The sequence below is a fragment of the Lontra canadensis genome, unplaced genomic scaffold (genome assembly GCF_010015895.1).
Source record: "Lontra canadensis isolate GAN:19392208 unplaced genomic scaffold, GSC_riverotter_1.0 scaffold214, whole genome shotgun sequence".
NCBI lineage: Eukaryota > Metazoa > Chordata > Mammalia > Carnivora > Mustelidae > Lontra > Lontra canadensis.
The window spans coordinates 547,745-618,489 of NW_022631208.1; the positions used below are offsets into that span (position 1 = coordinate 547,745).

Here is a 70,745-nt window from a genome sequence, read left to right on the forward strand (position 1 = left end):
TGGTTTGTCTCCCCCTCTCTCTCTTTTCCCTTTGCTCATTTATTTCTTAAATGTCACATATGAGGTGAAATTATGTAATAATTATCTTTCTCTGACTGACTTATTTTGCTTAACATTATACACTCCAGCTCCAACCACATCATTGCAAATGGCAAGGTTTCGTTCCTTTTTATGGCTAAATAATATTCTATTCCATACATATACTACTTTTTCCATTCAACAATCAATGGACACTTAAGCTGCTTCCATATCTTGGCTATTGTAAATAATGCTGCTATAAATATCAGGGTGTATGAATCTCTTTGAATTAGTGTTTTTGTATTCTTTAGAATGGTCATTTTTAATGCTTTTTGATGGTTCAATATTTGAAACCCAGAATTAATTTTTTAAAAAAGCAAACCATTGAAAGCACCATCACCATTATTGAAAAGCCAATAGGTACAAAAAAAGAAAATGCAGTATGCATCTCTCTGAGAAGCAAACCACCCCAGTAGTAATCTATTAAAAATAACTTTTCTTAAACAAATGGTGCTGTGTTTGTATAAAATGGGAATAAGATAGGATAGGGTTGCCTTATGTAATGACATATGTCTGCCTATTTAAATAATAAAAGAATTCATGTTTTAATACAGAGTCCAAAATACTTAGGTCTATAATAAAACAGTATTCTGAGGAAATGGTCTTTTATAACTTTAATGATAAACTGGTGGTCTAAATGGTTGTAATTACAAAGAAAAGTTATCCATTTAAGAGGACATTAGAGAACATAAAGGATAAAACGAAAAATATTACTTTTCTAAAATTTTTTTTTATTATTGAAGTGTTGTTGACATACAATGTTATCTTAGTTCCAGGTGTCATACAGTAATTCAACAACTCTATATATTTCTCAATGCTCACCGTAATTGTTGTCACCATCTGTCACCGTAAACTTTTACAATATTATTAACTATATTCCATATGCTACACTTTTCATCTCCATGACTTATTTATTTTATAACTGGAAGTTTTTGCCTCTTAATCTCTTTCACTTATTTCACCTTTCCCCCCACCCTGCTTTCCCTCTTAATCACTGAACAATTGGCTCCTTCATATCATGCCAATCCCATCAAATGTTATCTACTTAAAGTTTCCTCCAACTGCCCTATCTAGATAGCCAGTTGGTTACTCATCACATCTCCATGTTTTATACCCTGCATAATACTGTAGTGCTAGGTAATATACTTCTTTATCAACTGGATCTTGTCCATTTCTCCGCACTAGAATGTAAGGCCCATGGGAACAAAGCTCTTCTTTATATCCCAAAGGCAAGAACAGTCCTTCAAATACACTAAGTATTTGATAAATACTAGCTAAATGAATTAAATCACAGGGATACTTTGCATTTTTTTAAAGACCTCCAAGTGATTTTGACATCAGCCTGAATGGAAACTGCTGGACTAATACCAGCCTTGTTATTCCAACTATGCTGGGACATAGAGGGTGCTGGGAAGTAATCTTGAAAAATGCAAACCAGGCGAAAATAACAAAGCATTGCTCTCTTTTGCTAGACCTTTAACCATACTGATTGCCAGATCTAGTATATGCTCTCCTCAACCTTCCTAAGCTAGTCAGTTGGAGAACCATCTTCTTTAATAACTATAAACACTAAAGACAATTATTTTGAATTATTTATTTTGTTTCCCCAGTCTCAAACATTGTGGCATGCATTAGATACTCAATAAATGTTTCTTGAATTATACTGCTCAGAGATTTGCTCCAGCCCACTGGGCTTGTTACAACTTACATGTTAATAATAGCTATCATTTATTTCACATTTACCATGTGCCAGGAACTATGCTAAGTCCTTACCTATAATATATCATTTATTCCTCAAAATAATACTTCAGAAGAGGTGTTTTCTTTCTTTCTTTCTTTCCACTTACATAGAGAAAAGACATTCAGAGAAGTTATACATATGTAAGTAATAGAGTTGAAATTTATATCTAGGGTTTTTTTTTTTCTTATCCTATATTGTCTTGTGCAATCGATGTAGTGCATCAGGATTTTTAGTGTATATTATTTCTGCCCCGTTATTTATTAAATAATAATGGAAAGAAGCTCTCAAATATCTCTATGAGTTTTACTCTCTTCACCTATAGAATCAGGAATTAGATGAAATTAATTCTGTGGCCTCTTCCAGCTCTAAAAACTATATGCAAATATGAGTTCCTAGACCTTTGAACATTTAATTTTGCAACATCATTTGCTTCTGCTTTTCTATATATTTCATACTGTGTTCATATCAAAACAACATAAAAGTTTCCACTTCCATGACTTCTTTCCTTGAAATCACTTGACTTAATTTGAAATATGAAAAGTGAAATGAATGAAGTCACATCACCAAAGCCACAGAAGAGACTTCCTCAAACACAGTCCACATATTTCCCAACAAAGTTAATGTCACTGGTTTAACTACCTACTTGAAGAAAATGCTCACTAATTAGAGTATTTCTGAGGACAGTTACAGAAGAGTTAAATTTTAGGCTATCTAATGGTAGTACCAGCTCCTGTGCATTTGGTGGGGGGCGGGTGTTAAACACTAGTCCCTAATATATTTGTTATTTATGAATTTTACTAATTGTAAAATTTGAAAATACAGAGTGAAAGAGGAGGAGAAACTTAGCCCACATCCCCTTCAATCTTTTTTATTAATAAAACAGCATAAGGCAGCAGAAGGAGCCCTTGTTATTGTGTTGGTGAAAACTACTGTTGGGGTGCCTGGGTGGCTCAGTCAGTTAACTGTCTGCCTTTGGCTCAGGTCATGATCCCAGAGTCCAGCAATCGAACCCTGCATCCAGCTTCCTGCTCATGGTGAGGGCTGCTTCTCTCTCTCCCTCTTCTGTTGCTTCTCCTGCTTGTGCTCTCTCATGCTCTCTCTCTCTCAAATAAATAAATTAAATAAAATTAAAAAACTGTGAATCACTTAACTCTGCATCTCAAATTCCTAATCTTCAAAATTACCTGTTTTGAACCAAATAATATCTGAGGTCATTTCCAGATATGTGAATTAACCCAAAGGGCATGAAAACTGAGCAAAACTCACTCTTAAAATGCAGTAGCAAGTTTGAAAACTTATCCTGAAGCAAAGAAGATTAGTTCCCAGGATGAAGGTCATAGTCCCAAATGAATTAAGAACTAAAATTTAAGCCTATTTCTAATAAGGTTACAGTAGCCATGAAATCTTTAAAATTCTAACACCAACTAGATGACTGATTCCTGAGCTTCAACACTGAAGCCACACAGATATTTTGATGTTTTTCTCTACTGGCAGTGCAGAGATCAAAAGGAAACTAAGCAGGAAAGACATCAAGACACTGAGGTCAGCAGAGAAGCTAATCCTAAAAAATGTCAAGATGGACTGGGGAGACGAAAACAGGAAATGCAGGACTCGGTTTATAAATATATTACCTGTGCTTCAGGATTTCCTTATAATGAGATTTCCATGATACGGTACCCAACTCTGTGTTCTTTCCAACCATTCTCAACAATTGTACAGATCTAAACAAGAAATAAAAGTCTGCATCTTTCTCAACGAAATAATATTAATCTTTGCCTTGTCTTCACACATTTCATTTTAATGTGAAACTCAGTGGTTGTTTCTCTTCCTGACCATTTCACTCCAGCGGAATTAGGTAACTCATTTCCAGACTTACTTTTTTTTTTTTTTCCATGTTAGATATTTACCACTTCCCTATGCACCCAACACCATGCTCCATATGCTAATGACCACACTCCACTCAAGGCCAAGGGGGTGCCTCGGGGGGCGACCACATATGGGAAGGTCATTTCTCATCAGTGTCTTAACACCTGCAACAAGCTTATCAACCTTACATGGAATGACTCTTTATGGAATTTTTAAAATCTCTACTTAAAATGGAGAAATGATTTGAAGAAGTAGTCCTTTCTCTACCTCCTTCTTAAGAGACATTTCACAGAAAAAGGAACTGGGAAAGAGCCAAAAGACCTCACAGAATATTTAAATAGTAGGCTCAAAGTTGGGGAATAGGATCAGCAAGAAGAAAGGCAGACGAAATGAAGTCAAAGTGTCACTGATTTTTGATTCTGTCCCTGGAGAGAAGACTACTGTCCTAGAGTCACTCTGGCCCACATAAGACTACCTGACATGCAGATATAACTCCAAGGTAAGATTCCCTGGGCCAGCAGGCTTTATCCTTGTGCCATCATCTGAATAAACCCTCTAGGCTTACTCCAGATCAGCTTTCCAACCCCAGAAACTGCACAGGTGGCATTGCCTTATGATAAGCTGAATCACATGAAACCCTTGATGCTTAAAAGTGAATCGCTTGGGGCACCTGGGTGGCTCAGTGGGTTAAGCCTCTGCCTTCGGCTCTAGGTCATGATCTCAGGGTTCTGGGATCGAGCCCCGCATCGGGCTCTCTGCTTGGCAGGGAGCCTGCTTCCTCCTCTCTCTCTCTCTGCCTGCCTCTCTGCCTACTGTGATCTCTATCTGTCAAATAAATAAATAAAGTCTTAAAAAAATTAAAAAAAAAAAAGTGAATCGCTCGCTGCAAAGAAATTCAGGGAAATGAGTGTACAGTTTTCTAGTCCCTATGGTGGGCAGTGAGGGGGAGCCTGTACCTACCACAGCAACAAACTCAACAGGAAATCCAGATGCAGGGCCTACAGACCCTGCGACCTCCAATATGTATCAGAAATCTTCAGATTTGAGCATTATAAAGGAAAAGTATCATTTGGGGGAAGGCCAGTGCTTTGTTTTTTTAATTAAATGCTGTTGCATTAAATGGGATAGGTCATTGTTAATGACGAACACACTGTTTGGGAGAAAATTCAATGAATTTGTTTAATTCTTGGGAAAGTTTTTAGAGCTTTAGTAGAAAAGCTGGGAAAAAACAGGGGCGTCTGGGTGACTTGGGCAGTCCAGCATCTACCTTCGGCTCAGGTCATGATCCCATGGTTGTGGGATCGAGTCCTGCATTGGGCTCCTTGCTCAGCGGCGAGTCTGCTCTCTCACTGTCAAGTAAGTAAATAAAATATTAAAAAAAAAAAAAGAAAGGAAGAAAAGAACATACCACTATACTACTACATTACAATGAAGTTTCTAAATTAACACACATCAGCTGCCCAAGGTTCTTCTGCCTACCCCTACAGGAGCACAGTGTTCCCAAGGAGTGGGGGAAGGGTCTACCTGAAAGACTCTGTGCCAAAGGTATCACTGTAGCAAGGCCTCAAAATAACTCTAAATCTGAGAACTTCTGCCCCAAGAGATGAACATTTAGATTTTTTTCAGAAGTTACTGCTGGTCCTCTGAGATTCAGTAGGGAGATTTTGAAGAGGAAAGGACTGCAGTGGCCAGGTGGCCTGCAGTATTAAAAGGCAAAATGAAGTACTTGCTAGCCTTCAAATAACAAGTTGAGCAAAATAATAGGTAAAAAGTTATTGAGTGTTTAATGTGTGCCATGAACCAAGCTAAGTGTTTCATATACACTGTATCATTCCATCCTCATAAACACTCATTGGGTTTTAGAAAGTGAAAGGGGCTCAGAGTTAAGAGTCCACAGAACTGGTAAGTGGTAGAGAGAGAATGGAAACCCAGGTCTATGGGACTCTAGAGCCCAGGTTCTCCTCCACTAATTTATACTCAAGCACTTTAAGACCATGTTAAAAGCTCTTTAAGAATGAAGAAATCTCCTGGTTATTGTGCAATTAATCAAAGCTCCTAGGAAACTTTATATTCTATTCAGAACCACTACCCGTGTTGCTTTTGTTCAAGCCCCACATTACTTTCAGATGCCTTTCTATAGCTCAGCCACACAACTGTTTAAAAACAAAACAAAACAAAACCCTTCCCTGTAATTCAGGTATCCAGTGTTTTATACGCACATACACCAAAAGACCACATGCACGCGCACGCACACACACACACACACACACACTGCAGACCTATAAACACCACATAAACACACACTACACAGATAAATACACACAGACTACAGGCATCGTACACCATACACACAGAGGCCACACACAGATGCACACACACACACATCTCCCTCCATGCACACCCCACAGATTCAAACACACACCACAGAGACACACACAAGAGTATATATCCACATACATGCAGACAAATACACCATGGAGACAAACCAAAGACACATCGCACAGACACAGACACACATGCACAGAAAGACACACAAAGGCTATCCACACAAAGCATCAGAAATTCTCCATGTGATTTTGTTTCTCCTTCTCTACTCATATTCCAATGTCTCTCCGGTTTCCACCATATTCATCATCTCATTCACATCTCACCTCCTGCTGCTGGCCTGTTCTCTCCATCCCACTGCATCCCAAATCAGGAACACAAGCTCTTTTCCTTTGATTCCCCAAGGCAACCACCAATACAAGACAGTTGTGATTAAAGAGAAGGGACATTACACCATGTCAAAGCATAGCAAATGGATTAAAATTGAATATTAGACAATTCCTCATTTTAAATCCTCTGTGCCATTTCTGCTTCTCAGAATATCTCACTGAATTCTTCTCCTCCTCAAACCTTCTAACATCCCACAGTGTTTTTCCTGTACCTCACTCTCTGAAGACCAAATCCCTCCTCCCTCTACTCATGGCCCCAGGGCCTTCACACAACCTCTTTCGCAGGTTCCCACTCTTCCACTCACCATTGCCACCCATTCCATGTGCTAAGACTTCGCTTTTTATTCAAAGCAGACTACTAAGGTATTTCCCTAAAGAGGACCCTTTTCTTTTTTCTTTTTTTTAAAGATTTTATTCACTCATTTTACAGACAGAGATCACAAGTAGTCAGAGAAGCAGGCAGAGAGAGAGAGAGGAGGAAGCAGGCTCCCTGCTGAGCAGAGAGCCCGATGCGGGGCTCGATCCCAGAACCCTGAGATCATGACCTATAGCCGAAGGCAGAGGCTTAACCCACTGAGCTACCCAGGTGCCCCAAGAGGACCATTTCTCTACTTTGGAGAGAAATTTTGCAACTTCCTTAGAAGGCAGAATTAACTTAAAATAATTGTGGTTTTAATAGCAATTCTTTTATTTCTTCTCTCCATATATTAAGATGTTTTTGCTTAGTGAAAAAAAAATTAGCAATTTCCATTAAAGCAATTTATCCAATTTATCAAAAACCAATTTGTTGATATGACTGTTATATATAATAGCTATTTTCCAAAACATTCTCAGGTTCATATTTTCAATACTATAGAAATCATTTTCCAAGAAATGGGCTAGCTTGGATCATCAAATACTCTGATTCATGGAGCATTATCAAAACACTACACATGAATTACTAGTTTTCAAAGAAGTCACATAAAACACTGGTGGGGTTCCCCACCTGCCACAAAAATGGAGGGACAGTGGGAAATGTTGATAAATAAGAAATTTAACCCCTGTAAGCCTCACTTTCTCTTCTGTTTAAATATTTGTCTTTATGAGGAAAAAAAGAAATGACTCTTTTATAAAGCTCTTGGCATATAAGAAGTATTAGATAAATATCAGTTCCTTGACCTCTCTCCCTCTCTTCCTTCCCCAAGTAAGAACTACCACTATACTCAACAGCACATGCTCCTCTTTCATTGATGATTTTCAAGGCACTTTACAATCTTTTTTGGGGGGACAGGGCAGAGGGAGAGAGAGAATCTTAAGCAGCCTCTCCACGCCCAGAGTAGAGCCCGAGGTGGGGCTTGAACTCATGACCCTGAGATCATGACCTGAGCCGAAATCAAGAGTCAGATCCTTAACTGACCGAGCCACCCAGGCACCCCAACATGTCACCCTCTTATGGTGCTCTAGCCCAGGGCTCCCAAATGAATATCGGTTCTTATCACGTGCTGACTATTAAAATATTAGCATTTACTACATATAATAATTAACTTATGGGAGAAAACTAATTATAGCTCTGAATGATTACTGATTTGGAGCAGTTGTTAATTTTGTTACTCAATTTCATTAGCAACATTTGCCCTGACCAAAACTTAGTCAGGCAAAACTGATCCTACATTGCCTTATTCAAGAAGTTATGACTATGAAGGAGGGTCAGACTTGGTTCATTTCTAAATAGAAGATGTTTGGCTACCTGAGCTCATTACTTCAAGTCAAAATATCCCAAACTTTATTTCTCTTTCACATTAATTTCATCTGTAGTGTTTCCATTTTGGATGTTCAAATTAATCTGATCTTAATTCTTCATACAAAATAAAAATATAAAGCTCAGGAAAATATCTGATTTGTATTATTGTGGAAATATTATGTTTGTTATTTTATAATTTTTTTTTAAGGAGGCTCCACACCCAATGTGGGTCTTGAACTCAAGATCCTGAATTCAAAAGTCACATGTTCCACCAACTAAGCCAGGGCCCCCAATGTTTGCCTTTTTAAAAATCGTGTCATTTTGACCCTTACTATGCAAAGATTACTGTTTATATTTCTATATTTAACCTTTTTTTTTTTTTGCTTCTTTTTCGTGGTCGTTTTCTGTTTCTCTATAGGTAATTATGGATCTGGTCAACTTGACTGATTTGCTCAGTGTCTCTACTTTAGTAAGAAACAGCACTCATTTTCCAGTTCCTGCCTCAAATGTGATCATTGCCTTTCTGCTGTGCACGTCAGTTATAATTGGTACCATCACCAATGGTCTCTACCTGTGGGTGCTAAAATTCAAGATGAAAAAGACTGTCAATACACTCTTATTTTTTCATCTCATTCTCTCCTATTTTATTTCAACATTGATTCTACCATTTATAGCCACCACCTACCTTCAGGACAATCACTGGAGCTTTGGAACTGCCATGTGCAAGGTCTTCAATGCCACTTTGTCGGCAGGGATGTCGGCCTCTATTTTCTTCCTCTCGGCCATCAGCGTTGACCGTTACCTTCTCACTCTTCACCCAGTGTGGTCACAGCTTCACCGAACCCCACGCTGGGCTACCGGCATCGTCCTGGGAATCTGGCTGTCCGCCACTGCCCTCGCCATGCCCTATTTGGTTTTCAGAGAGACAAAGTATGACCATAAAGGAAGAGTGACCTGCCAAAATAACTACGCTGCATCTCCTAACTGGGAAAGCAATAAGATGCAGACATTAGGGAAAAGGATTCATGTAGCCTGTTTCATCAGCCGCTTCTTGCTGGGCTTCCTTCTGCCTTTCTTTATCATCACGCTTTGTTACAAAAGAGTAGCCAACAAGATGAAAGAGAGGAGCCTGTTTAAATCTAATAAGCCGTTCAAAGTCATGGTGACTGCCATTCTCTCTTTCTTTGTGTGCTGGATGCCCTACCATGTATACCAGGGCTTACTTCTCACTGAGCATCAATCAGTACTTTTACAGGTGACTCAGCTACTTACAGTGATAACCATTTCTTTCAATGCTCTCTTTTCTCCTACACTCTATCTATTTACTGGGGAGAACTTCAAAAATGTTTTCAAAAAGTCCATTCTTGCTCTGTTTGAGTCAACATTCAGTGAGGAATTTTTGGCAGAAAGGACACAAAACCTAAATTCAGAAGCCTACGTTTAAATTTTGGATCCCAGAGGAAACAATGGACCCTTAATCAATTACACCATCAAAGATATACCCTCTGCTTTTATAGAATATAATCCCTGTATTAGAGAGACATCTAGGCTGTAGCATGGCTAGATCTATGACTATGAAAAGGGCTGTAATAAAGCAAGCAATGGGTGATGTTGCAAATATAATTATTCTTACTCTGTTTTTATTGTGGTAAAATATATATAACATAAAATTTGCCATTTTCACCATTGTAAAATGTACATTTCAGTGGCATTAACTACATTCACAGTGTTTTGCAGCCACTATCATTTCCAAAATTTTTTATTACCCTAAAGAGATTAGTTCATTGCAGTGATTAACTAATAACTCCTCATATCTCCCTCCCCACAACCCCTTATAACTTCCAATCTACTTTCAGTCTCTGAATTTGCTATTCTAGATATTCCATGTAAGTGGATGCATACATTTCTTATTTTATGTCTGGCCTACTTCACTTAACATGATGTTTTCAAGGTTCAGCCATGTTATAACCCATACCAGAACTTTATTCTTTATGGTTAAATAATAGTCCATTGTATGTTTATTCCACGGTGTGTTTTGTTTGTCCATTCTCTGTTAAGGGATATTTGGGTTGTTTCTACCTTCTGCTATTGTGAATAATGCTACTGTGAACCCTGATACACAAGCATGTGTTTGAGTCCTTGTTTTCAATTATTTTGAATTATTTTGAATTACTGAGTCATATGGCAATTTTATGTCTGAATTTTTAAGGAACCAGCCACACTTTTCCACAGCAGTTGTACTATGTTACATTCCCATCAGCATGTGCAATTTCCACTTTCTCCACACCCTCACCCACACTCATTATTTTCCTTTTTTTTTTTTTTCAATTATAGCCATCCCAGTTGGTGTGAAATGGTGCAAATGTGATTCTCAACCTCCGATTTTTGAGGCTACAGGAATATCAATTTCCAAATAGCAATAGTGTCTACTGATCTGACTTTTCTGTCACAAAATCTTCCAGCAAATAGACATTTGGACTAAGATCCCTTTTTATTTACATAGCACCTAAATGATTTAATTGCTTTGGACAAAATTTAACATGGGGATGACAAAACACTGATTTTTTCCTATCTATGTTAAACTACAAAGAATTTATACTATAATGTTTTCAATGTAAAGATATCTTAAACGTCTCTCTTCAAAACCTATAGATTGAAATGTCTCAGAAATATGTGACTAAGATAATTACAAATGTTTAAAAATCTACCTGGGTTCACAGATCTGTACCTCTGAAACAAATAATACATTATATGTTAATTTTAAAATTTTTTTAAATTAAAAAAAAGGAAAAAAAGAATCTACCTGGGTAATGTCATAATGTATTTAGTTTTAGAATAGCCATAACAATACTAATTTATCTTCCCTGGTTTCAAGTTTTGGTTCAAGTTCTTGCAATACCTTGTAGCATCTAAGTTATGTAGGATCGCATAGTATCACTGACATAATTACGTTTCATAATTTAGCTCATTAGTTCTATATATCAGTCAATAGTTATTAATCAATAGATAGGTCTAGCTCTTCTGGTTCAACTGATACAGAATGCAGACATTTAAGCCAAAACACACACTCAGTCCCTAAATATTCCAACTGGCTTTTCATAACCCATTCCAAGACACGGGCATATATCCTAATCAGAAATCCTCAGAATGGGTGATATTAATTACAAGGGGTTACAGAAAGGAAGGAAAATTAACCTTCATTACTAATTTTTTTTTTTTAAGAGAAGTAATGATAGTTTGATGCCCTAGAAATGCTGCTAACTGACTTAGCGTCACTGTCTCCCTGGCATCTGGGGGCTTGGTCTCTCTTTAAATAGGAGGAACAAAAATCTTGGGGTAGATGAAGACTTTTATTGTTGGCCCCTATTTCATGCTTTTGGAGCCAGAACAGTTTTCCCAGAGCAGAAGGAGTAGGACTGATGCCCAGTCCGTGGCTCCAAGAGTCCCTGCAGCAAGCAATGACCAGCGCTTCTTCTGTCCCCCCACTTGTGTATCCTGACAAGCCCACTGAAGTTTATGACATGGAATTCGAGAAAGTTATTAGATGGAACCTATGATTCTTTGAAACAAGAATAGTGTCGGAAACCTAGAAGCTATATAGAGAGTCTTATGTCTCCCTCCTCAAACTTGCCACAATAACCAACAAGGAAGGGCTCTTTCTTGGTTTTTTTAAAAAAAATTTGTTCCATCTCTCTGTAGATTGTAAACTCCTCAAGGACAGAAGAAGTCTATCGGCCATACTATTTCCTTTTCTTTCCTTTTTTTTTTTTTTTTTTAGATTTTTATTTATTTGTTTGACAGAGAGATCACAAGTAGGCAGAGAGGCAGGCAGAGAGGCAAGCAGAGAGAGAGGAAGAAGCAGGCTCCCTGTTGAGCAGAGGGCCCGATGCAGCACTTGATCCCAGGACCCTGAGATCATGACCTGAGCCGAAGGCAGAGGCTTAACCCACTGAGCCACCCAGGCACCCCACTATTTCCTTTTCTATAATATTATACATAATTGGTATCTAAGAAAAGATACTTACTGAAAATTGAATATGGATCATCACAATGTGTGATTTGAAAATGACCTTAGGTATAAAATAATAAGATTGAGCCAGTTTTCTATTTAACAAAGATTTACATCACACTTACCTTGTGTGCAGGCATGATTCTGTGTCCTTTACAAACAGTAGATCACTTAATCCTCTAGCAAGTCTATGAATTAAGTCACTGTTACCCCTATTTTACAGACTATGAAAGTGATGAGTTTGCCCAGGGCCATAGACTAGTAATTAGAAGAGGCAGTATGATAAGCCCCAGCAGCCTGGTCCTAGAATCCATGCTCTTAACCATTATACTCACTGCTTCAGGTCACTGTGAGGAGGCAGCAAGGCTGGGCTTAGAGCCCAGATCTACCTAGTCTGTTTATTTCAACAGAAGTTGGCTGCAAAAATCAAACAAATGCCCAGAAAATACCAGGATACACACACAAAGTAAAAATTTAAAAATAACATTGAGCCTATAATCAGGAGATCTCGGTGGTCTTTGGCTTTGCCTCTAATTTGGTGGTTTTTGGTTTTTTTGTTTGTTTGTTTGTTTTAAATCTCTTAAGTCTTTTTTTTTTAAGATTTATTTATTTATTTACTTGACAGGCAGAGATCAGAAGTAGGCAGAGAGGCAGGCAGAGAGAGAGAGGAAGGGTAGCAGGCTAACTGCTGAGGAGAGAGCCCAATGCAGGGCTTGATCCCAGGACCCTGGGATCATGACCTGAGCTGAAGGCAGAGGCTTTAACCCACTGAGCCACCCGGGCGCCCCTAATTTGGTGTTTTATATGAGGTGTTATCCAAATTTTCTGGGCCTTAGCTTCCTCATCTATAATATGGGGACATTCCTTATTGAGATTGTGGAAATGAATTTACCTCTAAAATATAAAACACTGCATCCATATATTATTAAGAGAGTTTTTTTTTTTAAACTTGTCGCTTTGAATTTTAAGAAAATGGGATGGAAACTTAAGAAAATTCTCCCAGAATGTATTTTTTAACTTCCCATAAAACTATGGCTAACTTTGAGAAAACCTGTCTGTTATAACTGTATTGATCACACCAACCTCCTCACTATTATAAGGTCTCAGGACCCATTTAGTGGTTTTGCTATTGAAACTCATGTTTGGAGACCGTCTTTCAAAACAATGTGCCTATTAGCATCCAATTATATAAACGTGCTTCATTACGTCAGGATCAAATGTGCTCAAGAAAAGAATACAGAAATGACTAGAGACATGTCTCAAATGCCAGCTCAAGTTCTTTCCTCAAGAAATGGCTCCTTGGTTTCATGAGAGGAATGGACTGCCCAGCTGTGAACATGTAGGAGGGGTTGTGGTGTAGCATGGTATGAACAACAGAATCCAGATCCTTAGCCCTGAGAAACTAGGGGGCACCAACTCTTCACGAGTAGAGTTTATGTAACTATCCAATGAGACTGTGCTCTGAGAATACAACAGTGAAAAGACACAATCTTGTCTCCAAGGAGCTTAAAGTCTGGTGTGCTGGTTCTGAATTTGGCTCCCCATTATCATCATCTGGAACACTTCTTAAAATACCAGTATCTAGGCCTTACTCAAATCAATTAAAACCCAGATCTCTAGTGGTGGGACGCAGGAATCTGTCTTCTGTTTAAGTTCTCAGGCAAACTCTAAAGTACAACCAGAACAGAAAACCCCCGTTTTGTGGGAAAGAAAAAGGAGTTAAAGGGGCATTATTGTACAAAGGAATAAGTGCCAAGTTTGGGGAAAAAAAGCCCCAACCCCGCTTTCACCAGTCAGGGTTTTCCCAGACAAATCTTGGAGAACAGAGTTTTAAACACAGAAACACAGTCCGTAGTATGTAGTACAATGGAGAATATATAAAAGAATGTATAAAAGCCCCAGAGGGAAAGAGAGCATGAGGCCTTAAAGCAGCACTTTCCAATCATAAATATGCACACAAATCACCTAACAATCATGTTAAATGCTGCTTCTCCTTCACCAAGTATGGAGTAGGACTGAGATTGTGTGTGTGTGTGTGTGTGTGTATGTGTGTGTGTGTGTGTGTTAGATTTTATTTATTTATTTGAGAGAGAAAACATGAGAGAGAGAGAGAAAAGCACAAGCATGAGCAGGGGTGGGAGGCTAGGAAGGGAGAAGGAGAAGCAGACTCCCTGCTGAGCAGGAGCCCCCCCCCCCCCCATGCCGGGCTCCATCCCAGGACGCTGGGATCATGACCTGAGCTGATGGCAGACACTTAACTGAGCCACCCACGCACCCTGAGAGTCTGCATTTGTAACAGGATCCCAGGGGATCCATTACTGCTGGTTCCAAGCAAGAAAAGAGTACGACTGGAGTCTAGGTGTGAGAAGCAGGCATGGCCAAGATGAGCAGGAAAATTCAACTAGACCTCCATCCTAAAAGCCTGCCAAGGAGTCTGGACTTGATCCAAGGCTTTATCCTCAGGCATTAGGGAGCCATGACAGGATCTACAGGCCAAGAGTGGTAGAATTCAGTTTTCATTTTAGGAAGATCACTCTGGCTGCTCTGATGAGGAGATCAAAACTGGGGGTGGGTGATCGAACTGGACAGTGTTGGAGTAATCCAAGTAACAGATGATGTGGCCTGAACTAAGACAGTAAGAGTGGGGATGGAGAAAAGCAGAGTCTTGTCCTGTAAATTCTGTTGGTTGAGAAGTCAAAAGAGAGGAGAAAGTTGAAGATGACTCCTGTATCAATTATTTGCCAACAGCAGATTTCATTCTGCTGGTTTGACCACAAACTGATTTATTAATGGATATTAAGTAGCTCACGGAATTACTGGGGTGGCTGAAGAAACATCCAAGACAAAGATTCCTGGAATAGTGCCCAAAACTTTACCACAGAACCACCCAGATCAGGAATCTGTCACTGGTGTTCTCTTTTTCTTTCTTTTTTTAAGATTTTATTTATTTAGGAGCACCTGGGTGACTCAGTCATTAAATGCCTGCCTTCAGCTCAGGTCATGATCCCAGGGTCCTGGGATCGAGCCCCGCATGGGGCTCCCTGCTTAGCGGAGAGCCTGCTTCTCCTTCTCCCACTCCCCCTGCTTGTGTTGCCTCTCTCGCTGTGTGTTTCTCTGTCAAATAAGTAAAATCTTTTTAAAATTTTTTATTTACTTATTTGATAGAGAGAGAGAGAGTGCAAACAGGGGGAGTAGTAGGAAGAGGGAGAAGCAGGCTCTCCACTGAGCAGAGAGCCCAACTGAGGACTAGATCCCAGGACCCTGGGATCATGACCTGAGCTGAAGGCAGCTGCTTAACCCACTGAGTCACCCAGGCATCTGATTACTGGTGTTCTCTACTTCAGTAAATAGCAGCAGCTTCTGCTACTGCTCCCACTCAGCTTTGAGCACCAGCAACTTGGTTTTACTGTAACTGTTGCTGACACCAATGCCACATCTGCAGCAAGTCTTGAACTGTCCTGTGCCCAAGAGCTCTGCCAACACCACCATAAGAAACAGGGAAGCCCTATGCAGAGCCTGTTTATTCACATTGCTCGCTTCCAAGTTTAATCTTGCGTGAAGGTATCTATTTGGCATGCCTGCGTCCTAGCTGCCATGCAGCCTGGGGAGCTGAGTTCTGATTTCCACCTGAGGGAAAAGGATGCTCATAATGTAGCAATTTCCCCAAATATCCAAATATAAAAGTGATTCAAAAGTTGATGGTGTCCATTGAAATTAACCAGAAAAGCTCTTTAAAATGATTAGCTTCAGGAAGAGAAACAAAATTGCATCGTGCTGAGTGGTGTCTGGGAGGTGAGAAGCCAAAGGCTCTGAGAGTAGCAGCTCTTTAAAACTTGGAGAATTAAGGAGTAATTCCACCACCTTCTTCCCACAAAAAAAGTAACTCTCACACATTCTACTAATTAGAGATTAATTTGTGTTAAGGGACTACCATTAAAATGCAAATATACCTTTTAAGAAGGTTACATTTCATTCACAAGTAAATGGGAATTAGTTTAATCAGCTTCACACCCAGCAGAGTGCATCTACACACAGTACTTAGAATATTAGACTTTGGGGGGCAGCTGGGTGTCTCAGTCAGTTAAGTCTCTGTCTTTAGCTCAGGGCATGATCCCAGAATCCTGGGATGGAGCCCCATATCCCGCATCACCCACATTGGGCTCCTTGGTCAGTGGGAAGCCTGCTTCTCTCTCTGTCCCCTCTCACCTCCCCTTCCCTGAGTACAACTCTCTCTCTCAAATAAATAAATAAAATCTTGAAAAAAAAAAAAAGATTATTAGACTTTGGATTGTGGCCTAAAGGCAGGAAAACTTCTGAGTTGGAGGTCAAGCCTGGAGTGTACTTTGGAGACAGTGAAGTTTGCATAATTCCTGTATAGGGAAAGGTATTCTGAAGAGAGAGTCAGTTGGTGACTAAGAAAAAAGTTGCCTAGTTGTGATATGGCCCAGAAAATCCAGTTTATGCCAAATTGTTTGGGTCGAAGACCTTATCTTCCTTCCAGTTAAGGCCAGTCACCCCAGTTTAGTTTAACTCAGTTTCCAGGAGGTGGTCTCCCTTCCAAGTCCTGTCTTTTCCCTATTGGGAGGGAAAGAACACACTGGTAGAAAGAGAAACAGTTTTTCTAATGCTCCCCCATAATTTTCCTTGTCACTTTACTAAATTCTAAGTTCCCTGAGAGTAAAACCTTCATCTAATTCCTCCTGTATTTCCAGCACCTAACTTGGTATCTAACATGATAGATAAATGCTTATAAACAATTGGATAAATACATGCATGCACTTATAAATTAATTCTGGAGTTAGAATTCTATTTGTGAGGTTTTTAGAATGTTCTTCCTTAAGCAAACTAAGAATCTATAATATTTCTTTCACTTGTCAAAAGGAACAGACAAACAGGGAACTGTCTCTGAGAACACCAGCTTTCCCTCTTCCATCTCAAGCAAATGCAATTGAAGATTTAGGTATATATGAACAATTCTTTGTGGAAATTTCTATTATTATTCACTTCCTGTAGGAGTCAATATCAACTTTATTTGGTTACAACACTCAGAAACAGTAAACGTGGTTCATTATTTTTTTCTATATCAAATCAGATCTGATTCCAAGTCCCTTCCCTCAAGGAGCAAAGGATTCCAGAAGAGCTCTAAGGACTTGGGTCTTTAATGGTCTCCTATAACATACCTCTTATCCAATTCTCCTTGGAAGCAGCAGCTCCATCTCTTTCTGCCATGCAAGTTGAGCTGTGTAGATGGCATTTTCACCAAGGCAAGGATCCCAGCAAAATTTCTTCCCTGGGAGCACCTGGGTGGCTCAGTGGGTTAAAGCCTCTGCCTTCGACTCAGATCATGATCCCGGGGTTCTGAGATCAAGCCCCACATCAGGCTCTCTGCTCAGCAGGGAGCCTGCTTCCCTTCCTCTCTCTCTGCCTGCCTCTCTGCCTACTTGTGATCTCTGCCTGTCAATAAATAAATAAAAAACCTTTAAAAAAAAAATTTCTTCCCTGAGGTCTTAGCCATACCTCCAATGACTTGGGAAAAAAGGACGGGGTGGCAGTGAAGGTGGGAGGAGCTGTAATGCAAGGACCTTGGCTCATCTCACACTGATAATTCACGAAGTCTAACTTCACTTCTCTCAACTCTTCGAGAAATTAAGGAGCTCCATTAGAAATGTTAACTCAGCTATCTCTGTCTCCCTAGCTGTCATCTTCCAACAAAAGGATGACAAAAGAGTCCCCATTGTGGCCTTTAAAACATCTTCCTCAGTCAGTGAGCTTGGGGCCTTTTGCTTCCTTCCAGATCCACATTCAAGCGTTCTCTACCCTGTCTTCTGCCCCAGAGCCTGGGTCAGCAACAAGTCTTCTGCTTCCTAGCTTCTGGTAGAGGTATGCCAATGGGGAGCTCTGGCAGGAAATGCATGGAAGATGGAAAATGGGGTCAGGTATTTATTTTCCTAACTGTCTCCAAAAGGGTCAACTGGACTTGGCTGAGCTTCTTGGAAGAAAGTCAACTCCTTCTCTTAAGGGTCTGTGTAAGTCTCTACCTCTTAATTCCAGACTCCCTCCCTTTCTCCCTTCAGGCCGGGGGATGGGTAACAAACATATCAGCTGCTACCATGCCCTGGGTTACTACACTACCCCCGTAGTTCCTCTACACCCACACCTTTGCAAATAGTCCCTTTGTAAATAACTTCCCAGGTTATCCTATTTAGAATGTATTCAATTCCTGATGGGACTCTGACTGACAGTTAGTGTGATTTAAAAAAAAAAAAAAAAAAGTATATTTTTAATTTAAAAAAGCTTGTTTTTTTCTTTGACTATAAATAATATTCTGTATCTTCTCTTCAAAATAATGTGTATGGCATTTACTCATGGATGTCAAAGAACTATATAAAAGATAATTTCCACAACATTTTTTGGGAGGGGAATATGAGAGGATAAGTTTTAAAAGAATAAACTTGCAAACTCTCATACAAATATAAAATCAACATGTGTGAAAGATTTTTACTTCATTAATATTTAACTCAATAAGGAAAAAAACAGTAAGGCTCAAAAGAGGGCTCATTTCAAATAATTTATGCTGATACCCCCCACTCAAAAATGTGTATAGTGACACCCCTTGAGTATGGGCTGTGTTAAGGAATTTGTTTCCAAAGAGTATATTATGGACGGGGAAGGAAGGTTTAACTTTATTCCGGTTAATCAAGGTTAATATCAAGGTTAATATCATCAGCAAAGAAGACATGTCAACATGTACCCTTGATATGATGTAATAAGAATGGCACTTCACCTCTGTGATCCTCCTTCAAAAACCCATAACCTTGGTCTAGTCATGAGGAAATATCAAATTTCCATAGAGGGAGGGACATCTTACAATGTAGCTGACCAGTGTTCTCCAAAACTGCCAAGGTCATCAAAAACAAGAAAAATCTGAGAAACAGCCACAGCCTGAGGAAACATGTAACTAAATGTAATGTGGTATCCTGGATGGATTCCAGAAAAAGGATTTAGTGAAAAAACTAAAGAAATCTGAAAAAAGGATAGAGTTTAATTAACATACCAGCACTGTTTCCTTAGTTGTGACAAACATACCATAGTAATTTGAGATGTGAATAAAGGGGGAATTGGGTGAGGGGTATATAAGAACTCTATACTATTTTTGCATCTTTTCTACACATCTAAATCTACTATGAAATTTAAAGTTTATTTTCAAAAGACAGAGAAAACTCAAGGTGCTACACAAGTATGATTGGGAAAGGAATGCTGAAATGAATTTACAAAGGGATGTAAAATGGACAAAATCAGTCAGCATCCACAGAGTAATAATTAAATTTTACATTTTTTATGGACAGGAACAATTTGCTTACAATTTGTGTTGAACAAGTTAACTTCTATCTCTAAAGAGTTATAAGACAGCCTAGTCAAGACAAATCCTAAATAGCCCCTTAGGACCAAAAGTATCTCCAGAGGCTCCAGCATTGTCTTAAAAGGATATCTAGAAATCTCTTCTGTCCATTCAAAATCTTCCATGGTTTTGGTTTGTTTGTTTGTTTGTTTTTCCTACAAAGGATGCAGGTGTCCAAATTATAAAACATAAAGTATAAAATGGGGGTGCCTGGATGGCACAGTTGGTTAAGCACCCGACTCTTGGTTTCAGCTCAGGTCGTGAGCTCAAGGTCCTGAAATTAAGCGCCGCATCAGGCTCCTTGCTCAGTGTGGAGTTGGCGCCTTGAGTTTCCCTCTACCTCGCTCTCTGCCCCCCCCTAAAATAAATGTATAAATCTTTAAAAAAAAAAAAAAAGCCCTTACAACAGCTGGCCTGACTTGACAAAATGGCTAGCACAACTATACAAATATTCAAAGGGTTATGCAATGCTTTGCTAAGCTATCACAACACTGTGGACTGAAAAATAACCCAAAGATCAAGGTAATTTATTAGCCTACCAGGGGGAAAACCTACAGACTGCCAGATATCCATCACTGCCTTAGAGTTAAAAGCACTTGCAATATCAAGTTACCTAGGCAACCCACCAGCAAATGGTACAGTAACAAAATAATTTTAAAAAGCAAATTGAACAAAAGAACAATCAATATCAAGTTCCAAATCCCATCTTCTACCTGGTTGTACAAACTATTCATGTTAAAAGATAGACTCAGCTCTTAGCTGGGCAACTGTCATTTTCCCAGGCCTCGGATTTCCACCTAGAGAGGCTTTGACTGGATTAACATTGCTGGCTTCAGTTTCTGCCTGTGTAAGAAGAGGCTTCCTGACAAAATACAGACCTGCAGTTTGGAGCATTTACCTTTGGACTTTTTTGTTTCAGGCTCTTATTTAAATATGTTTGCTTCCTCTTTCCTCACAGTCTTAATGCATGTGGCCAAGCCAGAATTCACAAGGGTCTTTCCAACCTCAGTTTCCTGTGCTCTGGTAGAAGAGTGACTATCTCTCATAAGAAATTAGGAGACTTCTGAACATGACATAGTATACATGCTTGAACACAAGGGCAAAGGTGTTGATCATGCCCTATGTGAGGATTTCCACTCTGTGTCACAGCAATATTTCTTATTGTAAATGAATAAATTAGTATTCTGGTTCTACCCCAATTTGTGTGCATTATAGTTATTGTGAACTAATTTCTCAGAACCTGATCACCTCGCTAACTACCGAAAAAAATAAATCTCAGAGCTTTCAAGTGGGGGGGCCTAGATTTCTTCCAACCTCTATAAGATTAAAACATCTATCTTGGGGCCCCAGGTGGCTCAGTTGGTTAAGCATCTGCCTCTGGCTCAGGTCATGATCCCAGGGTTCTCTGATCAAGCCCCACATCCAACTCTCTGTTCAGCAGGGAGCCTGCTTCTCCCTCTCCCTCTGCCTGCCACTCCCCCTGCTTGCGCTCTCTCCCTTTCTATCTGTCAAGTAAGTAAAATCCTTAAAAAAACCACAAAACTTGCCATTTGCAACGACGTGGATGGAACTAGAGGGTATCATGCTTAGTGAAATAAGTCAGTCAGAGAAAGACAACTATCATATGATCTCCCTGATATGAGGAAGTGGAGATGCAACATGAGGGGTTAAGGGGGTAGGAGAAGAATAAATGAAACAAGATGGGATTGGGAGGGAGACAAACCATAAGTGACTCGTAATCTCACAAAACAAACTGAGGGTTGCTGGGGGGAGGGTGTTGGGAGAGGGGGGTGGGGGTATGGACATTGGGGAGGGTATGTGCTAAGGTGAGTGCTGTGAAGTGTGTAAACCTGGCGATTCACAGACCTTACCCCTGGGGATAAAAATATATTATATGTTTATAAAAAATTAAAAAACCACAAAACTCTAAATTAATCACTGTACCATCTCAGAGGGCCTAGAATGCATTCCTGCATAACCTACTAGCCCTATGATCTGTAGCACTACAACTGTTCAAAAACTATTCCTGCTCAGACAGTGATTTCTTGCATACTCTTATGCTCCTGTTCAACCACCAACCTCCCCTAGAGCCAACTTAATGATGCACTTCGCCTTTTACTTCCTTTTTTTTTAAGAGCTTGGTCCCAGGACCCCAGGATCATGATCTGAGCCTAAGGTAGATGCTTAACCAACCAAGCCACCCAGTCGTCTCTCACCTTTTACTTTAAAATTGAAGGAAATTGTATGATGTGCACCACCTCAACATTATATATGATGGTATGAAAAAATATTCCAAAGTGAAGTAAACATTGCTAAGAGAGTCATTTGAAAATAGGATCAGGGGAGTATAGAAGAAGGTATATGGACCTCTGTTTCAATTTTTGGAACACCCTGGACTTTTGATTTTTGTCAGTTGCACCCCCACCACCTTCCAGAACACATCCTTCTACTTTGGACTGAAATAGAGATAATGTAATCTCTCTCAGCTAAATAGCTCATTGTTTATTAGTCATTTTAACTCTGTCTGCACCAATCACAATTCAATCGAAGAAAGTCATATAACTTCCTGGTCTTTATCTTTATATGTCTGCACTTTGCACTTTCAATTCTGAACACACTTTCAATTTCAGTCCAGGATTGTGGGTACAGGATTGTAATCCCTAAATCCCCAAAATAAATGCTCCTGGTTAATTTACAGACTCTTCTTGATTGATTGACAATGGATGCAACTTTTTTTTTTTAAGGAGTTTTGGTTTTGTTTTGTTTTGTTTTAAGATTTTAGTTATTTATTTATTTGACAGAGAGACAGGGAGAGAGGGAACACAAGCAGCAGGGGTGAGAGAGGGAGAAGCAGGCTTCCCACTGAACAGGGAGCCAGATGCGGGGCTCCATCCCAGGATCCTGGGATCATGACCTGAGCCAAAGGCAGATGACTGAGCCACCCAGGCGCCCCGGAGATAACTGTTTTGTAATCAAAAGTGATATATCTGTGAAGACTGCTGCATACTCTTACCATCTCAGCACTCCAGGCAAGAAACATTGTTTATCTATTTGTTTCCAATTTCTCCCACTGGGACTTACTGATAAAATTCTATTTTCCTTACTCCTAGTGCTTTATGTTTATTCACATTTTACTGTTTTATTGCATGTATGTCTTGCCTTCTTGAATTCTTTGTGGAAAGAGATTAGGTCAAAAAATAAAATACAGCAAGGAATACCTTAGTGCCTACTCTCTACTGCCCTCTGCAGGTGGAAGGAAAGAATAAATGAGTCACAACCTATTACTACCTGCAGTAGTGTCCAAGACATTCTCACCTAACAGAAAGGTTTAACGCAACTGGTGACTTTTGAGAGATTAGCCATTACCAAGCAGACTCCACCTATTCACAGGAAGGAGTGCCCAATTTGCTAACGTCCCTTCACTGTGGAAGGATCTCTGGGAACCATATATCCTATTTTCAAAAGAACTTACTGTCTTCTGTACTCATATACAAATGGACATCATAGGCCTCTCTTACTCTGGGTCAAGGCTAAAGGCCTTTATGTCAAAGTTCCTTATAGCCCTGTAAAACTTAAGTCCGGGAGTGAAGAGAAAAGAGATTCAATATTTATAATGAAATAAAGACACAAACAATGCAGCTTGTCTGTGCTTTGTAGACTAATGTCAACAAATGCAGGACACCCTGCAATGCAGCAATCAGAGATAATGTGAGATTTTGCTTTTTGGTTTTTACAAAAAATATAAAGCAGCCTGCAAGATAACCAGCAAACAGGCAGCTTCACTTTTGTGTAGAAAGGACCGTTGAATATGCATGGATTATTTTCTTCAGTCACACTACTTTATATGGATAAAAACACTGTCAGTGATGTCATCTTCTAAAACAACAGACCCGAATGTATAGGCATATTGTGTCAACTGAGCCCAAATCAATGACCTGAGTAATGCAATCATGGTAGCACTATTATTCCTCATCTAAACCCTCCAAGCCCATAGAAAAAGAATGCTAATCTGATGCATGTTCAAGCAACAGGTTGTGTGGGAAAGAAGATCAAGGCTTTGTCTAATTTTATTTACATTCTAATATCTACTTACAGGAAACCCCACAAAATTTAGCATCATTATGTTCATCAGAACATGTTTTATTTTTCCCTTAGCAGCACGATAAAAATTTTATCAACAATGACACACTTTCTTGGATACGAATGTTTTTAGCCAGGATATTCTCTAAAGAACTTCACTCCAAGAGTGTATTCACATAGCATACCAACATCTTTCCAAAACTACAGCATCAGAATGATTTCTAGTATTCCTGATAGAGGAGGTATCTTGTTTTACTGATTGGAGTAAGGAAATTTTTTAAAGATTTATGCCTTTTAGTTCCATTTCTGCTTGTTTCGTGATTCAATTGATGCGTTCTATTTATCTACCTCCATAACGGGCATAATAAAGACTTAAAATTTTAAAATTTCTCAACGTCTGGAAACTTAAGCTTTCTAATCTGAAATCTCTTTCTTTAAATGGTGTGTAGGAAAGAGATCCAATGAGTCTTCCCACCTGTTGAAAGTATACGCTTACCGCTTAGCGCTTTCTGTAAATTCGGATAGTTTCAGGGTAGGAGTTAAGTGCATTGTCTTTGAAGACCACACATCCGGGTCACCCTGGAGCCAGGCAGCGGCCCCGCCCACCTAGGGGTGGTGCCACGCGCCATTAGAACGCCCCGCCGCCACGATCTGCCACGTCCTCCCGGCGCGCTGGAGGCGGAGCCTGCGCAGCGCGATCCTCGAACGTGTCTGGTTGCCACGCGGATTCGAACCATGGCCGAGAGCGGCCGGATACCTCAGGCCCGGGCGCTATTGCAGCAGTGTCTGCACGCCAGGCTGCAAGTACGCCCGGCCGAGGAAGACGCCGAGAGCCAGTGGGTGGAGGTAACGTTAGCCCCGCCACTCCCGGTGCCGCGTGCAGGGGCGGGCCTTCCCGCATTCTTTTGGTAATTTGGGACCACGCCCCCCGTCTCTTTCCGCGCGGGCGGTGCGTGGCGCCAACACGTGCTGTGGGCGGTGCGAACTTCCGCTCGGCCTGCAGACCTACTCCCGAAGAGGTCTGCCAGCTCGGCTCGTCCGCGCAGAACTGCCCAGCCGGCCCCAGCCCTTCTCTGTCGTACCTATTACGCAGGCAGAAGAGTGTGTCCCCTGCTTAGGACCGCAGGAATTTGACTTTCCTCTCACCTTCTGCCTACCTGCACTCGGTAGACCTGAGGACTGACCGTCTCAGATCTCTTGCTTCAGACGAGGGAGGGCCTTTCCACGCCTTAGTGCTGGTCTGGTTTGACCGTGTAGGTTAGATTAGTTGCAAATGTTGAAGACCTGTTCCGACCTGTGCTGCAGATCCCGTGGAATTCCCTCTTAGGTACCCTGCAGCTAGGCACAGAAATGAGACTTCCCGTGAAACCTTTTTTCATGAAACTTAAAAAATTTATGTATTTGCAACTAGAAACAAAGACTACAACTTTTACTAGAATGTTGCGTTGTTGTTGAACACAGTTCCTCAGGAGAGTTTAAAACCTTTGCAGAGATAGGATTTCCTTCTACTTTAGGATTTGCTCTTTAAAGAGACCCAGCCCCAAGTTTATGCAAAAAAACAATGTTCTTTAATGCCCCTGACCTATTTTTGGAGTAAGTTAAAATGAAGAAAAAATTAGTTGATAATTAAGGCTTCTGGAGCTACTCGAAAACTTAATGTAGAAGTAGCATCTTCACTCATCTGCTGGATTCGGTCCCAGATCTAGCATTCCTTAACACAACCCTCGTCATTATGTTAAATATGATCCATAAACTATGATATGTGGGTGGTTATTCTTAAATCAGAATCTATTACTCTCTGATAATTTAGAAATATTTATAAACATAAGTACTCCTGTATGTCCCCCTACCCATTTCTTTCTCAGAAATTCATGTTTGTTTTTGTTATGAGCCCCCCCTTTTTGAGGTCTTGATTTCTCTTCCTACTGTGGAATTTATTTGTCATCCTATCCAAAGAATTGCCTATTTTTATAGTTAACTCTTGGGGCTATAAATTCCAAACTAGTAATCATTGAGATTTCTTCCATTTTTTAAATCTTTTTATATTCTTCATGCCACAGTTCCTTATGCAAAGTCAGGTATTTTTATCGCAGCCTTCCAAACTATCAGTTTGTGTTCCTAAACTTTAAAAGCTATTCTAAAGCTTTCCCTTTCACTCCCACACATATCTAAATTAATATAAAGAGCTGACAGTTAGTGAGAAAGTAAATTTTTTCTTCTTCCTCAGACATGCTCTTCCCTATTCTAAGTTACAATTTTTTCTAAGGGAAATACTGTTTTGTCAAAAGATTTGAAAGGTACTTGTGATCTCAGTTTTATTCATTTAGACCTTTGCTGTCACGGGCTGTTTTTCTTTCGGAAGGTGAACTTTTTAAAAATTGCAGTGAGAGGGGTGCCTGAGTGGCTTAGTTGGTTAAGTGTCTGATTCTTGGTTTCATTTGGGGTCATGATCTCATGAATCCTGGGATCCAGCTCTGCATTGGACTCTGCCTGCAGCAGGGAGTCTGCTTAAAGATTCTCTCCCTCTATGCCTCCTGGTGGTAATGCATGTGCTTGGTCTCTGTCTCTGCTCCTAAAATCAATCAATCAATCAATCAATCTTTAAAATTTAAAACAAAACAAAACTATGGTGGGAATTATATGTGATTTCGTGTACATGTAAAATGTTTTCTACCAAATGAAGCTACAAGAAAAGTGGTTCTGACTTGAAGAGGGGGAATTTGTAGGTCACAACTTAAGATCTATTACTAGAATAAACTAAAAGAAAATACCTTACTGAGGAGGAAGTATGGTAGGTGGAAAGAACACGTGTCTATTTTCTGCATATCATTAGATAGATAATTCTGACATTTCAAGTGTCCAAATACAAATATGCCTGAGGTTTTGACTGAATGTGCTTGAGATTTGGGCTGGTACTAAATTAATCCCAGTGGAGTGGCCTGTGACAGTGGTGCAAATATCTGTATCATTCATCCTGCCAGCTCCATACTATGGGTGTGCTTTGGAGACCTTTGCTTATTCCAGAAGCACATTTGCACTTCTTAAAAAGTTACTTGTTTTCCAGTAAATCAACTGTGAGTGCAAAACTGCTGTTACGTTTATATAGAAGACATATTTAGATAACACATAGAGCCTATGAGATATAGTTGACCTTAAATGCAAACAATGGATAAATTGAGTCCCTATCATGTCTATAAAGTGCTTTGGGAATTAAAATGTAAAATAAATTGTGCTTTAGCCCTTAAATTTATTTTTACAGACTAATTTAATAAACACTTATATAGCTCTTGCTATGAAATAGGTACTGTTTTAAGCACGTTACAAATATTAATTTATTTAATCTTTATAATAGCTCTTGGACTCAACCAGGTTAATCTACAAAATAAGAATTCAATGATTCGGTGGCAAAATCAGAGTTATTTATCATTTCTCTCTTTTCCATATATATCTTGCAAGAGCTAATAAAGAAATATCCAAGTCATTATATTTAAAAGCTTGCATTCCTGAGGCCCCCGGGTGGTTCAGCCATTTGGGTGTCCAACTCAGTTTCAACTTAGGTCATGATCTCAGTCATGGGATCAAGCCCCACTTAGGTGGGCTTTGTGCTGAAGGTGGAGCCTGCCTGGGATACTCTGCCTCCTCCCCTCAGTGCACTCTCTCTTTAAAAAAAAAAAAAAAAAAAAAAAAAAATCTTACATTCCTGATAACAGGCAACCTCATGATGTAGAACTTAATATCATAAATGCAGTATCAAACCTTAATCACTATGTTGATTGGAAGCATTGAGAATAACAAAAAATAATTGGGCAGTTTCTTGGAATTTATTGAAGTAGAGTCAGACCCTTAGTTTTATAACCTGCGAGTAAATGGATTTGGAGGAATAAAGAGTAATGATGTCAAAAGACATCAGTCATGCTGTTGCTTATACATCACCCATATTTTATATACTGTGGATTCATTTGGTGCTGAATAAATGGGGCTCTGCAGACTAAGCATTTCCAAGTGTCAGCTTACTTAAGGGAGAGGAGGCTGGTTCATAGTCATAATGACTTTGACTAGAAGTAAATGTTTGAGTGTACAACTTGTGATCCTCACTGCTCTTGGTTATATCTTTTTTTTTTTTTAAGATTTTATTTATTTATTTGACAGAGAAAGATCACAAGTAGGCAGAGAGGCAGGCAGAGAGAGAGAGAAGCAGGCTCCCCGCTGAGCAAAGAGCCCAATGCAGGCAGGGCTCGATCCCAGGACCCTGAGATCATGACCTGAGCCAAAGGCAGCAGCTTAACCCCACCCAGGTGCCCCTGCTCTTGGTTATATCTTAAACTTAATTCTTGCAAGAAATGATAATTGAGGTGATTGAATACTGGAAAAGACTTTGTTTTCTCACATATTTAAGAAATCATATCTGTTATAAAAATATATTTCTCTTCTTTTGGGTTTAATCTCCATTTAACAGTTTCATAGTTTTATTCATTTACCTCTGTATCCCTATGTAGTTTTTTTCTAATCTGAGTTTTCTTTGGTGATTTCTCATAGGTTCAGAGAGGATTAGTAATCTACGTGTGTTTTTTCAAAGGAGCTAATAAAGAACTTATTCCCAAAATGGGTACGTATTTGATGTTTGCTTTTTAAAAGTTTAAAATGAATAGCAACAGATAGATGAACCAGAAGATAGATAGATAAACCACAATCTTAAGTTGTACTGGTAAGTTTTGAATGAATTAACTCTACTACGGTTGTTGGCTTTAGCTATTTTTGCCTTTTCTAAAGTTTAAAGTAAGCAAGTGTGGTGGAATTCTTTGAAAATATCTGCACATTTCACGTGGCTTATAGATTGGTTTAGAAGAGTGTACACACACACGTGCACACACAGACAACACACTTGAGATTCAGCTATGTTTTTAACAGAAACTGGTTAGATGCAGGGTGGCCACATAGGAAGAAAGCAGATGCTTCATTTCTTAATATAGTTTCCTTGTGTCCCACAGTTCCTGACAGGAGCGTGTAGGTGACATGTTATGTGCAAGATGTGGGTCCCATCAAATCAGGACAGCTAAGTCTTATGTCGTTATTATGGAAACATTTTAACTAACTAGTTATGCACCTTTTTTTAATAAGAAGTGTATGTAAACATAAGGTTCTCCCGATCTTGAACAAAGCTCAGTGTCTTCACAGCCACACCTCCTCCAGGGACAGAAAAGCAGGGTCAGTGTTCACTTACTTCTGAACACTAATTTACCTGCCTGCAGTTCTCCACTATCCCTGATAGTCCATAGCACTGCACATTGTGATAATCGCATAGTTTCAGAAAACCACATCAAGTACTAGGTAGTATTTGATAAAATAATTATGTACAAAAATACCTGAATTAATGAAGCTATCCCTAAGGTTGGGACATGTTATATTCTCCTTATTAGTAGAGGACAGCACCCATTAGTTGCATTAATAAGAAATATAAATTAAACAAATGGGTAGTTGCAACATGCAGAAGTTAACCTAGAAGAGCTTCAAGTAGTGGAACTCTAAGGTAAATAGCCCAGTGAGGAACCTCTGGGGCAAAAGACTATAAACTCCTAGAGTTAATTGTATACCAAGACATTAAACATATTTGGCAACTTTGTCAGGGGATGAAAACTAGACTTAAAGGACTACGACAGGTGAGGGTGGAATGCCAATAACAATGGTTTGAAATTTGATTCTGGAAGACAATAGGGAGCTTTACAGGGTTTAAAGAGTAAATGAGGGGGGCACGTGGCTGGCTCAGTCAGTGGAGCATGCAACTCTTGATCTCAAGATCATGAGTTCAAGCCCCATGTTGGTTATAGAGATTACTTTAAAAAAGAGAGCAAATGAAATGAGGACTCCCATTACAGAGGATGATTTGCCAAAACTTATTGCTTGGGTATTGGACATTCTGTCCCTTTTCCTAAGTTAATATTTTGCCTTGAATTAAATCTTCATTGGCCATAAAAAGTATAGTAGAAATCTGTGAAAACAGGAAGAAAATTTTCGTCATTGTACTTAAGATTGACTCCTACAGTTGTTTTAGACTTTACACTTTACACATAATAAAATGAAATGAACCAACCAAATCCAAACTACATTTTGTGTTATACTAAATAAATCCTGTGTGTTTCCATCTGTGTCTAAGTTCACTTTGAATACATACATTAAGATTGTGATGAACTAGGAGGTCCACCTTAACTCTTTTAGTGGACAGTCTAAAACAAAACTGTGTATACTATGATTCTCAGTAAAGAACTGTGATTCTATCCCATTCTGCTGGTGTAAGTTATAAACAAAAAAAGACCATCTATTACTGATACCATTAGCTTGTACTTCCCTCTATTCTAGGCAAAGTAAGCCAGTGTGATGGGATTCTCTTAAACTTCACCTCATACTTATTAAATGAGTTCATATCTTTCTAATCAAATCATGTACCCCTTGGGAACATAACCAGTTAGATCCATGAAGTCTGAAGTTATGTGGCTAACATAGAGATGTGCAGAATCTTTCTCAATTCATCTTCAGTATAATTGAACTGAGATCCAGGGACCTGTCAAAGCTTAACTTCCCATATACATCATTAGAGATACTTAATTGATAACCTGTCTTAAGATATTTGCGTTTTCAACATGCCATTAATTCATTGTCTCATTTTAATTCTACTTCCTGACATTTGTATTTGTATTATGTTTATTTCTACATTCTGTTATTTGTATACTAACCGCATTAATTGAATTCTCAGTTATAGCCAGTAGAGGGAGGTGTGTGGAAGTATAATAAATTGTACTTAACCTCGCTCGCCTGTTAATTTCAAAATTGTCTACTTAGTGTGTCACTAGCCTGAGGCCTGGATAGCTGGGTAGGTATTTCCCTTGGAGCTAAGTGCTCTGGAGAGTTACAGTTTCCTTAGAAGCAATCAATAACAACTGCTGGCTCTATAGCAAAGTCCTATTCATCATAGAGAAAATTAGAGGTATTTTAAAATAGAAATTAGTTGAAAATTGATAGTGCTTAATGCATATCTTAGAAATTCATTTGGGTGTTCATCTTGGCAGGTTTCTACCAGATTAATTCCGTGATTTGTAGAGTGGGGCAACCATACTGGGTCCTTACTAATATTTACTACAAACCCTCCAGCACTTGAAACCATTGACTACCCTATTAGAAAGCATACATTTTCAAGCTTAATTACTGGTAGGAGTGTGAGATCTCTATAGTTTATCATTTGTCCTCTGAGGAGTAGTCCTTTTTTTTAAAGATTTTATTTATTTGAGAGACAGAGTGTGTATGCATATGCAAGCATGCGGAGGGGCAGAGAAAGAGAAAAGAGAGAATCTGAAGCGGACTCCATGCTGTGCACGGAGCCTGACAGGGGGCTTGATCTCACCACCCTGAGATCTTGACCTGAGCCAAAATCAAGAGTTGGACGCTTCACCAACAAGCCACCTAGGTATTCTTGAGAAATATTCTTTATAAGCAGAAGGTATTTATACCCTTTACAGAGCCAAGAAGACCTTAAGGCTCTTCATAGTAGGTGTTTCTTTTGTTTATTGTCTTGAAAATGACTAATGTTGAGATGTAAACAGCTTTTCTAGGTTTAAATCTTTAGCCACACGTAGATATTTATGGCTTTTTTGACAGTTCTTACTAGTTATGAGTATAATTTCATCAGTGCCATAAAAATAATAACACCATGTTTTCTTGTGTATATATGAACATAATACCAATGTATCTTTTGACTTACTTTTTTGGTTGTAACAGTGAGTTTCTGATGATGTTTGCTTCACCTTTACTCTTCTCCCTGGGTTACATTTGTCATATGATTATACTTTGTTAAGTAGTACCTTTGAGATTATGAAACCGTAAAATTATCTGGTTTATAATCAGAATAAACCTGGAAACTTTGTTTCAGCTTAGAACTCTAGTCAATTAAGTTACTCTAAGATTTCTATTTAATATTCTTTGTTGTAAAGCAGAATTTGGTGTGAGGAGGATTCATCATGGCCTTTTTCCAATGAGGATTGCTTATGGAATATAAAAAGGAACAAAGAGGGGCGCCTGGGTGGCTCAGCAGGTTAAGCCTCTGCCTTCGGCTCAGGTCATGATCCCAGGGTTCTGTGATCGAGCCCCGCATCGGGCTCTCTGCTCAGCGGGGAGCCTGCTTCCTCCTCTCTCTCTGCCTGCCTCTCTGCCTACTTGTGATCTCTGTCTGTCAAATAAATAAATAAAATCTTTAAAAAAAAAAAAAAAAAAGGAACAAAGAGGCAGGGGCAACAATATTTTGAGGTTTTTGGTATACGGTTAATTTTTAGTCCTTTACTTCATCAATTTATTGTTAGGAAATCTTGACTGCCCAGTAGATTTAAAACATCGTGCCATTTTTTGCATGAAACTTGCCTTATTTTTCTTGCTTAGATGAAGCAGTTCTTTAAATCTGAATAGAGATTTTAGGTAAAAAGCATGAGCCAACAAACTAGATTTTAAACATGAGATTTGCTGACTGGATGATTATTCGTTTTCTTTATGTTTGTTTCTCACTTCAAGATATTTTCCCTTTATTCCCCACCCAGTTAATACACTGTTAAATGTGAAGTTAAGTGAAACAGAAAATGGCAAGCATGTGTCTATATTGGATCTACCTGGCAATGTTCTGATCATCCCTCAAGCCACCCTTGGGGGGAAAGTAAAAGGAAGAAACATGCAGTATCACTGTAACTCTGGAAAAGAAGAAGGCTTAGAACTTTATTCCCAATTTGTGACTCTGTGTGAGAAAGAACTGGCTGCCAACAGCAAGTGTGCTGAAGCTGGGGTTGTGGTGGAACATGGTACTTACGGAAACAGGCAGGTGTTACAGCTGGATACCAACGGACCATACACACACCTAATTGAGTTTTGAAAAATTAAAAGTTAGTTTCTACAGTTGTTTTCTGGTATAAAATGATCTCAACTATAATTAGATTTTCTTCCTCTTCTTGAATACACTAATCTGCAGCATTTTTAGACAAGAAAATTTGGGTGCCATCCATACCCCTGCAACCTGTTAATTGGATGACCTTGCCTTGCCAAGTCAAACTCTGAATCTCAGCCCCACCTTTTGTCCTACTTTCCCATACACTTCCACTTGAAAACTTGAAAAGTGCTTTCTATTCACTTTATAGTCATTGTGGAAATGCTCTTAGAGAGCTGTATTTAAGTATTTTTGCATGAAAAATTTTGTTCAATCAAGAAAAATATACCCTTGTATTCTTATATACCCTTAATATACCCTTATATTCTTACACCCTCAAATGTATGAAGTATGAAATAAAAATAACTATTAAAAGTAGGTAAAATCCCACACAAACCAATTGCAGTTTTGTCAGTTTTGTTTTACTACTTTAGTTTTCCACATTCTGAGTGAAAACAATATGCTATTTACTGTTCCTTTTAATAATATCTGTGAAAATGTAATCTAGAAATGTTATTGTGCATTATATTACATCCAGGGCATCCAAGTGCTTTAAATCATTTTAAGAATCTTTAATTGAGGGGCATCTGGGTGGCTCATTTGGTTAAGCATCTGCCTTCAGCTCAGGTTGTGATCTCAAAGCCCTTGGATTGAGTCTCACATCAGGCTTTGCTCAGCAGGGAGTCTGTGTCTCCCTGTGTCTCTCTGCTTTTTCTCTCATCACTCTCAAGCAAATAAAATCCTTTTTTAAAATCTTTAGTTGATACAAGAACAAGGTATGAAGATTAAAAATTGTTTTTATTTAATATACCAGTTAGTTAATAATATTTGCATTTCTCAGTTTTTTACCAAAATAATGTGTCTCATTTTCTGTCCTTGGTTTTTAAAAGTTACTGCTTTGTGAAATTAATGTTAATTTTTTAGGAAGTCCTTTCTTACATAGCTTGTCATAAAAGGAAGAAGAAGAAAAAGGGAAGCTTTCTACTGCAATTATTTGGAAACAAGCTGACTTGTTCTTTTTCATATTATTTATCTGACGATTTCGAGCCAGTGTTTTTTCTGTTAGTGAATGTTTGTGCCCTGCCCCCATTCACATGTTGAAATCCCCCAACTTGGTGGTGTTTGGAGTTGGGACTTTGGGAGGTAATTAGGGTTTATGAGAGCATAAGAGTGGGTCCCTCGTGATGGGATTAGAAGAAGAGTCACCAGAGACCTTGCTGGCTCACTCTCTCTGCTACCACCATGTAAGGATGCAGTGAGAAGGGGGCGATTTATAAGCTAGGAAGAGAACCCTTAAAGAGAACCTTATCAGAAACTGACCATGTTGACACCTTGATCTTGACCTTGCAGCCTCTAGGCTGAGAAAATAAATTTCTGTTTTTCAGCCACTCTATGGTATTTTGTTAGGGCAACCTGAGCTGATGAACGTAGTGATACAAGATAGACAGCTAATAAGGTAAATTTTTCACAATCAAGAGAGGAACATATATAAGAAACTGAAGGAATTAATCAATAAAAGATAATACTCAGTTTTTGCAAACTCCTCTGACTTTATTTGAAAAGATATTTTGAAGAGTAAACACCAAATCATATTTCTAATTATCAAAAGATGAAGAAATTAACTTGGATAAACATCTTAAGTAGCTGCTAAAAATTCCTTTATGTCATAATTTCTTTAGGTCTGTCCTTCTAAGATACTTAAATTTTTTGTTATCACAAAAATCCCATTACTCTGTATCCTTCCTGTACTATTCTATTTTGGAACTTGAGAATCAATAACTGGCTTGGTAATGAGCTCATTGTCCTTAACTTTTGTTTTATTGATTCATGATACACTTATTGAAATATAATAAACTATTCATAAACTTTCGAACTCCAATTTTCTCAAAGCTTCTCTGAGGAGGTGTATATGTCTTTTGAAAAGATTATGTGTTACCTATTTTAAATCATTTTGATTTTGTGTGTAGGTGAAATGCTGACTCACAGCCCTAGATTACTGTTTTATAGTTCAGGCATTTTTTAAAAAATTTGCTTGCAGTACTTGTGGAGAATAGCAATTTCACCTACATGAAGGGTTATTAAGCAGAAAGTGATGGCCACCTTTCATTTCCAAGAAAGCTAAGACAAGAGAGTTAAGACAGGAGAAATAGCTGATATGTGAGTAACTACACCTTCGCTTTCCGTAGCTCTTCTGGCCCACGGTGCTCAAAGAGCTTTCAAGAGATCCCTCCTTTTATCTTCCCAGTATATAATGAGGATAGTGCTGTGGAAAGTAAGACAATGCTTAAATAATTTTCCCAGGATCACATTATAGGGAGGAATAATATCCATCTTTCTACTTTTCCTGTAATGAGAATTGTTAAAAACTGAAATTGATCTTGGTAAGGGCTTAGCATCTCCCAGTGTGGATCACTTAAGAAAGGACAGCCAATAATAAATTGGTTTACTTAGAGAGTTAGGTAGCATCAGGGTTGAACCTAATTTATGTGCCTTCTGCCCTGTTTTTTTAAGATTCTAGAATGTCTCAATTAGAATTTCATTTCTAAGTATTATTTTACCTGCCCATTTAGAAACAACAGGGGTTCAATTACAGAAAATACTGTAAGACACAGATTACCAATGAATGTGGTTTTAATATCTTGAATATATTCATACAAAGTAAAATCAAACACCATTCCTTCATTAGTTCAAATTTAAAAAGGCCCACCACTAATGAATCATGTCTGAATTAATGATGATTTTGACTCCATAATGAAAGAACTCAACTTACCGGGGCGCCTGGGTGGCTCAGTGGGTTAAAGCCTCTGCCTTCGGCTCAGGTCATGATCCCAGGGTCCTGGGATCCAGCCCTGCATCGGGCTCTCTGCTCAGCAGGGAGCCTGCTTCCTCCTCTCTCTCTGCCTGCCTCTCTGCCTACTTGTGATCTATCTCTCTGTCAAATAAATAAATAAAATCTTAAAAAAAAAAAAAAAGAACTCAACTTATCAAGTATAAAGATCAAATACTGAGGAGTCCTGTGCCACTTGTTTTGGAGAATAAGAACTCATAGTTGTATTTTAAGACAGTGACATGTCCTATTTTTACTATCCATGGTTAATATTGCAGAGGGCCTGTCTTGTTATACTTAAACATAGTTAGTGCACCTGGATAGCTCAGTGGGTTAAGTGTCCAACTCACAGTTTTGGCCCAGATCATGGTCTCAGGGTTGTGAGATCAAGCCCCCATCAGGGTCCTCATGCTGTGTGGAGTCTACCTGAGATTCTCTGCCTCTCCCTCTCCTCTGCCCCTCCTCCTATTCACTGGCATGCTCTCTCTCTTGCTTTCAAATAAATAAAATCTTTAAATGTATTTTTTACTAAGTTTAATCATTCCCAACCTTACTGAAATTAAAAAAAAAAATAGAAATGTCTTACCTACTAACTTATTGAAATAATACTGGTTTCGGAAAGGGAAGATCTATAGAAAAGTAACATTTTCATTCCAAAACCACCCCATAGTGATGACTTTAAATGTTTGATAAGTCTCCTAATTATTCTCCCTTCATCCTATTACTCCTCCCTCTAATTCTTTTTGCAGATGATCTTCAAGGTAATGATCCCAGAACATTCTTATCTCCATAATATTCCACAGTTCAGAAACTTTATTAAATTATTTATTTTAACCCCAGGATAGTTAACATACAGTGTTACATTATCATTCAAAAACTTTTATAACCTTTTATCTATGGATCAAAGTCTAAATTTCTGAAGTTGTAATGAAAGTTCTCCATACTCCTAAGAAGTGAATGAAATCATGCAGGAAGAACTGTAGAGAGGACCAAAGTCAGAATCTTGAGAAAACATAAAGGAAGAGCAAACAAATGAGAGGCCAGAGGACACTAGAGATCAGAAGTGCAGAGAGAATCCAAAAATGGCAGTATTAACAGAAGATAATTTTCAAGATGTAAACAGTGACAAAGTGCCACATACTCAAGAAAAACAATAACACAAAAACTGAGGAGAGACCTCTAGGCCTAGTAGTTAGGTATTTTCAAGCTTCTGGAAAAATAGGGTTAAATTTACAAGACTTGGGAGAAGCAGAAAAAGATTCTTAATCTGTTGTCCTCGGACAGAGTGTCTCAAAGTGTGCCAGTGGACCAGGATTCACTTGGAGCCTAATATTTTAACAAAATGTGTTTCTTTAGGACCATCCCAAACTTATGTATTAGAATCTTGGGATTTAGGGAGGAGGAGCAAGATGGTGGAGGAGTAAGAGACCTAAACATCATCAGGTCCCAGGAGTTCAGCTAGATAGTTATCAAACCATTCTGAACACCTACAAACTCAAGAGGAGATCAAAGAGAAGAAAAGCAGCAATTCTAAGAACAGAAAATCGACCGCTTACTGGAAGGTAAGACGTGAGAGGAGTGAATCCAAGGCGATATACAGGAAGAGAGACAGTGGGGCGAGGTGCCAGTTCCTAGCAAGCAGTAGAGCAGCAGAGCACAAAATTGGAACTTTTAGAAGTCTGCTCCACTGAGGGATGTCGCTCCAGAGGCTAAGCCAGAGTGGAGTATTTGTGGGGACAGAGTGGTCTCAGGACCTGCAGGGTCACAGGAAGACTGGGGATGCCTGAGTTTTGCAGAGCTCCCAGGTATCGGAGGAGGGAAGCCGGCTGCAGAGATGGAGCCGAGTTGGGGAGTTCTCAGCTCAAGATTACCTTAAACCATGATCCAAGATGCAGTCAGACCACTGCTCTTCAAACAGGGACCCCCTGCTACCTCCTCTGGGAGGACAGGAGCGGAAGCATGCTGCAGAAATCAGCTGAGTTTGGAGACTCCAAACGGGGCTGTGCACTAGGGATAGAAACACTCGGTTACAGGCTAGGTGAGCTCAGAGCGCAGCTGGAGACCAGGGAGATGGGAGGGATTGACTACTTTTCTCTGAGGGCACACTGAAGAGTGGTGCCCCAAGCTCTCAGCAACTCTGAGGCCAAGGATTGGGAGGCCACCATTTTCATTCCCATCCTCCAGAGCTGTGTGTAAAGTGTTCATGGAACAAAAGCTACCGAGAGCAAAACCAAGAAAACTGAGAGCAAAATGCTAAAAAGCATCCTACTGAAGAATGAATGGGCTGACCAGGAAATTAAAGAAGAATTGAAAAAGATCATGGAAACAAATGAAAATGAAAGCACAACTTTCAAAATCGTTAGGATGCAGCAAAGGCAGTCCTGAGAGAGAAGTCTATAGCAATACAAGCCTTTTTCAAGAAACAAGAAAGGTGTCAAGTACACAACCTAACCCTACACCTAAAGGAGCTGGAGAAAGAACAGCAAATAAAGCCTAAACCCAACAGGAGAAGAGAAATAATAAAGAGCAGAAATCAACTAAATAGAAACCAAAAGAACAGTAGAACAATGAAACTAGGAGCTGATTCTTCAAAAGAATTAATAAGATTGATAAACTCCTGTCCAGACTTATCAAAAGAAAAGAGAAAGGGCCCAAATTAATAAAATCATGAATGAAAGAGGAGAGATCACAACCAACACCAAAGAATATGCAAACAATTATAAGAACATATTATGAGCAACTATACACCAGCAAATTGGACAATCTGGAAGAAATGGATGCATTCCTAGAGACAAAAACTACCAAAACTGAACCAGGAAGAAATAAAAAGCCTGAACAGACCTATAACCAGTAAGGAGATTGAAGCAGTCATCAAAAATCTCCCAACAAACAAGAGCCCAGGGCCAGACGGCTTCCCAGGGGAATTCTACCAAACATTTAAAGAAGAATTAATACCATTCTCCCGAAGCTGTTCCAAAAAATGGAAATGGAAAGAAACTTCCAAATTCATTTTATGAGGCCAGCATTACCTTGATCCCAAAACCAAAGGCCCCATCAAAAAAGGAGAATTATAGACCAATATCCTTGATGAACACAGATGCAAAAGTTCTCACCAAAATACTAGCCAATAGGATCCAACGTACATTAAAAGGATTATTCACCATGACCAAGTGGGATTTATTCCTGGGCTGCAAGGTTGGTTCAACATCTGCAAATCAATCAATATGATGCAATACATTAATAAAAGAAAGAACAAGAACCATATGATACTCTCAATAGATGCTGAAAACGCATTTGACAAAGTACATCAATACAAGCCTTTCTCAAGAAACAAGTATCCTTTCTTGATCAAAACTCTTCACAGTGCAGGGATAGAGGGGACATACCTCAATATCATCAAAGCCATCTATGAAAATTCCACAGCAAATATCATTCTCATTGGAGAAAAACGGAGAGCTTTTCCCCTAAGGTCGGGAACACAGCGAGGCTGTCCACTAACACCACTGCATTTCAACATAGTACTAGAAGTCCTAGCCTCAGCAGTCAGACAAAAAAAAAAAAAAAAAAAAAAAAAGAAAAGAAAAGAAATTAAAGGCATCCAAATCATCAAAGAAGAAGTCAAACTCATTCTTTGCCGATGATATGATACTTTATGTGGAAAACCCAAAGACTTCACTCCAAAACTGCTAGAACTCATATAGGAACTTCACTGAATACTGAAAGTGTCACTGAAATACTGAATACTGCAAGTGTCAGAACATAAAATCAATGCCCAGAAGTCAGTCGCATTTCTATATCCCAACAATAAGACAAAAGAAAGAGAAATTAAGGAGTCATCCCATTTATAGTTGCACCCAAAACCATAAGATACCTAGGAATAAACCTAACCAAAGAGGCAAAGAATCTGTACTCAGAAAACTATAAAGTTGTCATCAAAGAAATTGAGGAAGACACAAAGAAATGGAAAAACATTCCATGCTTATGGATTGGAAGAACAAATATTCTGGAAATGTCTGTGCTACCTAAAGCAATCTACACATTTAATGCAATGCCTATCAAAATACCATCAATTTTTTTCAAAGAAATGGAACAAATAATTCTAAAATGTATATGGATCCAGAGAAGATACTGAATAGCCAGAGGAATGTTGAAAAAGATAACCAAAAATTTGGCGGCATCACAATTCCAGACTTCAAGCTCTATTACAAAGCTGTAATCATCAAGACAGTATGGTACTGGCACAAAAACAGACACATAGATCAATGGAACAGAATAGAGAGCCCAGAAATGGACCCTCAACTCTATGGGCAACTAATCTTCGACAAAGTAGGAAAGAATGTCCAATGGGAAAAAGACAGTCTCTTTAACAAATGGTGTTGGGAAAATTGGGCAGCCACATGCAGAAGAATGAAACTGGACCATTTCCTTACACAACACATGAAAATAGACACAAAATGGATGAAAGACCTCAATGTGAGGGGCACCTGGGTGGTTCAGTTGGTTGAGTGGCTGCTTTCAGCTCAGGTCATGATCCTGGAGTTCTGGGATCAAGCCCCACATCAGGCTCCCTGCTCAGCAGGGGGTCTACTCCCTCTGCCCTTGCCCCTCTCATGGGCTCGCTCTCTCACGTGCTCTCTCTCTCATTCTTTCTCTCAAATAATAAATAAAAATCTTAAAAAAAAAAAGATAAAAGCCTTTGGAAAAAAAAGACCTCAATCAATGTGAAATAGGAATCCATCAAAATCATTGAGGAGAATACAGGCAGAAACCTCTTCGACCTCAGTCGCAGCAACTTCTTCCTAGAAACATCGCCAAAGGCAAGGGAAACAAGGGCAAAAATGAACCATTGGGACTTCATCAAGCTCAAAAGCTTTTGCACAGCAAAGAAAACAGCCAACAAAACCAAAAGACAGGGGCGCCTGGGTGGCTCAGTGGGTTAAAGCCTCCGCCTTTGGCTCAGGTCATGATCCCAGGGCCCTGGGATCGAGCCCCATATCGGGCTCTCTGCTCCGCAGGGAGCCTGCTTCCCCCTCTCTTTCTGCCTGCCTCTCTGCCTACTTGTGATCTCTGTCTGTCAAATAAATAAAATATTAAAAAAAAAGACAACTGACAGAATGGGAGAAGATATTTGCAAATGACATATCAGATAAAGGGCTAGTATCAAAAATCTATAAAGAATTTATAAAACTCAACACCCAAAGAACAAATAATCCAATCAAGAAATGGGCAGAAGACATCAACAGACATTTCTACAAAGAAGACATCCAAATGGCCAACAAACACATGAAAAAGTGCTCAACATCACTTGACATCAGGGAAATACAAATCAAAATCAATGAGGTACCCCTCACACCAGTCAGAATGGCGAGGATGTGGAGAAAGGGGAACCCTCCTACACTATTGGGAATGCAAGCTGGTTCAGCCACTCTGGAAAACAGTATGGAGGTTCCTCAAAAAGTTGAAAATAGAGCTACCCTACAACCCAGCAATCGCACTACTGGGTATTTACCCTAAGGATAGAAATGTAGTGATCTGAAAGGGCATGTGCACCCAAATGTTTATGCAGCAATGTCCACAACAACCAAAATGGAAAGAACCCAGATTTCTATCAACAGATGAATGGATAAAGAAGACATGGTGTATATATACAATGGAATACTATGGAACCATCAAAAAACCAAAATCTTGACATTTGCAACAACGTGGATGGAACTAGAGGGTATTAGTCTAAGCAAAATAAGTCAATCAGAGAAAGACAATTATCATATGATCTCTCCAATATGAGGAATTTGAGAGGCAGGGCAGGGGGTTATGGAGGGTAGGGAGGGGAAAAATAAAACAAGATAGGATCAGGAGGGAGACAGAACATAAGAGAGACTCTTAATCTCAGGAAACAAACTGAGGGTTGCTGAAGGGTGGAGGGGGAGGGATAGGGTGGCTGGGTTTTAGACATTGGGGAGGGCGGGTATGTACTATGGTAAGTGCTGCGAATTGTGTAAGACTGATGATTACAGACCTGTACCCCCGAAGCAAATAATATATGCTAATAAAAAATTTAAATGTTAATTAAAAAGATCTCAGGGCTTAGAATCTTTCTAGTCACAAGTGTCCCCCAGGTGATGCTCATAAACACTGGAATCCCAGAACCACTGTTCCTCTGAATGAAGCCCAGACTTCTGAGGCTGCTTTCAAAGTTTTAAACTCCGGCTTCAGCTTGACTTTTTTTTTTTTTTTAAGATTTTGTTTATTCATTTGAGAAACACAGAGAGAGAGAGCCTGCGTAAGTGCACAAGTTGGGGGAGGGGCAGAGAGAGAGAGGGCGAAGCACACTCCCTGTTGGGCTGGGAGCCCAGTGTGGGGCTCCAACTCAGGACCCTGAGATCATGACGTGAGCCAAAGGCAGACACTTAACTGACTGAGCCACCCAGGTGCTCTCCAGCTTGACTCTCTAACCCTTTCTCCCACTACTTCCAATAGAAATTTTCCACTGTAACTCTTGTTTTTCTTAAGTAATGCTCATGCCTGAGTTACCCTGTGCTTTGCTAAATCCTTCAGGATTCAATATCTAGCTCAAATCAATCTCTTCTGATCCCAGACTAATTTGTTCTGCCTCTACCTTCCTCCAAATTGTAGTTGTCCCACTCTTGACACTTGTGATGGGTCTTATGAGGTTGAGTACATTGGCTTTAAATCTTTTATGTTTTATGTGTCTTAACTGTAAGAGTATAAATAACATTGGGCAGAGACAGTATAATAGTGAGCATACATAACATAGTATAATGTTTTTTGTAGTCTCCCACAGTACTTACACATCACTGTGCATATTGTCTATGCTCATAATTCTCCATAAATATTACCTGAATTAATATGAAAATATGTCAGACACCTAGGTGGCTCAGTCAGTTAAGCATCTGCCTTCACCTCAGGTCATGATCCCAGAGTACTGGGATCAAGCCCCACATCAGGCTCCTTGCCCAGCAGGGAGTCTGCTTCTCCCTCTCCCTCTGCTGCTCCCCCAGCTTGTGCTCTCTTTGTTTCTGTCTCTCAAATTAATAAATAAAATCTCTAAAAAATGTTTGAAGATACGTCAGTTGGCCAAAATACTCTTAATTTTCAATCAGTAAAACCAGTATTTAATATATGGATTTCTTTGCTACTGAGGAATAAAAAGTTTGGAATGCACAGGAAACAAGTTTAATATAACTACACCTTGCTTCAAAAATACAGTAGATGACACCAGAAAAGTTTGAGGAAAACTAAAACAGATAGAGATTCAATACAATTGTGAGCATTGCTATTTCTGTTTTATTACTTTATTACATCAGAGTGGTCACTTTACATTTTCTGAAGTTTCACTCTCTCTATATATATAGTATAACTGTACTTACACAATAGCCCTGTACTTTAAAAAGGTGTAAAATTAGCAAGTCATTCTAAAAATACAGAAGGGGAAAACTACTTCATTTAAGAAACCTATATTTGAGTGCTTCATAAAACAAACTTATTGTGAACCAAATAAAAATGTATTTTATTTATGGGTGCCTGGGTGGATTGGTCGGCTAAGTGCCTGCTTTCTGCTGGGTTCATGATCTCAGGGTCCTGGAATAGCATCCCACATTGGGCTCCCTGCTCATTGGGGGCCTGCTTTTCCCTCTGCCCCTCCCCCCCCATGCTTTCTCTCTCTCTCCCCCCTCACAGAAATAAATAATAAATCTTTAAAAAGTGTTTTATTTATAAATATGAATTTTAAAGCATCAAGCTGTAATAAGACCCTTCTATATTTGATTACAAAATAAAGCAGTTCTGTGGGATGCATCACAAATAGCCAACTTTGTGATAAATATGACCCTACCTCTTTTTACCAGACTTTCCCATATGAACAAATTTTTTCCTCTGGGTTAGCCAACATTTTTTCTCTAAAGAAGCTTAATAAAATTTGACCTATTACATCAGCTTTTTTTCTGAATGTGGGAAGAATGTATGTAGAGAATGCACCACACCCTATGTAACAGTATCTGAGAACCATTAGCTAGAAACAGTTGGGGTTGGGAAAGTAATTGTGGACTTTTTGGGGAGGAGGGGGAATGTTAGTGTTTTTAAGGGAAAATCTGACAGCAAAAATGCCATCCTTGACTCCAACTTAGAGATATTGTTTACTTAGCTTTGTTTTCACATAAACTAAGGCACACTTTCTATGCAGGCTTTTTTTTTTTTTCTTTTTCTTTTTCTTTTTTTTTTTTTTTTTTTTCTGGAGAGAGAGCTGGGGGAGAAGCAGAGGAAGAGAGACAATCTTAAGCAGGCTCCACACCCAACACGTCCCACAACCCTGAGGCAGGACCTCATGACCTGAGCCAAAATTAAGGGTCTGAGGCTTAAAACTGAGCCACCTACGTGCCCCTCAAGGCATTCTTTTAAGCTACTTTTCAGCCCCAAGGAAGTCTCTTCATGAGTAGATGTGATCATTTTCAAAGTTTAGTTTGCTCAGTGCCTGGATTAATTTATTTTCTCATTACTTTCAGATAGTCTTCATGGCTTTGATTTCTTTTCACAGTATACATGCTTGCCTTTTTTGAGCCAGATGTTGAAAATGTTCTTTTTTTTTTTTTTTTAAGATTTTATTTATTTATTTGTCATTGAGAGAGAGAGAGAGCACAAGCAGGGGGATTGACAGGCAGAGGGAGAAGCAGGTTCCCCACTGAGCAGGAAGCTGTATGCAGGACTAGACCTTGGAATCACGACCTGAGCCCAAGGTAGATGCATAACCACTGAACCACCCAGGCATCCTGAAAATGTTCTTTTAACATTTGCTTAATACTGCATCATGGATAGTTGCTCTCCACTTAAAGGTTGTAGTCTTTAGAATCTGCGGGTCAGCAGTCAAGCTGAGAGCTGTGTGAAATACATTTTGTTTAAATACGATCCTTAATCTCAAGGAATTTATTACCATCTAGTAGGGAACATGATAGATACAAGTATGTGGTCAGTGACATCTGGATGATGCTATCAGTAAACTATAGAGTAGGAGCAGATAGAGAAGATATTTCTGGCTCGAGTGGTAAATCCCTGTTGTTAACAAAGGCATGGCAATTTGAGCTAACCCTTGAAGAATGGGTAGAATTTCTATAGGCCCAAAGGAGGGGGTAGAGAGGCATTTCTATTAGTTAGGCTAATTAGTAAGATGTCACTGGAGGATTTTAAAGAGAAGAGTGGCATAATTAAAACAATTTTAAGGAGGATAGACCTGGCAGTGGTACATGAGGATTTCAAAGAGAAGAAAATTTGGTGGCAGGAAGATGGGTTTTTTTAGCCGTACAGGCATAAGGAAGTTAAGGCTGACTTAGATCATGATAGTGTCTGTGAACATGGAAATAAGCATAACTGGAGATACTGGAAGTTGTTGGAAAACAAGAACAATGCAAGGCAGCTGCCTCGTTGTGGTGGGGCTAAAGGGACGAATCAGAAATTAAAATCTCATGTGTGGGTTACCGAAGAAGATGAATTCAGATTTTAATACATTGAGCTTGAAGTTTATCCAAGTGGAAATGCCAAGTGGAGTTGTTACTTGGGTCAGAGAGAGTACAGACTTGGAAGTCTTATTTATGAAAGTGCTAGTTGAAGCCCCAGAAATAGACAAAATTTAATCATCCAATATTCACTGAGTGCCTACTCTGGTAAGTATAAGTACACTAAAGAAAAAAAGGGTGATTTCTGTCCTCTTGGAGATTGTAACAACTGGTGTGTTAGGACAGTTAACTGGAACACAGAGAAACTGGAGGTGCCAGAAGAGAGATAAAAACAGTACTGTGGAGATTTGGAGATAGAGATTTCTTCTAGTTAGGAGAGCACTAACATTTTAGTATAATTTTGAAGATTAAGAGATATAAGAGGGGTGCTGGGGTGGCTCAGTTGGTTAAGTGTCTGCCTTCTGCTCAGGTCATGATTCCGGGATCCTGGGATCAAGCCCAGAGGCAGGAGCCTGCCTTCCCCTCTCCCTCTGCTTGTGCTCTCTCTCTCTCTGTCAAATAAGTTTTCAAAAAATTTTAAAAAGAGATATGAAAGAGAGAATATAGAGAACAAAAAAAGCACTTGACGTTCAACCAGATTTAAAGCAACAGACGGAAGAGGAAAAATTGACAAACAAACATCAGACAGATATAGGTAGGTGGAGAAAGTGGAACAAATAAGTGGAAACACTGGTATCCTGGAGTTTAAGGTTTCAAGAATTGGGGAAGTGGATGTAAACATACAGAAAAGTTCAAAGAATAGGGATGCCTGAGTGGCTCAGGGGGTTAAAGCCTCTGCCTTCGGCTTGGGTCATGGTCCCAGAGTCCTGGGATCGGCGCCCGAACCTGGCTCAGCAGGGAGCCTGCTTCCCCCACCTCTCTCTGCCTGCCTCTCTACCTACTTGTGATCTCTCTCTCTGTCAAATGAATAAATAAAATCTTAAAAAAAAAAAAGAAAGAAAGAAAGAAAAAAAGAAAGAAAGAAAGAAAAAAAAGTCCAAAGTATTGTGTAGTTAACACCCATATACCCACAACCTGGACTCTGTAGTTAGCATCTTGTTATATTTGCTTTAATACCTATCTATCTATCGGTCTATTCCAAGAATGAGACTATTTTGTTTTGCCAAGGGTTTTAATTTATTCCTCCTCTGTCCTCACTTTTTGCCACTGCTGATCAAGCCTCTCCCCTCAGAAGCCCAGGTTGTTGTGAGCCTGCTGCATTTCACTGATAAGCCCAGATTCCCTAAACTATTTTTATGGGAAAACCTCTCTACTCCATGTGGGTTAAAGCCTCTCCTTTTCTTTAAAGGAAAGGTCCCGAATGATGGTTCACGGGAGAAATAATATTCCCACCCTTCAAGTTAGTTTAGTAAGCTCTCCCTGGAAGTCTGAACCTAAGAATGGAGAAGAAGCAGTTTCTAAATGGCTCCATGATCTGTCTAGCTTTCTAGCAGTTTATCAAAAGACAGGTTGAGGACAACCTTAATTGGAATTACTAGAAAAACCTGTTAAAATGCAAATTCCTGCATCTCACCCTGGAACTACTGAATCAGAATTCCTAATGCAAGGCCTGGGAGTCTGCATTTTAACAGTCATTGTTTTCCCACCTTTAACTCTGATACGGACTAGCATCTGAGAATTGCTTGTATAGTGGCAATAGCTCCAAACCGAGAGTCAGGAGACTTCTTTTGGAGTCTCAGCTTTCCCGTGGACTGTGTGTGTTATCCTACCCTAGGGTAACTCAATCCCTCTAGGACATACCTTGAAGGGGAAGGAATTATACTTGGTCTGAGATTCTTGTTCTCTTCATTCTAAGATTCTATTCACCTCTACCATTTTGTGGAACTCTTAAAACTGAATCTCGTGAATTAGAAGCTGTTGGTGAAACTTTAATCAGATGAACTGAAAAGAAATGTTTAGGCTTATATTCATTTGAGCCATATTTGTTTCCTTTCTTTCAACTAGCTCATTAGTTACCCATCACAATAACTAAATTCTTGCATCTCATGAATTCTCACTTGGTTTTTTCAAAGCTGAACCTTGGAATGAGCTTCAGGCATTTCACTCAGTCTTTTGCCCTTTCATAGCTCCACGTTTCCTTGGTGATTCCAGCGTTCATCATCTGCCAGGTCCACTCTGAGCTGTGGCCACGCTGCATTCCTTTTACATTGTTGATAAGAACCTTCTCCTTTTTCCTATAAAGAAAGTGACTTATTTTCTCAGGGCTCTGAATTGACAGAAGTTAATGCAAGTTTTAAAACTATATTTAGTAGGGAAAGAGAAAAACATTTGATTGTCTTGAGCAACAATTAAATTTTGTGCCCTCAGTCACCTTGATGTTGGGTAGGATTTTTTTCCATTGTAAATCTGAGCCTAATTTTAGTTTCAAGATGATTTCAGAATATTATTTTAAATGTGTCTCAGTGTTCTTGCTACCATCTCATAAATAATAATGATGAGTGCCCATATCCTTTAACAACGTTTTTAGTTTTTCTTTTCAGTGGTATTACAAATTTGCTATTTGCTAAGCTTTTCTGAAAATGTTATTGGCAGATCTTACTCACTGAGGTCATGTGATCAGAATAAAGTCCATCCAGTATATAGCCCACATATTTGTGTTTATCCTAAAAAATGTGTAGGAGTATAGTGCTAGCATATTAATTCTCATATGTTCTCCTCTTTTTTTCCTTGACATTTTCATTTAGAAGTAGGAAATTATGCAAGTATTTTAATACTGAGCCACTGATACCCTCGGTTTGATTAATATTTGAGATTATTTAATTAACCAGATACTTACTACTTAGTATGTGCAAAGCAGCAGTTGACATCACAAGCAAATAGATATGTATATTGCAAGATACCTACCATTAAGCTTGCAACAGTCATTCATCCTAAATTACACAGTAATCAGTAGAAAAAATAAAGAGTATAAGAGCAGAAAAATTAAAAGAGTATAATGTCATGGAGCTCAAGAGAAGGGAGAGATTCTATTCAAGGAGGTTGTAGTGAAAGATATCCAGTCTACTAGAGAGGACAAATAGGAAAGAATGTTTAAAAAGCTGTTGGAATTGACAATTAAAGGTCACTGAATGTTACTGAATACAGATTCCTTGGAATTAGATAAGCCAAATTTCTTTCAAGGAAGTTGAGGATGAAGGGAATCAAAGAGGTATAGTTTTGTATGAAGCCAATATTAATGGATTTTTTTTTAAGATGCAAAAAATCTGAGCATTTTTTAAAGGAAAGGGAAGTAGGGAAATAAATTGAAGGTAAAACAAAACAAAAAAAACAAAAAAAACAACCAAGGGCTTATGGAGCAAAATCCATATCAAAGGCATAGGTAGACAGATGTTTTGGGAAAATTTTGGGTATCCTCTGAGATGAGGAAAAGATTGCTAGATGTAGGATGAAAAGGAGAGTTCTAATGGAGTTCAGACATCATGCCATCTTCTTTTGCTATAAAACATGACTTGATCATCTGGGAGAGAGGAAGATGGCTCAGAGTAGGACTGAAGGACAATAGTGCATGTGTGACAAAGCCACTTTAGGAATTGGGTAAGTGAGCCAACTAGTTGAGGCTAGAAGTCATAAATAATGCAGCAAATTAGAAAGCAAGGTTATGTAATTCTCTTGGCAGTCCAAGAGCAGATCAGAAAAAGCAGATGGTTGGCTTGATCCACATTCAGGGATTGGCAGGGGACATGGGGTGGAAGGAATTAGGAGTGCAAGTAAGAAAATGGTTGAAACACCTGACTTCAAGAAACCAAACTGGACAAAGAAAAGATTAGAAATAGTAATAATAAAAGCAGCTAGGAGCTAACAGATTAGATGACAGGAGAGGTCAAAAAGACTAGAAAGGGAAGAAGTTAGCAGAGGAAGTTCAAAGAGGGGGAGCTATGGAAGGCTTGGAGACCAGGCACAGTATGAAATCTCTGAGGTAGAGCCATCATGAGTCATAACATGATCTGGGATGAGGCATGGGACTGTGTAGCTGCAGTATATGTGTCAAGGAATTTACAAGGTGGTGTGTCCGGGGGGAGGGTGCATCTGGCTGGCTCAGTCAGTTAAGTGGTTGACTCTGGATTTCAGCTAGGTCACAATTTCAGGGTCATGGAATTGAGCCCACATGGGGCTCTGCACTCAGTGTGGAGTCTGCTTGTTCTTCTCTCTGCTCCACCCCCCAGCCCCCACCACTCTGTCTCTCACTCTCTACGCCTCTAAAATAAATAAATAAAATACAATCTTAAAAAAAAAAAATTAAAGTTAATGGGTTGGTGACTATGCCATCTGGACAATGAAGGTAACCCAGAATGATAAGACTCAGAATAGATAGAAATACCCATAATCCTGTGCCCAAATACTTAACCACTGTGAGAGTATAACATAAAGGTCAGCAAAAGGCAGAGTTGGGTTTGGAGAGAGAGTAGTGTTCCAGGAGGATGTGAATTTCAGAGGAGGACCACAAGAGAGCTAGTCTGAAACCCCTGGGAAAACCTGGGAAATGTCAGCTCCATTTCCTGGCCTTGAAGGGAAGTGTGTGTTCTGGAGGAAGTTGGATTTCCACTATAGCAAAGAGGTCAAAAGATTGTTAAGGACAGTTTAACAATATAAGAAAGTTTATTAGCAATAGGATGGTATTTTAGAAGATAAAGTGGGATTATTAGGAGAATAAGCAAACTACGTTGCATAGGAAAAGAGAGCAGATAAAAGAAAAAGTGACTAGACAGACTTACATGATGAGGGGACAAGGCATTAAGACGGACACAAGAGTTGGGGCACCTGGGTGGCTCAGTGGGTTAAAGCCTCTGCTTTTGGCTCAGGTCATGATCCCAGGGTCCTGGGTTCGAGCCCGGCATTGGGCTGTCTGCTCAGCAGGGAGCCTGCTTCCCCTCCTCTCTCTCTGCCTGCCTCTCTGCCTACTTGTGATCTCTGTCAAATAAATAAATAAAATCTTTAAAAAAAAAAAAGGACACAAGAGTTGCAGGGAGGTGAGAGAAGAAATGTGAATGCAATTATAATGCTAATTTTTGTCTGAATATTGTTTGTCATAAATGAAGCAAAAGAAATTGAGAGAGAGAAGGGATGTTAAAACAAAAACATTAATTATGCCTGAATATTGTTTAGGAGAGATGAAGCAAAATGGAGATGATCTAGGTGTGATATCTAATATTAGCATAGCGTCTCTTTTAAAGTTTGTTTTCAGGTTTAAAAGTTTTGTTCTGGGGAAAAACATCTAGGCATCTTCTCCAACCCCAACTTTTTCCAAGTATTTATTTATGTTTCAGGATTGGAAATACATTGAATGCCTGATCTATGATGAGCATAATTCAATTCCAGTCCACCCCATTATCCCAGCCTGCCCGCTCTAGTGCAGACTCCATGCCCAGCACACAGCCCAGTGCAGGGCTCATTCTCATAACCCTGAGATATTAACCTCAACTAAAATCAGAAGTCAGATATTTAACCGACTGAACCACTCAGGCGCCCTGAATATTTTCCTTTTAAAATGAAGTTTTAGGGTGCCTGGGTGGCTCAGTGGGTTAAAGCCTCTGCCTTCGGGTCAGGTCATGGTCCCAGGGTCCTGGGATCGAGGCCTGCATCGGGCTCTCTGCTCAGCAGGGAGCCTGCTTCCTCCTCTCTCTCTGACTGCCTCTCTGCCTACTTGTGATCTCTCTCTCTGTCAAATAAATAAATAAAATCTTAAAAAAAAATTTTTTTAAATAAATAAATAAATAAAAATAAAATAAAATGAAGTTTTATACCATTAAATTCATTCCCCACTTCCACTCTACCACAAACCCTTGGTCTCTGCATTTTCCTATTCTAGACATTTTATATAAATGGACTCATATAATATTTCACCTATTATGTCTGGTGTCTTTCACTAAGTATAATGTTTTCAAGGCTCAACCATGTTGTAGCACATATCAGAACTTTATTCTTTTTATGACTAAATAGTGTTCTATTGTATGGATATACTACATTTTTGTTTATCCAGTTATGTAATGGATAGACATTTAGCTTGTTTCCACTTTTCAGCTATTATGAATAACGCTGCTATAAACACTGAAGTACAAGTTTTCGTATGAACATACATTTTCATTTGTCTTGATTGTATGTTTAGGAGTGGAATTGCTGGGTTGTACAGAAACTGTAACTTTTTGGGAAACTACCAAACTGTTTTCCAAAGTAGGTGCACCATTTTATATTCCCACTAGCAGTATATGAGGGTTCCAGTTTCTCCACCTTCTCACCAACACTTGTTGTTTTCAAGTTTTTTTCTTATAGCCATCCTAGTGACTGTGAAGCAGTATGTCATTTTGGTTTTTATTTGCATTTCCCTATAACCAGCATTGAGCATATTTGCATGTGCTGATTCCCCTTTTGTATATCATCTTTGAAGAGTGTCCTTTAAATTATTTTTCCAATTTTTAATTGAGTTGTCTTTTTATTGTTGATTATAAGTTTTCTTTATATATTCTGGATACTAGACCCTTGTGAGTAAATGCTTTGCAAATTTTTTTCCATTTATGGGTTATCTTTTTATTTACTTGATAATGTCCTTTGAGTCACAAAGGTTTTTAATTTTGATGAAGTCCAACATATCTTTTTCTTTGGTTGCTTATGCTTTAGGTGCCATATCTAAGGACCCAGCATATTTATAAATAGCAAGTCTTTTCATTCTCAAAAATGTCCAGGTAGACAACAATTTATATGGATAATCTACAAATAACAATCTCAAGGATAGGTAATTAGAAGCACCTATGCAGGTGGGTAAGTGAATGCTGACTTATGTTATCCTTAGCTTAACATAGCCAGGGCTATCATTTGGCTTCTCCCTAAAGAAAATCTGCCAGCAGTTGTAGTTGCCATTTTGTATACCTACTCAACAACTTTATGTTGAGCACTTACTATGTGTCAGGTACTTATTCAAAAAGGGGGAAATAGCACCAGGAAATTGCAAAGAAAAAACTTTTAAAAATGCTTTTCTTTTTCTCTTTCTTTTTTTCTTTTTTGTAAAAGCAAGATAAACAATTACAAATATCAAAAAAGATAAAAAGACCTATAATCTCATTGTTCAAATACAATATTTTTTTTTTTTTTAAGTATAAGTCAAAACCCTACCCCTAAATGTGATGGTATTAGGAGGTGGGATCTTTTTTTTTTTTTTTTTTTTTTATTTGACAGAGAGAGAAATCACAAGTAGGCAGAGAGGCAGGCAGAGAGAGAAGGGGAAGCAGGCTCGCCACTGAGCAGAGAGCCCAATGTAGGGCTCGATCCCAGGACCCTGGGATCATGACCTGAGCCGAAGGCAGAGGCTTTAACCCACTGAGCCACCCAGGCGCCCCTCAAATACAATAATTTTTTTTTATTTATTCCCTTATAATCTTCATTCATAACCACACACATATTTTAACACAGTTCAGGTATAAAAGGATTTATATTTTGCTATTGCTTTTTTGTGGCTTAATATTGTATTTTAAGTATATAAGAAACTGTTATGTTTTCTTTTTTAAGTTTTGATCTCAGGGAGTGTAAGGGAGAGGAAGCAGACAAAAGGAGAAAATGTGTAAGTCAATAAGATATTATTAAGATGAGCAAGTATGGTCTATAAGTGGATTTGTGTTCTGGTCTGTGAATGCCTGTAGGCTGGCAAATTGAGTTCAAGAGTATATAATTCTATTCCATATTATTAACATTTTTCTTTTTCTTCCTGATCTATGATTCCAGCTCCACTGATTACCATAATCATATTATACAGCTTTTTTTTTAAAGATTTTATTTATTTATTTGACAGAGAGAGACACAGCAAAAGAGGGAACACAAACAGGGGAGCAGCAGAGAGAGGGGGAGAAGCAGGCTTCTTGCCGAGCAGGGAGCCAGATATGGGGCTCGATCCCAGGACCCCAGGATCATGACCAAGTCCAAGTCAGGCGCTTAGCAACTGAGCCCCCCAGATGCCCCATATGGTTAATTTAATTTGAGTTATTGTTCATACTAGTCAGTTAAATATTTGCATCTAGGTAATATTCTCTCTTACAAGTTTGTAGGTAAGCAAGAAGTTTGACATATGAACTAATTTTTATTAGAGTTTATTTCAAGAATAACATATCCCAAAGAAGCTAGTAATAGACTTATATATACACATTACACTTTCATAAGTATGTCATATAATACTTTATATAGTTTCTCCTCACATGTGATAATTCAGTAGGAATACTATTAATCAACCAGGTAGAGTTTTGTCTTTTTAGTTGGGAAGTTCAATTTCTTGAATTAAACAAATAATCTTAGCTTATGAATTTTACAATAAATTTTATGGGTTTTAATATTACCATGTTATCTTGTATAATTATTGTTTCAATATATTTCATTTTTTAGTAGATAATTATCCATCTTCAGTTTTTACATTCAAATGTCAGATGAATAAGGCTTTGGTGGAATGCCTTATATGTTATTTATAAAGAACAAAATATCCTTAAATGAAAGCACTAAATTATTCTCTTAAGTTACCTGTCTACAGGTAAATAATTTACTTTCTAAAGAGCTTGCAGCTAAAGTTGACAGCTTGGGTAATACATTAGGTAGAGTATATGTTATGGTGAGTGCTATGAATTGTGTAAGACTAATGAATCACAGACCTGTGCCCCTGAAACACATAATACATTGTATGTTAATTTAAAAAATATTAAGTAACACAGCCCTCCTTTTTAGTCCTAGTTCTTGCTTGACCTATCCCGTTCCTCGGGTTTTGGCTCATATTTAGAACGAAGCTGCTAATGACATTAAATTTTATTCTTTCACCTTGACAGATTAACTACATGATTAATTTGGCTTATGATGGTGCTTCCTGTGGTTCCCATCAGGAACTTTCTGGCAGGGAAAAATTGACAAGCTGACCAAGGACTCTCATCTAAATCCTCTCAGCCCCATTTTTATTGATTCCCCACAGACACCTCCTCTCCTCTTCCTGGAATCTGCTATGGATCCCACTATCCAGAACCTTCTTTCCCTGGCTATTGAAGGTTTGTTGCTGCCTAGTCCTCCCCCTTACCATGGAAACCTTCCTGTCCCGCTGCTCAATCTTTCAGGGTCACATCCTCCCTGTCTTCCAAGGTAAAACTATATTAAAGAAATAAGCCAGGAGATCTCCAGGATTTTCTCTCCCACCCCAAGTAAGAGCATCTTAACGTCAGCCTCCTGAAGTCTCTTGCTTAATCTTATGAAAACCAGAAGAATGAGTCTAATCATGAGATTATAAAGCCAGAAATTAATTGAAAAGGGTTATCATTGTAAACTACAGTCATTTTAGGTCCTCTTCACTCCTTGCCAATTACACCTACCTGTAAGTAGGAGAGAGCAGTTTTTTCCTCTCTCTTCAGGTCCAGGTAACTAAATGCTAGCAGTACTATAACCAGGAACTGATGTTTAGATGTCTATGTGTAATGAAATGACTATGAATATGAATCTGATAGGCCATATGCATATCGCTTTACTTAGACATGTAAGTAACAGTTGAAAGAAAATCAAATAAGTGAAAATGATTGTTATGTGGAGGTGATAGGATTATGTTTTTGTTTCCTTGCATTTTAAAAAAGTTGTATTTTCAAGTAATGTGAATAATATTTTAAAATAAACATTACTACATATATATTAAAGAAAACCTTTCATTTATTTATTTGACAGAGATCACAAATAGGCAGAGAGGCAGGCAGAGAGAGGAGAGAGGAGGAAACAGGCTCCCTGCTGAGCAGAGACCACCCCCCCATGAGGGGCTTGATCCCAGGACCCTGGGATCATGACCTGAACTGAAGGCAGAGGCTTTAAGCCACTGAGCCACCCAGGCGCCCTAAAGAAAAACTTTTAAAAGTACTGTTCTGTTTAGCATATTTTGTATAGTTTTGAATATATATGGTACTATGATAATATGAAAAAGATATCAGACGAGGATTCAGAAGGCCTAGTCTTAAATCTTACTTCTGGAATCTTGTTCCAAACATGGACAAATCACCTCGCTGTTCTGAACCTGGGTTTCTATTTCTTCCAAATAATAGCTATTCTATTTACTTTGAAGGTGTTTTTATAAGAATAACAGTAGAATATTTGAATTTTTAAAATTGGAAGAGATCTTAGAAACCTAATATGCATGCTCATTTTCCAGAGGAGGGAACTGAAGCCCAAAGAGATTAAAAAGCTGACTTATAAAATATATGGCAGCAACTCTGGAACAAAACTGTAAAGTTTGTGCACATGTAAAACACAGTATTTCTTCATCTGATTGGAGAAAAATGAATTGGAAGGGACTTTAGGTGTCCTAGTCAAGTATGAACATAATTACAATTGTTTCTTGCATAAAGTATTAAATGCATAGATGCAAATCTACATTTGCTCAATATTTCTGCTTAGAAACACTAGCCCTGAGTTTAAGTGCTTCTTTCAAGGTTAGATGGTCTACTATTACTTACTTGCCATCATAGATCAAGACCTATGCTATGTTGTAAGTATCACTTCTTGGCGAATATTTATAGTAGTAGTTTACCAACTCTAGAAAATCCTACCCATGGCTCAAAAGTTCTTATTAGAAATTTAGTGCTAGGGGGCCTGGCTGGCTAAGCCGGTTGGGCTGCCGACTCTTAATTTCAGCTCAGGTGATGATCTCAGGGTGGTGAGATCAAACTCAATGTCAGCTCTGAGCTTAGTGTGGAGTCTGCTCAAGAGCTCTCATTCTCCCTTTCCTTCTGCCCCTCCCCCCAGCACACATACTTTCTCTCTTTCATTCTCTCTCTCTCTCTAAAATAAATAAATCTTTGGGCACCTGGATGGCTCAGTCTGTTAAGGTTCTGCCTTCAGCTCAGGTCATGATCCCAAGGTCCCAGGATAGACCCTGTTCAGCAGGAGCCTGCTTCTCCCTCTCCCACTGCTTGTGCTTTCCCTCTCGCTATCGCTCTCTCTCTCTCTCACAAATAAACAAAAATAAATAAATAAATCTTAAACAAAAAAAGAAATCTAGTGCTAAAAGCTATCACAGAGGGGCGCCTACATAGCTCAGTTGGTTAGATGGCCAACTCTTGATTTCAGCTCAAGTCATGATCTCAGGGTCCTGGTATCAAGCCCTGCATTGGGCTTCAGGCTCAGTAGGGAGTTTGCTTGGGATTCTCTCTGTCTCTCCCTCTGCCCCATCCCCTCCCCCACCTCATGTGCTCTCTCTCTCGCTCTCTCTCTCTAAAAATAAATAAATCTTAAAGAAAAAAAACTGTCACAGATTACAGCATATTCAGCAGTACATTGACAAATAATGCTTGATAGACCAAAAAGTAGAAAGCTGTATCACAAAGGGTGAGCAGATCTTTTGTTGGACTGGGGTATCAATGTGATTTCAGGCTTTAGATCATATGGAAATCGACAGGGTGGAAGCTGTGCCCAACCCATGTGTTTTGTGACATGAGCTTGCTACATGTACGCTCCAGTTTCCTTGATGGTTTCATCAACACTGAGCAACCTGTTAAGACTGAGTGGATCACTAATAACAAACTTCCAGAGCTATATTTCCCAAAGTCTGCTCTGAAGGGAAGACTAATTCTCAAAGATACAAGTATGCATTCCTTTAAAAAAGAGATTATATTCCATTGCCAAATAAGCTTGGGAGACACCATATAAAATGCAGCCTATTCTTATCCATGATGATTCTCTAGAAGATGGCTATATTAATATATAGTCTTTGTGAAATTTATTTAAGAATGCCTATTTAAAAGAACACCTATTAACCTCTTAAGGATTACAGTCAAGAGGAGGACCCTATAGTTTTATGGGAGCTGGAGTCCCATTGTTTAGATAATACTATTCTACCATCATTGAATTTTATAATCTCAGGGGTAGAGGCAATCTTAAAAGTAATCTATCGTCTTCAATTTCCCAAATGTATGCTGCTTGGAACCTAGAGTCATTATATCAGATGTGTTTAAACAATAAATTAAAGCAAGATATCACATAGCCAGTCAAATGGGTAACTACTGGTTTACTTTGTAATTTTTACATACATCATTAAATAGCAACAATTCTAAGAATGCTTCATTTATTGGTAGGGAAGTTGTTCCTTTATAAAAAGCCAAGGAGAGGTAGTATAATGCACTCTACTGCTGAATATTAAAAAAATAGAAAATATATACAGTTCTTCATTCCTTCAACAAACACCAGATGGGAGGCTTCTGTGTGCCAAACAGAACACCAACCGAGTTAACAAGCTGGAATAAGTTGGGACAGAAAAATAAGGCAAGTGCCTGACAATGCTAGCTATTATTTGACAATGGGCAACCTGCTAGTTATTTCCATTATATCTTGAACCTTGTGCTACGCCTCAGAGAGGAAGTCGTTATTCTCATTTTAAAGGGAGGAAACTGAGCTTCAAAGATACGAAGTGGTGTTCCCTAGGTTATACCTACTAAGTGGGGGAATTAGGATTTGAACACAAGTGACCTAATTCCAAAGCTGTGTTCCTTCTGCTAATTATAATTAGCAGAAAATTATTATTATTATAATGCTAATTATAATATCATGACTCAAAATCCCAATACGGGACTGAACAAAGTAAAATAGAAGTTGAAAGGTAGAACACATTTCTGTTTGGTTAAAACTAAACTGGTTGTTTTTCAGGGTTCTATCTTTGTTTTCTTTCTTTTCCTCTTTCATTGTGTCAGCTATCAGCTCCATATGGAAAAGTTCTGAACTAGATCTCTGGTTCTGACCCACATTTCTCCCTGGATGCTCTACTCAAATGTGCCATGTTTACAATTAAAAGTGTCATTTACCCCTCCAAACTGACTCCTCCTTCTCATTTAATTCTCTTAGTCATTTAAGCTCAAAGTTTGGAGTCATCTTTGAATCTTCTGTAAAACTAGTAGTCGGACTCAATGATACATAATATCCCTTCCAGCTCTAAAAATTCTAGTGTTGTTATTTTTGTACTACACATTCAGTTAAAATGAATTACACTCTCTTCCTTGGGCCTGCTCAAATTATTTTCCAGAGGGTTGTTCTTTTTAAAGATTTTATTTATTCATTTAACAGAGAGAGACAGCCAGAGAGGGAACGCAAGCAGGGGAAGTGGGAGAGGGAGAAGCAGGCTCCTTATTGAGCAGGGAGCCTGATTCAGGACTTGATCCCAGGACCCCAGGATCACGACAGGAACCGAAAATGGACACTTAACGACTGAGCCATCCAGGCGCCCTCCAGAGTTTTTTTTAGTATCTAATAGAATACGTACATCCTACTCATTCATTCTTATGCATCCTTCAAAGCCCATTTTATTTATTTACTTATCTTTAAAACTTTATTTATTTTTATTTTTCATTTTTTAGAAGATTTTATTTGTTTATTTGTTTATTTATTTTTATTTATTTTATTTATTTATTTGAGAGAGGGAGAGCATGAGCAGGGGGAGGAGTAGAGGGAGAGGGAGAAGCCAACTCTCCTCTGGCCCAGTGTGGAGCTCAGTCCAAGGACCCCCAAGATCATGACCTGAGCAGAAGTCAGACACTTAACTGACTGACCCATGTAGGTGCCCTTTTTTTAACTTTCTAAAAAGATTTTATTTATTCATTTATTTTGAGAGACAGAGCGAGAGAGAGAGAGTGCAGGGTGAAGGGCAGAGGGAGAGACAGAATCCCAAGCACACTCCACATGGAGCTTGGAGCCCAACGTGGGGCTCAGTCTCTGGACCCTGAGATCATGGCTTGAGCTGAAGTCAAGAGTTAGACACCTAACCACCTGAGCTACCCAGGCACCCCCAAAGTCCACGTTTTAAATGTCATCTTTTTCTTTAAACCCTTCATGAGCCTCCCAATAGAACTTCATAGTAATTTCTCTCTCCTTCAGGATTTATAATACTTTAGTACCTTTCTCAGGGTAATTTATAGTACCCAATGTGTCTGTGTATGTGTCTGTCTGTGTTTGTGTGTGTGTCTATATATATCAAGTGGAGTAAAGAGGATGCCTAGGGGAATGCTTGACAAGAGATGGAGCGTGAGCAGAGTGATGAGGGCTTATGGACTGGGCACTGGCACAAGGTTTGGGAGCAGGAGTAAGAAAAGAAGAAAGTTGGAAGGGTGGTTTGTCATGGCTAATTTTGGAGTTTCAGAACTGTAGTGGGTAAACGCAGCATCCTCCAAAGGGAGAGATGGCAGCTATGGGTGATTTCTTAAATATAGAGGAGGTATTCAAACAAGTAAATATCTCAAGAATAATAAGATCCAGGTTTCTCTCTGTAGGAGAAAGGAGTTACAAATATGGGCGAAAAATAGAATATACTGTGTGATGCTAGATTGGAGATAATACTGTGAAATATGGTTTTTCAATATATATTGTTGGATAAAGAAATATAGCTGTAAATGTGTGTGATATATATATATATATATAGTTATCTATATAGATGCACTGTATGAGTGTATAAATATTCCCGAGACGCATCCACTGAGAGCCTGAGCAGTGATACCCCAATAGCACTGAGCACACCTAGTGCTTCTAAATACCATTCTCCACTAAAAGAACCAGGGCTCCTGCATAAATGGCTGCATCTAGGATTGGAGCAAGAAGATCTTAGAACATCTTACACTGCCAGAAAATAAGGGAGTGCTCAAAGAGTGATGGAGGTGTGTCAGAAGAGCACAGAATAGTGAAATATTAGTGTAGACTATGGATAGTGGGTATATGGCATATAAAACTCTTTCAAATTTTCTGTATTTTAGAAGTGTTTTATAAAAGATATTGCAAAAGAATTTAAAACACACAAAGACACAGAAACCAGCATGAATGGGGCTCCCCCAGACCAAACTTGGGATAATTTTAACATCAAAATAAACAATGATAGAAATAGGTTATGACCCATTTAATAGGAAACTCTGAATTTATAGATATAGACAAATAAATTAAAATTTTGATGAGAAAATACATAATTTCAAAGACCCTCCCCCCACAAAATACTTATTAATTACAAAGGGGAAATAAGTAACTTTACAGTGCAGAAGCCTGGTAGATACTACTTTATTAAAACAAACATTAATAATGAGACTAATTAAAATGTGCCACTTGATAGGATGCAATTTTTTTATTTTTTATTTTTTTACATATTTTATGTATTAATAAATAAATGTCCGAGAAAGAACCCAAGCTGGGGAAACTGCAGGCAGAAGGACTCTGCTGAGCAAGGAGCCCAATGGGGGACTCAATACCAGGACCCTGGGCCAAAGGCTTAACCAACTGAGCCACCCTGGCATCTGATAGAATGCCACTGTTACCAAACTCAAACTTCTCCATGCACCTGATGCACAGTAAGCCAACATCGTGGACATGAGTTTTTCTAGCTAAGAAAGCTTTAAGAAAGCTTAAAAAAAAAAAAAAAAGCTAAAAAAGCTTTAAGAAAGCTAAGAAAGCCCTCTCCTTGGGCTGCCCTGTGAGAAGGGCAGCCCAAGGAGAAGGCAAGGAATTATTCTAAAGATTGCTGTGACCTGTTAAGCCTAGAGACAGCTTATATATGTTTGGGGAAGGAGGTGAATACACGAGAGGAGGGTGAGGGTTTTCTTGATACCTTGAAGGGAGGGAAGCTTGAAACAACCTGGAGGTGTGCATTCTTCTGGATAATGAGGCATCCTTTGGGACCTTGTAAGATCAGGTATGTCAGATAATTTCAAGACTAATGTTATCGGTGAGACCCCATTAGGTTTCTAAAATCAGTGGGTAAACTGGGAGTAGGAGTAGAAAAACCAAAGTTAATGATTGGTAAGAGGTGCATAAAACAGGGGCTCCTGGGTGGCTCAGTCGTTAAGCATCTGCCTTCCGCTCAGGTCATGATCCCCTGGGATCAAGTCCCACATCAGGCTCCCTTCCTGGCCGGAAGCCCGCTTCTCTCTCTCCCATTCCATCTGCTTGTGTTCCCTCTCTCACTGTCTCTCTGTCAATTAAATAAATAAATGAAATCTTAAAAAAAAAAAAGAGAGAGGTTCATAAAACAAGGAACAAAACAGTATGTGCAGCTAAGTTAATAATGCAACTAATACAACTATAGTTCTGCTTTTGCTTTCAAAACTGTTTGAGAAACCAAGCATCTGGCCTCAGAATTAGAACACAGCATTACTTTTGTGACAGTCCTGTCATAAACACTTAGCTTGATTCTAATCATAAATATACATCAGACAGATGGAAAGTGAAAGCCATTCTACAAAATAATTGGCCGGGAATCTTCAAAAGTGTCAAGGAGGGGCACCTGGGTGGCTCAGTGGGTTAAAGCCTCTGCCTTCGGCTCAGGTCATGATCTCAGGGTCCTGGGCTCCAGCCCCACATCTGGCTCTCTGCTCGGCGGGGAGCCTGCTTCCTCCTCTCTCTCTGCCTGCCTCTCTGCCTACTTGTGATCTCTGCCTGTCAAATAAATAAACAAAAAATTAAAAAAAAAAAAAAGTGTCAAGGATATGAAAGTAAAGGTAAGACTGAGGAAGTGTTCCAGATTGAAAGCAACTAAAGATACATGACAAGTAAACACAATGCTTGATTCTAAACTGAATAATTTTTTTCCATAAAAAAATTACTGGGACAATTGGCTAAATGTAATGTATCATGTAAATGTTTTGATTTTGGTAGATGGTGATTACATAGTTGAGGGTGATTATTAGTAAGACACACACTGAAGTATTTAGGAATAATACGGCATCATGTCGGCAACTTAAATAGCAAATGGTTCAGGAAAAATGTTCGTTGTCCTATAGTTGCAACATTATTGTAACCTTGAGACTGTTTCAAAATAAACACTGAAAATTATATTCAGAACGCTGAGTATACTGGAAAAACGCACTTGATTTGGAGCCAAATGGCTGTGAATCCCAATTCCACCATTGACTCTGTGTGTGACCCTGAGTAAGGCGCTTTGTCAGGCCCCAGCGTCTCTGCTCTAAAACCAGGAGTAGCTCCACAAAGCTCTCTAGGGTCTTTTCCTTGTTTAACGTAACACCATCCACACCCACAGCACTCCCTGCCTGAATTTCTTCAGACTCCGTACGTCTTGGCCTTCAGATGCTCCAGTGCAGCCCTTAAGGATTCTGGCTGGCGATGACAACAGACAAAAATAGTTTTGGCCAAGATCTACCGACTGCATAGCCACCGCCCCCGCCTCAATTAACTTGGGCAGCACTCTCCCCCATCGCTCTTTCGGCGGTGGAGCAATCACGCCTGCCAGAGTGGGTGCTCGATGGCTCGGCGGCCGGCTGAGGGGGCCTAGAATCCGCGGCGCGGCGCAGGGCGCGCTCCCAATCGCTGGCTCCCGCCACGCTCGCGGGCTCCGAGCTTTCCGGCTCCGCCCCTCGCGCGCCCCTCCCGCCGCACGGTCTCTCAGTCGCCGCCGCCGGCGAGTCTCGGCGCTTCCCTGCTGTTTTGTGGAGCGGGTAACGTGGCAGGACTGGGAAGGGCACTGAGCCGTGGGGGACCCAGAAGGTGAGCAGTCTGGGATCCTGGGAGTGGAGACGCTGCGGGCGCGAGGGGGGGCGGTGCCCGAGCTGCCTCTCCACTGGGAGGGACATCACACCCGGGCCTGCACTGTGAGTTGGGCGGCTTGGGGGTCCCCAGGGTGGTCGCGGCTGCGGAGTGGTGGAGAAAGCGGGGAACCTGAGTGCAGGAATGCGTGGAGGGATTAGGTGTCGTGCTGAAGGGGTCAGAACTCGCCAAGGAGGGACTGGACTGGTGCGCGGGGACGACCGAATGGTCAGTGCGGTCAGTCTTCCTGTCCCCCGGCTCCGGGGAAGTCTGGTTTTACCGTAGCACAACAGGTAGGCGTGAACTCTGCCGCCGGCGGGAGCCAGGCACTCCTGGCCTGTGGAGAAAGGTCGGAAGGTCTGAACCCGACTGGCCGGACCCGCCCAAGTGGCGCCCATTGCGCCCCAGGTCCGTCGGGAGCGGGGCTCCAACCCGGGCTTCGGGCGAGGCTCTCTGAGCGCCCGCACCTCACCCTCAAGGCGGGTTTCCAGAAGCGCTTTGGAAAAGGGAGTGGATATTGCCTTCTACGTGAGGACTAATTTCCAGTTCTCTTCGAGAAAAAAAAGCCTTTGCTGGAGTAGCATTTGCTTAGTGTGAGGAAACATTTCCTCTTACCGTACTCTCGGCCAGCGAAGCGTCATTTCGAGTGATTATCAAGTGTTTAGGAACTTGATAAAGTGCTTTATGGTACTTACTGGTCACAGTAATGTATACCTCTGGCAAGTTGATGAATTTTCTAACTGTTAAGTCAGATAATAGAAGCCAGATTATTTGAGCTCCTTCCTTAAGGATCATAATTATACATTATTTTTATGTGCGTTTATTTATTCAAATATTCAGCACCTTTTGTGTGTAGGCTTTGCAATCTGAAGGAACTTGGAGCCTAGAGGAGATGCTGAAAGGAGGGGGTAGAATGTACCCACAAGTACTGTTAAGAACTTTTGGAGAAAGTAATCTACTGAGGTTAAAGTGTAAGGGAAGCAGAAGTCTCCTTAAAGCTGAGCATTAGATGAATGGGGAGAGAAGAATTTATCTTTTTTCATTTCCACATGTTTTAAAAATTGTGTCTTTAATAAAATCATTTTAGATCAACAGTGAAGCTGAGACTTGTCTTACATTTTAATACCATTGATTTTTTTTCCTTAATGGGTAAGCAGACAGGGTTTATAACATAAGAATAGTGACAATTAAAAAAGTATTGGACGTTTGATTTGTCTTAGAATGCAGTTATTTTATATAGAGAGCTATAATACAGGAAAAGATTTCTGACAGTCAGGAGACCTGAATTTAAGTACTTTTTTTTTTTTTTAAGATTTTATTTATTTATTTGACAACAGAGATCACAAGTAGGCAGAGAAGCAGGCAGAGAGAGAGGAGGAAGCAGGCTCCCTGCTGAGCAGAGAGCCCAATGGGGGGCTTGATCCCAGGACCCTGGAATCATGACCTGAGCCAAAGGCAGAGGCTTTAACCCACTGAGCCACCCAGGCGCCCTAAGTACTTTTGTTTTTAAGCAATGCATCTGTCTTCCATCCAGGTTTCCTTCAAAAAGGGGATTGAAGCCATTTATAACTTTTTTTTTTAGCCTTTCTTAATTATCTTATGAACAGAATAAAGGTTAAACTGGATTTGTTTAGGCCCCTTACTGTTGTAAAATTCTTTTGTTCTAAATCCTGGATAACTAGTTTAATGACCTCTGCATTTCAAAGAAAAGAAAAGAAAAGAAAAAAGCCTTTTTTGGAGTTTGTATATACTGTATCACTAATCTTAAAACCCTGGTATGGTTCTAATTGCACTAAATAAAATGTTTTGTATGTCTACTTCTTCAGTAACTTAGTTATACTTATTGCCTGGATAATGCTTCTCTGTGGGTAAATATATCAGCATCTGTTTATATCCTTTTGTGTTTGTATGATATCTGTATGATGAATATATATATGTTTTTGTGTATATACCCAAAATATACCTCGTTTATTTAGTACATTTTTTACATAAGTAAAATTATCAGAAAGTTGAAATTACCTATTGAAACACCAAGAAAAAATTTTTTTCTTTAATATTTTGGGAGGAGAGCTGGAAAGGAAAAAATGGAAAGAAAGACGTATAGGTACAGAGTCCCTTCGTCTTAATTCCAGTGTGGAAAGGCTCTGGAAAGTTTTTTTCTTAACTCATTTGGCAGCAAAATATAATGCAAACTGATATAAAGCTATTTATAGTTATTATTTAATCCCACCTCATGTGAATATGTTTTATCTTTTGCTACTGAAATATCAGTGAATTTGATTGCCAGAGTGTTGCCCCAGACTGTTTTGGGAGGTTAGAGGTAATAGATGGTATGTTCACTGTATTACTTGGGAGCAGCCATAACGGTGGCTGCCAAAAGGCAGAGGAATAATGGAGTTGTTCCAGGGAGCTCTACTTGCAAAATTAGGAGTGTAGCTGGGGATCTGGCAGAGAGTAAGAAGCAGTGTCTGTCAATAAAACCCCTTCAGTAGGGCTCCACGAAGGTCAGAAATGTAGCTAAGTTCTAGGCTGCGTATTCCATAGGATATGTTTGCTGTGAGTTAGCAGGGAGAGCCTTGAGGAAGAACCAAGATGTCAGACCATAGTGTGGATTAAGGCTGATTCTGTGAATGCTAACCCTGATATAAGAGTCACAGTTTGAAGGGGGAGAAGGGGGAATATTGTTAAGGTAGGCAGGGTCTAAACCAAGAAGCCCTAAGTGACAGATTTCACAAATAGCAAATACAAGGTTAGATTATTATTACTGGGCAAGGATTCCTGGCCTCTGCTGATCTGGAAGAATAATGGCATCTGGTGCACTTTGCTTAGTAGTATTTAGTAGTCTCATGTTGCCCTACTTTTTAAAATGTCTCTGCTTTATTAAATAGTATTTTGGTTGCTTCCATCACCATTAGCATCCTGCTTTAACTTCTTCCTGATCTCAGTGACTTTGCTCTTTCACTTTTAATATGGTATTCTTTTCCACTCTAGCTAGAATCCAGATAACTGGATTATTAATCATGCCTAAACTAAGAATGAATAGGCTGTGAGAGACCTCTCAAGAGACTTAGATTAGGAAAGTTCATGATCTTTGAAATAATTAATTACTGTATATCCTTTAAAAAAATAAATAAATAAAGAGACGCCTGGGTGGTTCCGTGGGTTGAGCCTCTGCCTTCGGCTCGGGTCATGATCTCAGGGTCCTGGGCTCTCTGCTCAGTTTAGACCTCCTCCCTGCCCCCCCCACAGCACATCTCATCGGGCTCTCTGCTCAGCGGGGAGCCTGTTTCCTCCTCTCTCTCTGCCTGCCTCTCTGCCTGCTTGTGATCTGTATCTGTCAAATAAATAAATTAATTTTAAAAAAACACAAAACAAAGCAAAACAAAAAACTTTCTTTGTTTTCTTCTTACTGGAGTTGTAACTTGGTGTACCAAGCAGTGAGGTTGTTTAGACAGTTACTTTCAGATGAGTGAGGTGGGGGATAAAAGAAGGATAAATTTTCTATCTTAAAATATGCCTTCTGGCACTCCTCAATGCCCAGAATGAAATCTGTCTTCCTAGAGGGAGATGGAAGAGTTGGTTTGCGGAACAAAGAGTGATAAAAATTATCAAGAATATCCAAAGACTGAACTAACACTGTTGGTACTTATTGATTTACTGTCTAGATGGAAAGAGTCCTTTGAAAGTTGATGTCTCTAGACCTCACACTTTAACAAAAAGCCTCAAAGTACCGACATAAGAGGAGAATGAAGTGATGAAAAAGAATAATAAAGTTATAATGATTAGATGCTTCAGTGGTATGGCAGTACCTGTCAGTAATTGTGATTAGAGACACTTATGAAGAAGCTGTATGAAGTAGTTGAAGGAACATGAACATTGAAACCAGACAGATGGAGGCATTATCTTACTCTGCTTTAAATAACATCTTGACCTTGGACGTGTTTCTTGTTACCATCATCTGTAAAATGAGGGTAATAATAATCAAGTTTCAGTGTTAGAAGGATTAAAAGTTTCTACTTTGAAGTGAATTGTCATAAAAAATGTTAGGTCCTTCTCAGATAACTGCCTTAGAGTTGGTTTGTACTGCTGAGTTCCCCTTGCTTCCCCACAACACTTCCTTTTACCCTTCAGGGATTTTCTCTTTTGTAATCTGGAATGAGAATTGGCAGAACCAGTAGGACTTCAGTGGGTCCCCCGTTGGCAGCCTCCTTCAGTTAATTCAGTTTCTGTCATTTATCTCATCCCTAACAGTGATCTGGAGTACCTCAGAAAAACAGAAGAGGAAGGCAAAGTAAGTCACATCCCTGCTTGTGTTTCTTATGCGAGTTCATAAATTTCCCCATAATTCCTATTTCTTTCCTTTTTCATCCTAACTTCTGTATCTCATAGGATATGTTTTCCGTTGGTTCTTGGAGCTGTGTGCATCTGCCATTCCTGTTGGTTTGTATGCAGTGATAAGCAGCATTCTCCCCATCCCTACCAAGTTTGCAGGAAACAGTCTTGGAATCTTGCTGTACTTGATGTTTTTTCATTATATATTAAAATATGATAGTGCAGTGACTGGGCATGTTACAAGTTAGACTTTGTGTGAAATGACAAAAAACATGACTTAAGTTGATTTTTATGAGAATTTGTAGTCAGAATTCCCCCCAAAATGTTTAATTTATGGCACAACAAGCTGTTTTTAGTTTGGAAGGTGTGTGATGTGAAACTTAGTTATAAGTAGGAATAACACACATTTTTATGTGAACTTTTATACTAGGTTAATTAAAAGCATCTTTTCTTTTATTCATATTTTAGGAGTAGCTAAGAGAAGATTCTATTTATATTTAGAATATTTAATGTTAAATAATTTGATCCAAAATACTAATTAGAAATGGCTACTTTTAAGTAGGTGTGATATTAATTTGTTATATAGTCTTCTAATAAAAATCCTATCATAGTATGAATAAAAAGAAGTATTTAAATTTATTGATTTATAGTATTTAATTATGTTATTTCAAAGATTGTGTTCTGTAGAACACTAGTTTCACAACATTCCCAGCCTGGGGGGTGGTGGAGAAAAACGTAGTGGGATGCTTGGGTGGCTCAGTCAGTTAAGCATACAACTCTTGGTGTGGGCTCAGGTCTTGATCTCAGGGTCATGAGTTCAAGCCCCATGTTGGGTTCACACTGGGCGTGGAACCTATTAGGGAGAAAAAGAGGGAGGGAGGAAGAGAGAAAGAGAGAAAGAAAGAGGTAGAGTTTGGGAAGATGTCTGTAGTTAAAACACTGAGTACTATATATACATGCCCTCCTGGCAGTATATAGTGCCCATTACCATATTACATGTATGGAGACGCTGTGTAGGAAAGAAACTGCCAATTTGGCATTTTCTAAAAGTATTTGGTTTTAGACCTCCTCCCTGCCCCCCCCCCAACACATCTTCATTCTTTGGTATTACTGTTCTATAAAAACACCTCAGGAAACACTGCTTTACCTACAGGACCCTCTCTTAATATGTAAGCTTCTGCACTTGTAGTTTTCATAATTATAAATTTTTTTAAGTAAACTCCACCCCCCAACAATGTGGAACTCGAATTTACCACCCCGAGATCAAGAGTCACATGATCTGACTGAGCCAGCCAGGTACTCCTTTAATTATAATTTTTAATGAGAATCTAATATTTGAATATGCCAAAATTTATTTTTTCTTTCAAAATTTATTTAACCATTTCTCTAATGTTGGACTTGGAATTTTCCAGTCACCACCTTTAGAGGGCTATAATCAACACTAATGCTTCTGATATTTTCCTTTATCTTTCTTTTTTTTTTAAAGATTTTATTTATTTGACGGACAGAGATCACAGGTAGGCAGAGAGGCAGGCAGAGAGAGGAAGGGAAGCAGGCTCCCCGCTGAGTAGGACCCCGGGATCATGACCTGAGCCGAAGGCACAGGCTTTAACCCACTGAGCCACCCAGGCGCCCCTCCTTTATCTTTCTTTAACATGAATTTTCTTTTTCTTTTTTTTTTTTTTTTTTATAATTTTATTTTTTATAAACATATATATATATATATATATTTTTTTCCCCCAGGGGTACAGGTCTGTGAATCTCCACGTTTACAAACTTCACAGCACTCACCATAGCACATACCCTACCCAATGTCCATAACCCCCCCCCAACCCCCCTCTGCCCAGCAACCCTCAGTTTGTTTTGTGAGATTAAGAGTCACTTATGGTTTGTCTCCCTCCCAATCCCAACTTGTTTCATTTACTCTTCTCCTACCACATTAACCCCCCATGTTGCATCTCCTCTCCCTCATATCAGGGAGATCATATGATAGTTGTCTTTCTCCGATTGACTTATTTCGCTAAGCATGATACCCTCTAGTTCCATCCATGTTGTCGCAAATGGCAAGATTTCATTTCTTTTGATGGCTGCATAGTATTCCATTGTATATATATACCACATCTTCTTTATCCATTCGTCTGTTGATGGACATCTAGGTTCTTTCCATAGTTTGGCTATTGTAGACATTGCTGCTATAAACATTCGGGTGCACGTGCCCCTTCGGATCACTACGTTTGTATCTTTAGGGTAAATACCCAGCAGTGCAATTGCTGGGTCATAGGGTAGTTCTATTTTCAACATTTTGAGGAACCTCCATGCTGTTTTCCAGAGTGGTTGCACCAGCTTGCATTCCCACCAACAATGTAGGAGGGTTCCCCTCTCTCCGCATCCTCGCCAGCATCTGTCATTTCCGGACTTGTTCATTTTAGCCATTCTGACTGGTGTGAGGTGGTATCTCATTGTGGTTTTGATTTGTATTTCCCTGATGCCGAGTGATATGGAGCACTTTTTCATGTGTCTGTTGGCCATCTGGATGTCTTCTTTGCAGAAATGTCTGTTCATGTCTTCTGCCCATTTCTTGATGGGATTATTTGTTCTTTGGGTGTTGAGTTTGCTAAGTTCTTTATAGATTCTGGACACTAGCCCTTTATCTGATATGTCGTTTGCAAATATCTTCTCCCATTCTGTCAGTTGTCTTTTGGTTTTGTGAACTGTTTCCTTTGCTGTGCAAAAGCTTTTGATCTTGATAAAATCCCAATAGTTCATTTTTGCCCTTGCTTCCCTTGCCTTTGGCGATGTTCCTAGGAAGATGTTGCTGCGGCTGAGGTCGAAGAGGTTGCTGCCTGTGTTCTCCTCAAGGATGTTGATGGATTCCTTTCTCACATTGAGGTCCTTCATCCATTTTGAGTCTATTTTCGTGTGTGGTGTAAGGAAATGATCCAATTTCATTTTTCTGCATGTGGCTGTCCAATTTTCCCAACACCATTTATTGAAGAGGCTGTCTTTTTTCCATTGGACATTCTTTCCTGCTTTGTCAAAGATTAGTTGACCATAGAGTTGAGGGTCTATTTCTGGGCTCTCTATTCTGTTCCATTGATCTATGTGTCTGTTTTTGTGCCAGTACCATGCTGTCTTGATGATGACAGCTTTGTAATAGAGCTTGAAGTCCGGAATTGTGATGCCACCAACTTTGGCTTTCTTTTTCAATATTCCTTTGGCTATTCGCGGTCTTTTCTGGTTCCATATAAATTTTAGGATTATTTGTTCCATTTCTTTGAAAAAAATGGATGGTACTTTGATAGGAATTGCATTAAATGTGTAGATTGCTTTAGGTAGCATAGACATTTTCACAATATTTATTCTTCCAATCCAGGAGCATGGAACATTTTTCCATTTCTTTGTGTCTTCCTCAATTTCTTTCATGAGTACTTTATAGTTTTCTGTGTATAGATTCTTAGTCTCTTTGGTTAGGTTTATTCCTAGGTATCTTATAGTTTTGGGTGCAATTGTAAATGGGATGGACTCCTTAAATTCTCTTTCTTCTGTCTTATTGTTGGTGTAGAGAAATGCGACTGATTTCTGTGCATTGATTTTATATCCTGATACATTACTGAATTCCTGTACAAGTTCTAGCAGTTTTGGAGTGGAGTCTTTTGGGTTTTCCACATATAGTATCATATCATCTGCGAAGAGTGATAGTTTGACTTCTTCTTTGCCGATTTGGGTGCCTTTAATTTCTTTTTGTTGTCTGATTGCTGAGGCTAGGACTTCTAGTACTATGTTGAATAGCAGTGGTGATAACGGACATCCCTGCCGTGTTCCTGACCTTAGCGGAAAAGCTTTCAGTTTTTCTCCATTGAGAATGATATTTGCGATGGGTTTTTCATAGATGGCTTTGATAATATTGAGGTATGTGCCCTCTATCCCTACACTTTGAAGAGTTTTGATCAGGAAGGGATGCTGTACTTTGTCAAATGCTTTTTCAGCATCTATGGAGAGTATCATATGGTTC

The 70,745-nt window shown here is 39.2% G+C and overlaps 2 protein-coding genes across 2 annotated transcripts; both read left to right on the forward strand.

Moving 5' to 3' along the window:
* The first annotated feature begins 4,007 nt into the window (after positions 1-4,007).
* GPR33 (G protein-coupled receptor 33) lies at positions 4,008-10,852 on the forward strand. The gene is made up of 2 exons (XM_032848887.1): positions 4,008-4,184; positions 8,538-10,852. Exon 2 carries the CDS (start codon positions 8,544-8,546, stop codon positions 9,561-9,563), a length of 1,020 nt encoding a protein of 339 aa, XP_032704778.1. The 5' UTR covers positions 4,008-4,184; positions 8,538-8,543; the 3' UTR covers positions 9,564-10,852.
* A 13,453-nt stretch (positions 10,853-24,305) lies between these two features.
* DTD2 (D-aminoacyl-tRNA deacylase 2) lies at positions 24,306-33,193 on the forward strand. The gene is made up of 3 exons (XM_032848889.1): positions 24,306-24,453; positions 28,144-28,213; positions 32,184-33,193. Exons 1-3 carry the CDS (start codon positions 24,343-24,345, stop codon positions 32,507-32,509), a joined length of 507 nt encoding a protein of 168 aa, XP_032704780.1. The 5' UTR covers positions 24,306-24,342; the 3' UTR covers positions 32,510-33,193.
* Positions 33,194-70,745: the final 37,552 nt, after the last annotated feature.

Excerpts from the sequence above, each read along its gene's own strand:
- DTD2 (XM_032848889.1), top strand. The coding sequence starts at position 24,343 with ATGGCCGAGAGCGGCCGGATACCTCAGGCCCGGGCGCTATTGCAGCAG. Across the intron at positions 24,454-28,143 it reads CCGAGAGCCAGTGGGTGGAG|GTTCAGAGAGGATTAGTAAT; the intron begins GTAACGTTAGCC and ends GATTTCTCATAG. Across the intron at positions 28,214-32,183 it reads AGAACTTATTCCCAAAATGG|TTAATACACTGTTAAATGTG; the intron begins GTACGTATTTGA and ends TTCCCCACCCAG.
- GPR33 (XM_032848887.1), top strand. The coding sequence starts at position 8,544 with ATGGATCTGGTCAACTTGACTGATTTGCTCAGTGTCTCTACTTTAGTA.